The sequence below is a fragment of the Lathyrus oleraceus genome, chromosome 4, assembly GCF_024323335.1.
Source record: "Lathyrus oleraceus cultivar Zhongwan6 chromosome 4, CAAS_Psat_ZW6_1.0, whole genome shotgun sequence".
Classification (NCBI taxonomy): domain Eukaryota; kingdom Viridiplantae; phylum Streptophyta; class Magnoliopsida; order Fabales; family Fabaceae; genus Lathyrus; species Lathyrus oleraceus.
In genome coordinates, this window is record NC_066582.1 from 498,374,223 (window position 1) to 498,446,311 (window position 72,089).

The window sequence follows — 72,089 nt, forward strand, 5'->3', positions numbered from 1 at the left end:
TACGGAGTTCAAGAATTCCAAGTTTGATGAGTTTTGCTCGTCTGAGGGAATAAGCCATGAGTTCTCCTCTCCTATAACTCCCCAGCAGAATGGAATAGTTGAAAGAAAAAATAGAACTATTCAAGAATCTGCCAGAGCAATGATTCATGCAAAGAAGCTCCCTATGCACTTTTGGGCTGAAGCAATGAACACCGCGTGCTATGTTCACAACAGAGTCACCTTGAGAAAAGGAACCTCCTCCACTCTGTATGAAATATGGAAGGGCAGAAAACCCACTGTGAAGTACTTTCATATATTTGGAAGTAAATGCTACATTCTCACAGATCGTGAACAGAGAAGGAAGCTAGATCCTAAAAGTGATGAAGGCGTATTTCTGGGATACTCCACTAACAGCAGAGCCTACAGAGTGTTCAACTACAGGACCAATGTCCTGATGGAATCCATAAATGTCATTGTGGATGATAAAGAGGAAGGAACCGATGTCATGGAGGATGTTGAAACATTCCTTGACAGTCCAACTGACAGTCCAGTCAAGTCTGAAGAAGTACAGGAACCTCCTCCTGAATGTGAAGTAGATGCAACCACCAAAGTGCCATCTATCAGAATTCAGAAAGACCACCCTAAGGATCTTATCATAGGGGATCCCACCAGTGGTGTAACTACCAGGTCAAGAGGAGTAAACTCAAATTCCTGCTTTGTTTCCAAGGTTGAACCGAAGAATGTAAAAGAAGCCCTGACTGATGAATACTGGATCATTGCCATGCAAGAGGAACTCGAGCAGTTCACAAGGCATGAAGTATGGGAGCTGGTTCCAAGACCTGAAGGGTCCAACATCATTGGTACCAAGTGGATCTACAAAAACAAATCTGATGAGAAAGGAGTAATTACTAGAAATAAAGCAAGACTAGTAGCTCAAGGATACACTCAAGTTGAAGGGGTAGACTTTGATGAGACATTTGCTCCTGTAGCTAGACTTGAGTCCATCAGATTGCTGTTGGGGGTAGCCTGCATCCTGAAGTTTAAGCTATTCCAAATGGATGTGAAGAGTGCATTCTTGAATGGCTACCTGAATGAAGAAGTCTATGTGGAACAACCCAAAGGGTTCTGTGATCCTAACCAACCTGAGCATGTATACAAGTTGAAGAAAGCCTTGTATGGGTTGAAGCAAGCACCCAGAGCTTGGTATGAAAGGTTAACCGAATTTCTGACCTCAAATGGATACAGAAAGGGTGGCATAGATAAAACCTTGTTTGTGAAGGATGAAGAAGGCAAAATCATGATACCTCAAATCTATGTTGATGATATTGTCTTTGGTGGAATGTCAGAACAAATGGTTAAAAAATTTGTTCACCAGATGCAGTCTGAGTTTGAAATGAGTCTAGTGGGAGAACTGACCTATTTCCTTGGAATGCAAGTAAACCAAATGGAGGACTCTATGTTTCTCTCCCAAAGCAAGTATGCCAAGAACATAGTTAAGAAGTTTGGTATGGATAATGCCAAGCACAAGAGGACTCCTGCTCCCACTCATCTGAAGTTAACCAAAGATGATGGAGGGCCTAGTGTTGATCAATGCCTGTACAGAAGCATGATAGGTAGTCTGCTGTATCTGACTGCAAGTAGACCTGACATCTCTTATGCAGTTGGAGTGTGTGCCAGATACCAAGCAGAGCCCAAGGTGAGCCACTTGAATCAAGTCAAAAGGATTCTCAAGTACATCAATGGGACGTGTGACTATGGGATGCTGTATTCACATGGGTCTGAACCTGTCCTCTCTGGGTACTGTAATGCTGATTGGGCTGGAAGTGCTGATGACAGAAAAAGCACATCAGGTGGATGTTTCTTCTTAGGAGAAAACCTCATATCGTGGTTCAGCAAGAAGCAGAATTGTGTCTCTCTGTCCACTGCAAAGGCTGAATACATAGCTGCTGGAAGCAGTTGCTCCCAACTGGTTTGGATGAAACAAATGCTCACTGAGTACAATGTCTCTCAAAATGTCATGACATTGTTCTGTGATAATCTCAGTGCCATCAATATCTCCAAGAATCCCATCCAACACAGCAGGACCAAACATATTGACATTAGGCACCACTTCATCAGAGATCTGGTGGAAGACAAGGTGATCACTTTGGAACATGTAGCCACGGAGCTTCAACTGGCTGACATATTTACAAAGGCGCTGGATGCTACTCAGTTTGAAAATTTAAGGAGCAAACTGGGAATATGTCTCTCTGAGACCTTATAGCAACCACTGATGTTTGGGATAAATTGTTTAATATCTCTGCCTATTAAACAATTTGTACTAGGCTATGATTGGTCACCAGATCATACCTATGCTACTTGCAACAAGGGTGGATACAAGAGGGTAAGGAGACACCCTACTGTGAGAAGGCCAATGTACCTGCAGGAGTTCAAGGATGTTGTTCATGCCGGAGTGGTTCTGGATGTCAGAAACAAAATCATGGCATCTGATATGGTGGTACCTACTGTAAAGCAAAAGTGGGTGATTACTTGATCGAAGCTGTGAAGCAAGATCAAGTGGTTGTGAACTTGGTTGAAACTGTGAAGTAAAACCAAGTCTGGAACTCTGTCATTGTGCTCTGGCTATGTTGTTGACTTTGGCAACATTTTTGACAAAAGGGGGAGTAATAACCACCACTACTACCCCTGACAAACAGAGTGGGTCTCTACAACAGACTCTCATGACAGATCTGAAGATTCCCCCCGTTGCAGCTGATGTTGAAGTTTAGGTGCAACTTCTAATATCCTTTGCAGCTGGTGTTGAAGTTTAGGTGCAACTTCTAATATGTGTGTGCTGCTATGTTGAAGTTTAGGTGCAACTTCTAATATCCTTTGCAACTGGTGTTGAAGTTTAGGTGCAACTTCTAATATGTGTGTGCTGCTATGTGAAGTTTTTATTTAACTTCCATGTGTGTGAGTGTGCTGCCACTCTGAGTGTATTAGCTAGTATTATTTCCTGCTAGGTGTGTGATTCCGCTGCCATGAACTCTGTTATGGGGATCAAAGTGTTTTAGCCAAAAATTTGCCAAAGGGGGAGTTTGTAGGTGTTTAATTGGCTGCATTATATGGTAAAACACTAGATGGGTACCAATGTCTTGACTGATGTCATGACATGTACGTGTAACTACATTGTAGTTACTGCAGGACTAGCTAACACAGGATTTATTGAATGTCAAACTGGATGCTGTGACATTCATACCTGTCAACAGATACTAAGGAATAGAACAGCAGGAGTTCTGTTAGAACTTAGTATTTAAGTGCAGTCTGGTTATCAAGGAAGAACCAGACCTGGCATAAGGCCTACTGACTGAATGTCAAACTGGATGTTATGACATTCATCATTGAAAGCAGCTGCTGAAGATTAGACAGAGTGGTGTTCTGTTATACTTCAGCATGTAACTTAGTTTGTTCTTCAAGAGAATAACAGAACTAACTTAAGGCCAAATGTGTAAATGTTAAGTTGGACACTTTGACATTTATTAATGTAAGCTGTTACTGTAGTATGGTCATTTTGATCATGTACAGGCCAGCAAAATTGTACAGTCTGTTTTCTGGAAAAACAGACTCAGCATATGGACCTTGATGTCAAGCTGAATGTCGTGACATTCATGCCTGACAGCATATGCTAAATTGTAGGTTGTTCAGTTTTCTGTTTCAGCTTTTTCTCAGGCTATTCTTTAGGGATTCAACAGCTGAGAGAAAATCCAGGAAATCAACAACCAAGCTACATTCAATGAACCTAACAAATAGCCTATTTGTTAGTAACCTAAATGTTGAATTTATGGGAACTTGTGTGACCTTAAATTCAGGAGAATACAGGTGCAAAATCCCAGGACACTGCAATATAAAAGGAAGGCGTTCCTTCATTCAGTTTCAGGGATTTTGAGGCGTGAAGATTTAGTGTGTCCATCATACTTCACTGCTGTATTTTTGTGAGTCTAGTATTAGACGTATCTTGTAAGCCAAGCCATTATCAAGTAGATGATTGCTTTGGCATAGGGTGTTCATTGAGTTGTAAGTGTTGTGTCACTCAAAGCTTTTAAGCGTGAGTGCTGTGTATCTTGATTTAAGCTGTGAAGCATAATCAAGAGTTGTGTTTGAAGTGTGACTTCAAAGTGTCTTTAATATCACTGAGATGATTGAGGGGGAGTGAGTAGGAACTCTGATCTTAGGTTAAGATTGAAATTGCATTGGGTAGGGATTAAGTGATAAGTTGTAAACGGGTGAGTTTAGCTTTGAATTGATACTACTAATAGTGGATTTCCTCCCTGGCTTGGTAGCCCCCAGATGTAGGTCATGTTGGACTGAACTGGGTGAACAATTACTTGTGTTATTTACTGCATTTACTGTTAAGTTCTGCATAATCCCTGTCTGTGCAGAATTGGATGTCATAACAACCAGTGTGACGTCCAAAGTCTGATAACTAGAATTTCATAGAGAGCCTATCTCATAAAATGCCAACAATCAGAGAGCCCCAATAGCAAAATAAGAATCAATCAATATATCACAAAATAGCAATTATAGAGAAACATTAATAACATAATAAAGAAAACAAACAAACAAAATTAGCATTCAAAAGCAAATTGAATTAAGTTATGCTTGACTCTCTCTCGCTTGAAGCATAAGTCCCTAGCAGAGTCGTTAGCTGTCACATCTCGAAAAATACGATCCCTCGCGATGGTCGTGGAAAAATTAGTTCAGACAAAGTCGCCACCGAACTTTATTTATTCCAATGAAGGAATAGGAAAATATCGATAAAACCTTTTAAAAATAGAATAATGGTCATCGCAACCATATTCGGATTCGGGAGTCGATTACGCAAGGAGAAGGTAATTAGCACCCCTCATGTCCATTGTACTCAATGGGAACCACTTAGTCTAATTTTTGATTTAAATGTTAGCTAATGTTATTAGTTTTTTTAGTGAATAAAAGAATAAAAAGAGAAATGAATGGAAACCTCAAAAGGGGAAAACGGGAGGTTTTTTATTAGTGTGCTCGCCAAGATCTCTCAATCATGTGCCTACGTATCCTTATAGTGCAATAAGGAAATATGAGCATTCATAGTTCGGGGAACTATGGTTTATCAGTGTTTTTTTAATGAACAACTATTTAGATCATGTCCTAGAGGCTAAACATTGGCTTGTCTACTCTCGGCGGAGGCTTAAGCACTAGTTTGTTATGCGTGTTAGAAAGGATTGAACAGTGATCTTTCTGAAAAGAGTTTTGACCAAACGGGGTGATAAGTTGAATTAATATGTTGAATTTTTTTTTGGATGACGATTACTCAGATATTTGAGTAAGGCAACTCGTATCCAAATAGTTGAGGAGAGGAATCGAAGGATCTAGACCATCTCCCTTTTCATCCTTAATTATAAAAAGGTTTGATAGTAGTTAAGGTATTTTAAATGGATGACAAATACTCGGATGACCGGGTAAGGCAACTCGTATCTAAGTATCCAGGAAAGGGAATAGAAGGCTCTAGACCACTTTCTTTTTCATCTAAGTAATTATGAAAATAGATTTGTGTATGGTTGATGTATTTTAGATAAACGATAAATGCTCGAATAAATGAGTAAGGAAACTCATATCCAAGTATTTGGGGATGGGAATCGAAGGCTCTAGACCATCTCCCTTTTCGTTAAGTTTATTATGAAAATTGTTTGATTCAATTGAGTTTAAAAGTTTTTTAGATAAATAACAATCGAGTAAGGGAACGCGTACTCAACCAATTGAGGAGAGGAGTTGAAGGCTCAAAACCACTCCCCTATTCATTTCTAAATGAAGTGGTGTTTAATAGTGATTAGTTATTTTAGTTTGATTTGAATAAAAATACTCGATGTTGGATCGAGGTTTTAAATTTGTGTTTGCTGATAAATTGGATTATATTTATAATAAAGGTATGAGGTAACGAAAGGATTGAAGTTAACTTGATCAATCAAATACAAGAGAATGAGTGTAAGTGTATCAACGAGTCTCGTTGTAAAAAAGCCCAAGAGTAAGCTATGTGAGGTTGATGGTGATGCTAAGAGCAATTGACTTACAAAGGTATGGAATTGGGGTTCGACATTGAATCGAGAATTATTTGACCATTTGGATAGTTAATGTGATTGTAATGCTTGGAGTAATTAACAACTGGGTATCGTCATGAAGATAAAACGCCACACATGGTTTAGATAAAAAATGAAAAAAAAATGCTCAAGTGAACTAATCATAAAAGCATAAGATAATAACTCAAAAATTTCTAAAAAAACAATTGCGTAATTAAATAAATAAACAACTAACGTAATTAATAAAAATAATCAAAATATTAATTAACTAAAAATAAAAAATATATAATTATCTAACTAAATCAAATAAATCCATTAACTATTTATACAAGAAAGAAAAATAGAAAATATGTGCAAAAAACAACCAAAATGGCCCATCCAAAACCCAAACAACCCACTTGGGGTGCACCAAGCAGTAAAAGGGGGGTTGCAATTGTAATGGTGGGTGTTGCCCACCCTAGGATGCATTGGGCCATAAGTCAAGGCCCACAGACACACATAACCACATACTGAGGAGCAAAGCTGAAGAAGGGGAAGGTGCGCTGGATCAGGCTTCCCACACGACCCAAATTTGTTTTCTTGTGAACAAGGAAAAAACAAAAGAAACCTAGCTGTCCCTATTGATTCCCATGGGGAACCAAAACCGTCAATGAGGGAAGCTGAAGGAATCATGCAAGAATAATTAATGCTTAAAGAACACTATCAGTAAAAAATAACAGCAAACGAGGCAATGAATCATAATAGATAAGAGGGACATCCTATGTGGGTCCCAACATTGCTTACACTTGGCATTAAATGCTAACAAATATGAATAAAGGGGGAATAAAACATGATACTCAACAAACAAATTCTCCATTTCAAAATTCCCTTTCCCGACCTCTCAAATTTCCTCTCTTCCTATCATCTTCTCAAATCAACATGGCCGGAGAAGGGTGGCGATCGGAGGTAGCGCCACCATCTTCTCTGGCTCTCGAACAACCCTAAACCCCTTGAATATAACACGAACCCCCCCCCCCCCTTAAATTTCATCTCTAAACCCAATCTAAAGTCAATTTTAAAAAAATCCTCACCATTAAGTCAAATCAGGCTTACCGATTCCCACAAAAAGAAGCCTCATAAAACGTTCAATAACATATCAACTTTGACATCACAATAGAAACAAAATCTAAGCACAAACAAAAACATGATCCGAGGAAACCCTATTTTTTGAAACCGAAATTAAATTAAGATGATATAATGAATCAAGCAGTTGGTATGTGGGTTTTTCTCAATAGGCGAACATTATGGTAATGAGAAATCAAGGAAAGGAGGAAAGCTTACAAGATCAGAGCTAGTTTGATAAGAAATTACAGTGAGGTAAAAAACTCAAATCCCTCTGCTCTACTTGGATCTCAGTTCAACTTTTCCTTCTTCTTATCTGTGGCTTTATGGTTTCTAGCTATGTTGACATTGTCGTATTCGGTGAGAGTGTTGAATATTTAAGCTTACCTTGTTTAGAGCTCTGATATGAGCTCTGAAAAGGTTTTGAAGAAAAGCTTTAGTGAGGTTGAGTATATATTTTGGCAGGGTAACAATAGGACCTCCTTCTTTTTTCAGTGATTGAATGTTCTTCTTTTATAGAGTGAGGTGTGTGGTCCTGGTTATTAGGTACGAATCATAAGTTGTCAAAATGTGAAAGATCATTTTGTTGGAGAGGAAATTCTTCTTAGATTTGGTTGTGCCAATTGTATGTTCCCCAATCTATTGAGGGCAAATCGAATTTCTTTTGTCTGTAATGAGTGAGAGTCTTTTCCTGAAAGTTATGTGGACTATGAGTAAAATGTTTGATTCCCTCAAGTATATGAGTTTTCTGAATAGAATCTTCTTGGTGCTTAAGTATCACAACTTCTATGCATTATTTTGTATTTTATGGGATCTTAACTTGTGATATGTATTCCGGTTATTTGCTTGATGGTGCGCTTACATTCATTTTGGCTTGTGCCTTTGGTGTTCATCAAATCAATTATTTATGCTGATGGATTGTAGATATTGTGAGTAGCAGCTGCTATGATGTAACCTTAATCCATTTTTTTCTCTTGATTCTACATGTTGCAATTTTATCCTTATTTTGCAGTTTAACAGTGTTTGGTGGATATTAGCTTGTAGGTTTAAGGTTGACACGGTTATTCTTGCAAAATGGCATTTTTCTAGAGTGAACTTTTGACCTAATATTCTGACATGCATCCTTGCTTTTGGATGGGTTGCAACCAAAGTCCCCTTGTGCTATTGTGCTGAAGTAATTTTGAATTTTATTGAATCCTTGTACTTTTGTAGCAAAAATCTATTTGTAACTTTGTACTACTATTTGGCTCTTTGTAGGATCTTCTCTTAATAATAGAAACAAGTCCTATATCCTACTGTTAGCCTTCACTTTGCAGGCTACAAATGGCTTCGAGTTGTCGGTTTAACGTGAATTTGATGTAACTTGAAAAATGAAAGGAAATGGCATCTAGGGACGCATCATAATAGGGTGCTTTGTGGCTGCCAATTTGAATCTTCCTCCTTTCATTTGGCTTGATTGTGATGTAATAAACCATGTAATTTCTATGTAAATGACAAACTTATATGTTATGCCTTTAGTAATGAAATTGAAACACTTATGTTTGTAACTCAGATTTTGTGGTTCAACTATGTAGCTCAAAGTTTGTGATTGAAACCTTTAATTCAAGTTTCTCTCTTCATTAGACCAAATTATGCCATGTTATGTATGAAGTTTATATGGACTAGCCCAATTGTCACTTTGAATCATCCAATACAAAAATGGACACCTAACCTTGACTTAATGAAACCTTTCATGTTATGACTTAAATAACTCAACATGATAGTTATCAATGGAAACGGAATACCAACAGTCTATCTTAGACCAATCATCATTAGCTTGTTGAGTTTGGTCAACTCGTTGACCAAAAAGTCAACAGTTAACCAAAAGTCAACTTAGGTGGACAAGATGCAAATTCAACATAAAATGCTTGAAATGAGATTATAATGGACCAAAGATGATGCACCAAACTTATAAGTTAAACCACTCAAAGGATTTGTTTGTAAGATGCACCTTGTACTCATGAACCATGCGATATTTTTAGATGATCCTGAGTCAATGAGGTGCAAGCTTTCAAGGTAACTTGTGAATGAAGTAAGTAATGACACATACTATGATGATATGCACTATAATGAATAGATAACCAACAACCAATCAAGCTTATGCAACATCTATTTAAGTTTTAATTAAGTACACATCAATAAAATGACCCATGTGATCACTAAGTATATGTAGAATGAGCTTCTTACTTATCATAGAATCTTGATGAATTCTAGATTCCAAGATACAAGTTGGCCAAAATCCATAATGCAAAGAGATATGGTAATTAGGGTTTGATGCTTGGTGAAACCCATATTAAGGTGATAATAAGACAAATCTAATTCCCTCCTCTAGTGAGATCCCTAAGCTCTGAGTTTGTGCATCATGCTTTCTGGTTATAAATGCTAATGAAAATTTCAAACTGCCTAAACAAAATTGGGGTATGACATTATTCTATAACTAACCTTTCTAGTGTCACCAACGCTAGAAGAATGTGGGGCTAAAGGTCAAAATGCATCAAGATATCCACTCCTGGGGAACTTATGTCCAGTTTCTTTACATCTGGAACCACTAGATTTGGACCACGAGAAGAGAAAGAAGCAGCTCTAGGCGCAATTGTGCCATGTAAGATCTCACACTTCAAAATTTTAGCTTTAGGGGATCTAGTGGAATCTGCGTAAGAGTGAACAAGTTTAAAGTCTTTTGAGTTCAAGTTAGTTGAAGGCATACTAAAGCTAGCGGAAATACACTTGAACGCATCGCACGCTCGAACATACAACAGAATCTCTATCGAACTTTACTTATCCCCGAAAGGGATGGGAAAACATCGATAAAATCAGGGGGAAAGAGATATGCTGGGTAAGGAAGTTGGTTATGCAAGGGGAACATATTAGCACCCTAAACATCCATGGTACTCCATGGGAACCATTTTGATTGTTCTCGCTCGAATAGGTGTGATATCTAAAGATTACTCGCAAAAGAATGGGAAAAGGAAAAGAAATAGATAAAGTGCTCGGTAAGGATTGGGGCCCTCATGCCTACGTATCCTCATAGTGCAATGAGGAATTTAGAGCTTCGTAGTTCAAGGAACTAGAGGCGGGAGGTGAAAAGAATTGTGATAAAGGTATGGTCTAAACTAAAGGATAATGTGTTTTGAACTCCAACAAGTGTGAAAAGATGAACCCAAGAGTAAGGTGGTTGTTACCAGTACGCGGGTTAGTAGGACCGCCGTTGTAGGGTAAAGCCAAAAAGACAAAGAAATAGGTGTTTGGGCACAGTCCCAAACATCTCTTGGTTCACAAGGTGACGCGAGGAGGAGCGCAACGAGGTAGTGTATTTGGCTCAAAGATAACTGGTATATCATGTGGAGTGAACGAAGGTAGAATACGAGTGCATCATGGAGATGAATGGAATGAAGTGACCGAAGTCACAAAAATGAATATCTGGTGACAAGTGACTGAGGAAGTATGGTTTGAAATTGAAAGGTGAAAGTGTATTGGAATCCATAAGAGAAATGGAATTTGTACCATAGAGGGAAACAACTTTAACCGATACGTGGACTAGTAAGACCGCCATTATAGGGTGTTTAGCCAAAAAAGCAGGAATTAAATGTTTGAGGTTGTAGCCCAAACAACTCTAGGTAGAAATGTGGACTTTTCGTTAAGCGTCCTAAAAGGGTGTATACGGAATTCCAAAGAAGGTGTATTTCGATGTCAAAGGAATAATATGTCCCTGGGTGAACGATTTATGATCGAAGGTAGATAATGGATTGTGAAAGATATGAATGGTTCCCTAAGGCGAAGGAGAAATAATTAGGAGTACGTTCGCCAAGGTTTCGCATCCTCGTTCCTACGTATTCTCATTGTGCAATGAGAAAGTCATAGAAATTGTAGTTCGGAACCACGAGAATAGAAAGGAAGAGACATACAGTGATGAAAAGTGTGACTTGTGCCAACAGAATGGTGTAAAAAGGTATTTGTCTAAGCGATAGGGGACTCACGAGACAAACCCAATTTCAGAGGTTAACTGCCATGAAACGAGGAGAGAGATATTTGTCTAAGCGACGAGGGCTCACAAGACAAACGCCAATTCAAGGAATGATTGCAGTGCTGGATAGTACAAGGAATAATTTATCGCTGGATGGGGAAAAACAATTCAAGATCAACGAAGGATAGTATATTGGGTCCAAGAAGGAGATAAACTCTGAATCGAAGAGCAAGGTAGGCATTTACCAATACGTGGACTAGTAAGACCGCCACTATAGAGTAAAGCCAAAAAGAAAAATTGAATTAAGTGTTTGGGCATAGCCCCAAACAACTCTCGATTGATGAGGTGGATTGTCGTTAAGACACCCCAAAAGGATAGACAATAAGTCCAAGGAGAGATATGATTGATCTCGAAAAGATGGTATTGATAGAATGAATGGAGAATGATTGATTGATAAATAAGGTAGAAATAGATAAGGTAGCTCGCGAAGAATCTGAATTCTCTTGCCTATGTATCCTCATTGTGGAATGAGGAAATCAGAGCTTTCGTAGTTCAACCCACTAGGGCTGAAAGCAAGAATGATTGGAGGCAAAAGAATATGATTGAATGATTGAATTGAGAGGAATATAAATGGATAATTAAGAGACTTGATAGTTATTGATATGAATCAAACTAAAGTCTATGAGTAAAGGTGGATATGATAAGTAACAAGTCAAACGTCTTGCACCCAAAGATATCCATAATGAGTGTAGGAAAGCTCCAGTCTCATTCCTTCTCTACTACTTAAGGCTCGTGGCATGTAACTCTCGTCATAACTTTCAAGTGGAGGGAGGAGAATCTTTGTAGTTGTTTCTTGTATGGATGAAGACCTTATCAATCGTTCGATTCGAATCGCACTAAAGTCTATGAATAGAGGTGAATACAATGAGCACTGGGTCATTCGTCCCATACCCAAAGATACTCAGAATGGGGGTAGGAATTCTCCAGACCCACTCCTTCTCTATTGCTTAAGGCTTGTATCGTACAACTCGATTCATGATTGATAAGTTGTTAATGTAGTCCTTGCTTTTCTTTGTTGCTTTATGAAGAGAGAGATACTTGTCAATCGTATGATCGGGATTGTGTTAAAGTCTATGAATAGAGGTGAATACGATGAGCGATGGGTCATTCGTCCCATACCCAAAGATATCCAGAATGGGGGTAGGAATTATCCAAATCCATTCCTTCTCTATTACTTAAGACTCATTCCACACATTTCCAACTTTGATTTAACAAGCTCTTCTAGTTTTCCACCTTTGAAGCACTTGTATAATCCGATGCTTGGTATGACTGAGGATGCCTTGATTGAGGATCTTGATTTGAGGCTTCGAGTTCCACAGCTTAGAAGGAAAGTCTTATTAAGTGACCAAGGGTCTTTTGGTCACTCAATTTATACTGAGGGATTATACAAGTTTGAGGATTTAATTGGTCAAAATTGATTTTGATCAAGTTGAATCGAGGGTTTGATTTGATTTTGAGAACTAGGTTAATCCTAATCTAAGGGTTAGAATTATTCACAAGTTATTCCTAAGGGAACATATGATTAAAACTCTATGTTAATTCCTAAAGGGACATGTTATTGTTAAGAATTGATTAAATTTCTAAGTTAAATTCTAATCCTAAAGGAGCATATGAGTAAAAATGTCCAAAATTACCCCTAAAGGGTAAAATGGTCTTTTGACAATTTTTATAGTTATTGAATCAATAATTCTAATTATGACAATTCTAGTGTTTGACAAGACCTTCGGACTTGTGCCTACATACCAACATAAAAATGAGGGATTAAAACCTCGTAGTTCGTGGTATCAATTTCAAAATGAGTGGATTTCTTTTAATCAAAAGTTAAGCTTAAAAGAGGCACAAAAGGCCTAAAAGTTTGAATGAGTGTTAGCTCTTTTTTCTATGTCTTTTGAAATTTTAAGTCAATATGATTAGGTTCATTTACAAGTTTGATTTAAGAAAAGAGTTTTAAAATGCAATGGCATAAGGCCAAAGTTTCTAATTTGAAATAAGGTCTAAGTTTTGAAATCACACGCAAAGAAAGTTTTTGAAAAGGGGGGGGGGGGGGGGGGGGGAGATTTTGAAATTTAAGAAGTGGGAGAAGATGAAGAGACTAATCCTAAGCATAAAATTAAAAGTTAAGAGTTGAAAAGATCTGACCAATGAGATGCAATCCAGTAGACAAGAATGTCATATAGAAAACCTATGTTCCCTTTGAACTTTGAATCAAGCAATAATCAGCAAGCAATTAGCAGTATGAAGAACAAGACATCAAATAAAGATGGCCACATCCAAGCAAGAAAATCTATAGCTAACAGCTTTCTTTGTTTTCTCACGTATCAGATGAAATACTTCTTGATTTTTGCTCAGAATAAGACATTAGGCATGAGATCAAAGTAACAATTGCATCAAGACCATGTAGCAGATGAATTCAAGTGGATCCCAATACTTGCATCAGATGAAAACCCAAATCACAATAACTTGATCTTAGAAATGTTAGCATTGGCCAAGTCCTTTTGCATAGGGAATGTTGCCTAATTCTAAGTCCAAAAGCTCATATCAAACCCAACAGTCCACACAAACATTTTTTAGGGTTTTTGTTGTTTATTAAGTATTTTAAGGTCCTAAGACCACAAACACAAACAAAATACAAAAACAAATATATACAATCACAATATATGGCTCAAATGAGCAAAGTGAAGATGACATAAACATAAACAAATTAAATGTTATGTAAATGGAAAATGAATGATAAATGACTTGAATTTAAATTGCATAAAGTAAATGACTTGAAAATAAAAGCAATGTTAATACAGGTTAGTCAATTGTTAGTTGATTAGATGTTAGTGATGTTTTACTTTTTAATTGATTAAGTCATTCTTTGGAGAATACTCAACCATCTATTCACAAGCATGGATCCTTGAACCAAAACATCTTCCAAAGGAAGGGAAAAAGGCCAAGTTTCCACACAATACCATGAAAAATGAGAGACTTACAATCTCACTTACTAGAATGTTATGCCTTTAGGGTCAAATTTAGCTTTATGTTAAGCAATCGTAATTGGACTTATGTAGAAGTCACAACTATCTGAGATCGGACAATAAAAATTTAGGTGCTAATGCATGTTAGAGATTTGGTATAATGGACCAAATTCCTAAAACATACCACACACTAAAAGAAAAGATCAAAAGGATGAACCTATCTCATCCATGCTTGTATTGGTTCATCTAAACCAATTAGCCTTAGAATGTTGAGATTTCATTGGCCAATGAAAGGGATGGGAAAGAATGGGATTGAAGATTAAGAGGGAGGGGAGATGAGAGAAACACAAATTGGTCTTGGGAGGAATTTTATCAAATTAAAATCATTCATTCATTTTGGGAGATGAAATGTACATTTCATCAATCCCCTAAATCCAATTATTTTAACTTAACAAAAGTCACTTCAACCTTGACCAATGCCCAAACACAGTCAAACATCACAAGTCAATAAAAATGGCTCAACATAATTTCTATACAATTAAAAATCAAATTAAAAATGCATTTAAATTCAATTTAATTTGGTCAAAACCTAAAACATCTTCAAAACATCAAATAAATGGCCAAGAGATTTATCCAAGGTGAAACAAGGTCAAAGGACCTTAGACAAAACATTTCATGATTTTTGAAAAGTCAAAAGTATTTTTAAACAATTTAAAATATGCACAAAAACAATTAATTCATGAAAAATATCAAAATTAATCCAAAAAATGATTTTAATTCAGAAAATGAAAGAGGAAAATATTTAAAGATTTTTGGTGAAAGTCCCATATTTTTTGGATTAAAAATGAAATTAATATGAATTAATCAAAATAAGTGGATTAAATGAAAAAATCAGAAAATACAAAAAAACAAGGGTCGTCATATCTCCCTCATTAATTAAGGTGACAGATCTGATGGTCACACGTGCACGTTCCACCATACGCCTTGGTCAATGCATTGTACGTGTGGTAATCACAATGAACGCTTGAGATTAAAACATTTGAATTAGATCAAATGGCTTGGACTTTGCCAACGCACCACCGGAGTCCTAGCTCCGGTCATCTTCTCCGATGATCACCACTGGTATGGTTCTGGCTCAACTTCATGAAAAATGAAAAGTGAATACACTAATTTGAAGTAAAAATGCTCAGGAGCACGAATCTGGCCTCAATTCTCTTTAAATCCAAGTATATAAAAAGATACATGGATTTGAATTTTGAGGATCATTAACTGAGTTACTTCGATTTGACCTCAAAGCACTCAATCTTCTTGCCTACATTGGTAGGACTTCAGTCAACCAAAAATCACAAAGAATGGTGAATAATTGAGAGAGAATCGAAGAGATGAAGTTTCTGAAAAATCACCTTCGAGTTGATTCAAGTTCACTTGATCTTGATCTAGATTTTCTTGCTTTCTCTTCCTCTTGCTTGCAGAAACCAATTGAGATGAAAAGGAAAGTGAATTTCTGGAGTTTGAACTTCCAAACATAAGATGAAGTTCAAGCTCGATTTCAAAAGAAGTCCTCATAAATTCTATGCAATGGAGGGTATGGATTGATCTGACAAAGCTTGGGCAAAGTGTTGATGAAGTTCTAATCACATTACTTCTCTATTTATAGCCAATGCATGTGCTTTTCACACACTTTCATTTCAATGTCCAAAATTAGCAACTTCCTTCACGAACTAGCATGGACGTGTGCAAAGCCCAAAGAATGATTAGAAAAGGTCTAAAAGTGTGTACATGTCATGCTGAAAGTGTTGCAGTAAGCCATGCATTGTTGAATTGAATTGGATCATGAAATTCTTGCAAATGGCACCTCATATTGCACCCATCCGCAAGTCCTTCAATATTTGGCCAAATTAGGTGATTTTGGACTTTTTGGAAAGGTAAGATCAAGGGGAACAACTTTCGTGTTGAATACTTTTTCATTTGAAGCTTGGATCATGATGCATTTTGAGGTGGAAGTTTGAGAAATCAAACATATTTGAAACTTTTCTAAGTCCCAAGTCAAATGTTCACTTCTTCCACCTTAAATAATTTTTTCTATGGACTTCAAATGGAAAAAGTTCCTTCATCAAAGTTGTATCTCTTTCAAACCTCTTCAATTTGGTCACAAATTTGACCTCATTTGGATTTTTCATGAAAAAGTTATCATCATACCCCCAAAATTTCTCTTCTTTTTGCTTTTTTCATATAACTATAACTTGATATCTATCTAACATCATTCATAATCATTCATGTTCATTCATTCATTCATGGTTAACATCTGCTAACAGGTATCATAGATTCAGGGTTTGTGGTTGATAAAATTGGGGTTCTGGATTGAAGTTTATGGTATTGCACATTTTATAGGTTGAAACCCTAATTCCTGACTTTCTTCCTATATGATCTTGTGTTTGACCCCCTGTGTATCTGACTCGGTTGTCAAACCCTAATGGTGGGCCCATGGTTTGATATTTTGTTGGTGGAGCTTTGTGTTTGGTTTGAAACCCTAATAAGGGGTAGTTGGTGTTCAAATGCCTTACTTGGTAGACTTTTGGACTGGTGATTGATCAGAACCCCAGGTGATAGACGCTTGAGGCCTTGGAGTCTGGATTTTGGGGTTCAATCTGTATAGAACCCTAGCTTGTCGGTTCATAAGAGTTATGAGCCTCATTTCTTGGTGTATGCTTAAAACCATGATCAAATATGTCACAAATTGTTGGTTCGGTTTGAGGGATGCGACACCCTAACTCATGGGAGGGGTTATTTGGTCATTAGGATCTGCATCATGTCATTCATCAAGTTCACAAGTGGATTATGATTACGGAGCATCGATTGTTCAAGTTATCATATGGATCTTTCAAGATTCATGCGTTGGCTTAAAAGATCATGATCTTTGTTTCAAAGTGAGTTCAAGTTGGAATTTGGGGGGAAATGATCATTTGAATCAAAACATGTTGCATTGACCATAAGAGCTTTTCTTATTCAAAGAAAACTTTCACTTCATTCATACAATATCATTTTACATTGTCCATTACACATCACATTGACAAGTCTACAAAGAGATTGATTTTTGGTCAATCAGTTGGCCAAAGTCGACTCATCATTTTTTTCCTTATCCTAAACCCTTCACCCCATCAAACCAATTTTTGTTACACCAACTAAAACCCCAAAAGCCATCGCAGAAAGCGAAATAAATTATCAAAATAAGATAATAAACATCAACATATCCATTACTCTCTTCACATTGTTCGATCCTTCAAGAGGATAGCGATGATGATCGAAATGGAATTGATCAGGAGTATTCTGTGGAGCTTAATGCAACTAGTTTTGATGTTGTTTTGAAGGATACTCCTGCTACGTTTGATATTGTTGAATTCTTTGCACATTGGTGTCCTGCTTGCAGGAATTATAAGTCTCAGTATGAAATGGTTGTAAGGTTATTTAATGGACCTAATGCAGTCCATCATGGTTGACGTCTGTTAGGGGTCTGACGCATTAGATGAAAGAGGAGGTGCAAGAAGGCCAATGAAGGCTTACTTGTGAGCTTTGATGACCAGCCCCAACAAAATCTCAAAGTCACCAATTTAAGTATAAATCCAAAGTTATATTTCCAATTCACAAGACAACAGTTCCAAGGGAAATCTAGAACAAGTCAGTCATTCATGGGATGTCCAAAGTTGCAACATAAACAACGCAAGGACCACAACATGAAAGCACATGACTTGAGAATACATGACTAAATACAAAAAAAAATCGTTCATTCAAGATATAAACAATTTTGTACATAAGCCTTTGATTCTAAGGTCTCATTCAACCATTTTTAAATTCCAATCAAGTTCAAGCATTCATATACATTCCTATTCGATACACAATTTGAATTCAATAACACACGGATTCCAAGTTTCCAATAGTACTATCCCAATCACGAATCCATGAGCCACCTGCATTCCACCTCACTATTCCACAGAATTTGAAGAGAGATGTTAAGATCCACAGAAGTGAGAACCGAAAATGAGCTACCGAAAGTCATCCATACCCCCGATGTAACAAAAAGTACGTAGGAAACAACGAAAAATATGCCGCGAACGCCATTCTCAACCGCGGTAAGCTCCATTCTAATTAAACAACAATGTGATGCAGATCACAACTGCCGGCATGGCTGTAGCGGAATCCGGTATTTTTCCTGCGTGGCTGCTAATAGAATGCAGTAGAATCCTCCTGCACTTTCACAATAGCCAAACACCATTTAGCCTATAACACATGTAGGTCGGTTCAGCACCAAGATCATAGAAGTACGTGAAGCATTTCCGCATCAATAATCCAACAGAATCTCAACCAACTCTGGGAAATATGGTAGCAGGGATTGACGATGAGACCGTCAATGAAAACTATCGTCACTCACCAGAACCTGAGTTGCTCCGGGCTTATGATCACCCAATACTTGTTACAAAGGATCCCCAGAGTCATTGATTCACAAGAATGTTTGACGCTTACGGAAAATACTTTCCGGTCGTCAACTCCATCAAGGGAATCTATTCTGGGTGAGGTTCTCGTACCGACCCTTACGAAGTATTCACCTCGGGAGTCCGTACTACGCAACCATCGATTGGGTTCTAGACAGGGTACTCAGAGTCATGGATTTGAAAGACTGTTTGACGCTTACGGAAAATACTTTCCAGTCATCAACTCCATCTAGGGAATCTATTCTGACGAGGTTCTCGTATCGATCCTTACGAAGTATTCACCTCGGGAATCCATACTACGCAACCATCATTTCTAGTTGGCCAAAGGTTTAATGTTCTAAAAGGTCCTTAGAGTCATGGACCCCTTTGAAACATCGGCGCTTACGAGGTATACACCTCGGGCAACAATATTTGCAAAAGGATCTACTCTAAGTGAGGTTCTCGTACCGACTCTTACGAAGTATTCACCTCGGGAGTCCGTACTACTCAACCATCGTCCTATCTTATGTTTTTTCACTCTAGACTCGGGTGTAGAGTCTTTCCCACATGGTTTGCAATCAAATACCCAAGTACCAACAATCACAATAGAACCAATATACAACAGATATCAATATAACAATAAAGATATTAAAACAATAAAGAAAAGCCACACAATTAAACAAACAAAGGCACACAAACGTCATAACTAGGCTTGACTCGCTTAGGATTGTCAGTCCCCAGCAGAGTCGCCATCTGTCGCACCTCGAAAAAATGGGGATACGACTTCAAAGCGAAGCGCGATTGCACGCTCACAATGATGGACTGAACAGAGTCGCCACCGAACTTTATTTATTCCTAAAAAGGAAAGGGGAAATATCGATAAAACCCAAGACAAAAGAAAGGATAAGATATGGTCATCGCAACCAATATCCGAGTTCGGGAGTTGATTACGCAAGGGGAAGGTATTAGCACCCCTCACGTCCGTTGTACTCAACGGGAACCATTAGGTCAGTTGTGTGCGTTAGTGTTAGTTGAAATGTTAGGCTTTTCGATTTATTATGTGGGAAAGAAAGAAAGGATGAGAAGAGAATGTTTTTGGATTTTTTAACGAAGGACTAAACCTAAGTTTTTTTATTAGTGGGCCTGACAAGATTTAAAAATCCCGCTCCTACGTATCTCAAAAGAGAAATCAAGGCTTACGTAGTTCTGGGTAGAAAAATGTTTGTTTGTTGGTCGATTTTAGCGAAAGCTACTTTGTGTCAAATCGACGAAAACATTGTTGGACTACCCAAAACAGGTGGAAAAACATTGCCTTGCATTGTTTTGAAACAAAGTACCTTTCGTTTGAGAAAAGGTTCGAAGGGTCAATCGCACGGCGGCGAGAAAAGAAATTGATTGGTTTGATGTGTTTTGAGTAATGGCGAGAACTTGGATGAGCGAGATATACATCTCGAATCCTAGCCTCAGGAGTGCACGGTATACACCATGTTCCATTTCCATCTTTATTGAAAGAGGTTAAGATAGGAATTAAGTATTTTGAAATTTGATTGAGAAAGGGTTTGAAGAAACCTCATTGACAATTTTAGACGATGGCGAGAGCTAAGATAGGCGAGGCATACGTCTCGAATCTTAATCTCAGGAGTGCACGGTATACACCATGTTCCATTTCCACCTTTATTGAAAAAGTGTTAAAGAAGAATTAGGTATTTTGGAGTTTTGTTGTGAAAATGACTTGACCCTAGATCAAGTATTGATGGAGGTTTAAAAGAAATTTGAATGAGTGTTTGAGAGAAAACAAAGTGGATAAATTTGGATGATGGCGAGAGCTAGGATTGGCGAGATATACATCTCGAATCCTAGTCTCAGGAGTGCGCGGTATACACCACGTTCCACTTCCATCTTATTGAAAAGGTCTTAACTATAAATTAATATTTTTTGAGTTTTTATTAGAAAAAATGGCTTGACGTTGTTGAATCAAGCGTTTGGTGAAAGTTTGAAAGAAATGGAAAAGAAATAGGAGGGAGAAATGGCTTGATTTGTTTATTGAAAAAATACTCGACTTTGGATCGAGTCATATTTTTGTATTTTTTTGAAATTCGTTGATTTTATTCTTGTGTCAGTATCTAACTAAATAGTCAAACAAATAAAGAAATAAAATAGTACAAGATTATTACACATCGGGGGAGTGGGGTACATTTTGTCAAATGGGGATTAAAAAAATCATGAAATAATTAAATCGGGCCCAAACAACAAATAATGCAATGCATGAGTGTAAGTGCAAGAGAACCAGCTCATTGTAAGAAAGCCCAAGAGTAAGCTATGTGAGGTTGACGGCGATGCTTAAAGCAATCGACTTACAAGGGTGTGAAAATGGGCTCGATATTGAATCGAGAAAAGTGTAATTTTCATATTTAAAAAAATGGTTTTGAATGGATGATGCAATTAAAAGAAAACAAATCTATGTTATGATAATGAAACTATGAATATAATAAAGCATAAACATAAAAAAAAAATGTTAAAAGAAATAAAAATACTACCCATAGGTATCGAACCCACTCCACTAAAGACCATAGAAAACACCCCTCTCCACCAGACCACTTATGACTAGTTATTACTTTAATACTAAATTAGCTATATAAACCAAGATAAATTAAAAAAAGAATTAAAATAAAAAAACTAATAAAAAAGAAACCTATTGGACTACCCTAATTAAACCCAGCCGCTTGGCTGTTGGGTTTTTCAATGGGAATATGAATTGAAAAGGAGGAAATATTTATTAACTATTTAGGAAGTTTAAACAAAAATTTTAATGGTTTCAAAAACTTATTCTGTTTAAAACAAATTAAAGAAAAAATAAATTGGAATAGTAACAGAATCGTTCTCTCCCAATCCCACTTTTCTCTCACACTCTCAACAATCGCCTTCAACCTCACTCGATCACCCTCAATGAAATCTCTCTCTGCTCTCGAAAAAGCTCATCAACACTCACAATCTCACTCACACCAAACCTCACATTTCTCTCACCAAAATCCTCTTTCAATCGCGTCTCTCCTCACATCCTCAACCTCATTCCCAAATGCGCAATACCCACAGCTTTAAAGAAATCTGAAGTTTACCTCCGGTGGCGATTTGGTAGTGACGATGACGATGAAAACTGAACTTCACTCTTTCGCCTCTCTAATCCAGATATGTTTCGATTTTGGGGTTAGGGTTCTTGGTTGAATTTGGTCCGCCTCCCCTTTTTTCTCTCCGATTTTTTCGTCCCTCACACTGATTCCTTTCTTTTCTATTTATGCTCGGCTGATTAGGGTTTCGAATTGGTACATTGGGTTCAAAAGAGGCGTCCCTACGAACTACTTTTTTGGATGTTCAGATTTGGATTGCCCTGTTTATGCTAGATTCGAAAAGGTATTCTGAACTCAAGCTTTCTTCTTCGCTTTTGTCTCTATGCCCAAATTGGGAATTCTTTGAAATTTTACTGCTTGGTAATTATTTTGTAGCTTCAGTGAAGATTGGTTAAAGCAGGAATGGCTTCGGTTATCACAAGGGTGAAGAAAAAGCTTTTCTCCAGAGGAAAACCCGGGATCTTTGAGGAGGCTACGAACTAGCTGTGAGAGGGCAAAAAAGACTCTTTCTTTTGCTGTTGTTGCTACTATTGAGGTAAATGCTTTGTTTCAGGGAATTGAGTTATCTTCATCTATCACTCGGGAAAAGTTTGAGATGATCAGCATAGACCCTTTTGAAAAGTGTATGGAGATCGTTGAGAGCTCCTTTGTGGATTCTGGAATGGACAAAAGTAGTGTAGATGATGTGGTCCTTATTGGTGGCTCGCCCCGAATCCCCAAACTGCAACAACTATTGCAAGACTCTTTTAATGGGAAGGATTTGTGTATGAGCATCAACCCTGATGAAGCATTGGCTTATGGTGCAGCTGTCCATTTTGGTCCAGACTTGGTTCAGTGTGTTAATGTTTGCAGGTTTATGAAAATGGATTTGATGTGTTTGAACTCTGACTTGTTGAGTGTGCATGATAATTGCAGCCTTATTGTAGCAGGTCAATATGTGAAATGGTTTGTGATTCTGATGTAGTATGTATCATATGTTCTGCAGGTCTACTCCAATTGTTTCACTTGGGCATGGAATGTCGCTTGATGAATGTTGACGGTTGTTATGTCCTGCTATGCTGCAAGTGCACATTCATTGGCATGGTTGTCTTGGTGATGCAACATGTTGGATGCCTTGGAGTGTTTCATGCAATTCCTGCAGGTCTGAACTTATGTGCATTGTTCATGTGTTTTGGCTTATGCATTATAGCATCTACATCATGAATATCATATTGCTCATGTACACATGAATTCATATGGTATTGGTTCACCTGTGCATTTCTGACTTGGTGTGCTTGATAATTCATGTTTCTTTGGTTTATATTGCACCTCATTTTGACTTTGGTTTCATTGTATTGGAATAAGTGTAGGTCATGGTTTTGGCGCAGGATGCAGGTTTTGGTTCAAATGAGGCTATTTTCAAGGGCATCCTCAAGGGACATAAGCTCTTTGTAACTCAGTGAAGTAATGTCCCCTCCCTTCAAGTGCCTGAGTTCAATTTGCATGCTGTCATTCTCCTTTTATTTCTATCAATTTCATTGCTAAGGTTCTCATGTTTAGCATCCCAGAGAGTTTTTTTCAGAAGCTCTTTGGTATCTGTCAAGAACATCAATCAACGTGGTGAAAGGACTGATGTATTCATGCATCTTTCCAGAAGCACCAAAGAGAATAAGAGAAACTTGAGCATCACAGAGAACACTTATTTCCTTTGCTTTCTTAAGGATACCGTTCTTTCTCTTTGAATAGGTAACTTGTCTGCTGTTTGAGTTTTCAATCCTCTTGATCTCAATCTTAACCCTTTCCCATCTTCTTGTTGTGAAACTGGTGTTTGGTTTTTTCTTGCAGGCTATGGTTGGTGTGGTGGAAACTCTTCAATACAGTATAGGTAGCAGATCGAATAGTAGGTCTTTTAGACTTCAAGAAATCTAGGAAGTGCTTATGATCTGCTAACAGCTTTTCGCCAAAAGAAACAGCAGCCACCCTTGCCTTTGGAGCATGTTTAGGTTCAGCAGTTATATCCTCTAAAGCAGGTTGCTCTTGTTGTTTTGTCTTTGTTGACAATGCCGACACGGAACGGTTTAATTTCAGGCTCTTGAGGCTAGGCATCCTTGGGATTCTGCTGCAGTAGGTGAAGATAACCGAACATCCCCTCCTTTATCCATTACTTCCCCAAAGGTTAATGCAAAATAGCTTAACGACAAATTGGAACTTGTAGCTTGATATTCAGGAAAAGCATGCCTTGTTTGAAATATTTTATTTTGACATTTTATTTCTTCTATTGATTTGGTAGGTTTGGCAATGGAATACTGCAGGCTGATTGGTTTCTTGAATAGAGCAGAATTTTATGATAGGCTCGTGGTTGATTAGATTGATGCATTGCAAACTGGTTTTGGCTCGTAGACGGCTTGTTGAGCATGGCCATGGTTAGGATTAGTAACTCTGAATTTGGTAGGCGGCAAAGTTGCTAGATTTAGGATTATTTGTGTTAGCTTTTTGTGTGTTGCATTGTCATGAAGGTTCTATTTTGTGAATTTGAAAATTGGATGTAACAAATGAGAATCCGCTGTAATTTCGGGAATTGCCCAAGGTTGTAGCAGCTTTGAAGTGTGAATGTGTTGGTTTAAAATTTGCATTTCGTTTCAAACATTGTAATCAAAGGTCCGTGAAATGAAGCAATGGCTTTGGTTTGAATGAGTCACGGTTTGTAATTAGGATGCTTTTACTTGGTGAAATATGGTTTACTGTTGTAAAAATGGACGTGCATTTGGGAGAAACATGTATGTATGAATATGGTTTTTGGAAATGCTTGAAAGCTAAATATTATTGAATGTTATGAAATGTGTGTATGTGCTATTTTGATTTGGGATGAACTATGGATGGAAAATGGATCATGTTTGGTTATAAAATGGATTTTTAGAAATAATCCAAGACTAATTTAAATATCAATTTAAATAATAATAAAAAATCAGTAAAAACCAAATTAAAATCAAATTAATTCATAATTTGTTAAAATTACTTTGATATCAATTCTAACATTTATTTGAAAATTAAAATCAATTAGAGTTTGAATCATTAGTAAAAATAACAATTAAAATTAAATTGAAATTTGGAATTAAACTTAATTCGAAATTAAAATCAAATTGAAAATTAAAAGGTCAAATAATTAAAATCCATTTTATAATCAAAAGCACCATGATCAAAAAGGCATAGACAATGACCAATGTGTAACAAAACATGGATTTGGGAATGAATGTATGCAAATGAACCTTAGGCCAAGTGCCAAATAAAAATGGAAAAAATTCAGGACCAAAATCGGGGTATGACAGAAGGCAACTCATGGCCAAACGAAGCAACAAACCAACTCCAGCTACACGATGACACTTGCAAAAAGTTTGAGCCGTCATGAATCAATAGATTTTTCCAAACTATTCTCCTAATTTCACTCACCTCAATCAATAAGTATCCAACCGAAAGAACCCGTACGCGTCTCCTTCACACATGACTCCCTAAGCTTCCAACAAAATAAGCCAAACCTTCGAGACCACTAAAGCTTACAAGTATCCAACAATAGTAGCATCAGAATTCAGGCTACGGTAAGGTGGAACGCATCGACGCACCGATCCTAAACGCAAAGATGGAAGTCATGAGCTGAACCAGTGGCGGAACTGAGGGGGACGTGGGAAGGCCACGGCCACCCCTCAACTTTTTTTTTTAATTCATATATATTAAATTACTAAAACATCCTTATTTTAAATTAAAATTAATTTTTATTTTTTCTTTTTCATTCAAAGTTAGGTTAAAATACAGATAAGGTAAAAAGCTCCTACCTTTCCTTTCTTTCTCATATGGGTTTACTACCGGCACGGTGGCACCGGAATCGAAACAGATTAAAGTGATCGGCATCTAACAGGTAAAAAACTTTATTCATTCTTCTTTTATAAAAAGTAACAAATTAAAGTGATTGCTTGATTTGTGTTTTTGAGATTTTTAGGGTTCTTCTTTCTTGATGTGTTAAAATAATCAATATGAGGTTTATTAAGCCAATTCATAACACTGTAATTTACAAATATAGTTATACACTGTAATAAGGTTTATTTAATCATTGTTGCTGCTAATTTCTAATAGTGAAGTTACCGGTATTTGAAAACGGATTAAAGTTGATTAATGAAGTTTATTAATTTTTTTCTCTTTTAATTTTTATGTTCTCTAAATTGATTTTTGGATCTGATATGATATTATAGGAAGAGTAAAGATGAATAATAGGAAAATTGATTCTTTTTTCAAAAGGAAAGCATGTGAAATTGAAAGAGAAGAGAGAGATGAAGAAATTATAATCCCGACATCCAAATCTGAAACAGTTCTTGAGAATCCAACAATTGAAGAGCATCATGGTTTTGAAAATTCTTTGGAACGCGATCCTGGAAAGCATCCTCCGATTTGGCAATATCCACCAAATCAAGTGGATGCAATACGAAGAGCTTATCTAAAATGGGGTCCATATCAAATTCATTTAGAAAACTATCCTTTGTCCGGTAACGAGGATCATCCGAGAAGGTTTCAACATACTTGGTTTAATATATTTCCATCATGGTTAGAATATTCACCATCTGAAGATGTCGCATATTGCTTACCATGTTACCTTTTTAGCAAAAAAACTAAGTGGACGTCCCAGATCACTTGTCTTTATTTCTATGGGTTTTAGAAATTGGAAGAAAGTTAGGAATGGAAAACATTGTTCCTTTCTTAAACACATAGGGAAGGATCCTTGATCACCACACAACAATGCAATGAAAGCTTGTCAAGACTTGTTGAATCAAGATGGTCATATTAGAAATGTTATTCAAGTGCAAAGTTCAAGTCAAAGAATGAATAATCGGTTACGACTCAAGACTTCAATTGACATTGTTCGTTGGTTAACACTACAAGCTTGTGCTTTTAGGGGTCACGACGAAAGTAGCAAATCAAGAAATCAAGGTAACTTTCTTGAGTTATTGAAACTTTTAGCATCCTACAATGATGAAGTTGCAAAAGTTGTGTTGGAAAATGCTCCACAAAATTGCAAGTATACTTCACATCAAATTCAAAAAGAACTCTTGCAAATTATTTCTAGTAAGATGAAAAAGAGTATTTGTGAGGAAATTGGTGATTCCAAATTTTGTATCGTTGTTGATGAAGCTCGTGATGAGTCAAAAAAGGAACAAATGGCTCTTGTATTAAGATTTGTTGATAAAGTTGGTTTAATACAAGAGATATTTTTTGATGTGGCACATGTTAAAGACACCACATCTTTAACTCTTAAGGAAGCAATATGTGATATACTTTCTCGATATAACCTTGATGTTTCTAACATTCGTGGTCAAGGGTATGATGGTGCTATAATTATGAGAGGATAATAGAATGGTTTACAAAGGCCTCTTTATGAAGGATTGTCCTTATGCATACTATGTTTATTGTTTTGCTCATCGATTGCAACTTGCATTAGTTACATCATTAAGAGAAGTCAAACTTGTTCATAAATTTTTTGAGAAGCTGATTTTTGTTGTGAATGTTGTTTGTTCTTCTACAAAGCGTCATGATGAGTTACAAGCTGCCCAATTAGAAGAAATTGCTTATTTGTTAGAGATTGATGAGATTGTAACTGGTAAAGGTGAAAATCAAGTTGGTACATTGAAACGAGCTGGAGATACTCGTTGGGGATCACATTACGATTCAATTTCTAGCTTGATAAACATGTATGAAGCAACTTGTTTAGTTTTAAAAAAATTGCAAAAGATAGAGGGAGTTATGCTACACGTGGGGATGCAGATAGTTGTTACAATTACTTGAAGGCATTTGATTTTATATTTATTTTGCACTTGATGAAAGAAATCATGGGAATAACAGATATGCTTTGTCAAGCCTTACAAAAAAAAACAAGATGTAGTTAATGTTATGAACTTGGTTCGTTCAACAAAACATCTTATTTAAGGTTTGAGAGAAAATGGTTGGGATATATTGTTTACTAAAATGGTATCTTTTTGTGAAAAGCATGGTATTGAGATTCCTGATCTTAATGATGTTCATTCAACAACAAGATTTGGACGCTCCCGTCTTGAAGAGAATCAAGTCACAATTCAACATTACTTTAAAGTTGAAATCTTTTTCACTACCATTGACAAACAGTTACAAGAGTTGAATAGCAGATTCAGTGAGCAGACAATGGATTTGTTAACTCTTTCTTGTTCTTTATCTCCTAAGGATGGATATAAAGCTTTTAGCATTGATACTATTTGTTCTTTAGTTGAAAAATATTATCATATGGATTTTAGTGATCAAGAGAAGAATAATTTGCAATTTCAACTCCAAGATTTTCTATTTGTTGCTCGTCAAGCATCAAACTTGAATAATTTATCAACTATTCAAGAACTATGTTCATGTTTGGTTGCATCTGGACAGGCTGAAACTTACTTCTTGATTGATAGACTACTTCATCTTATCATGACTTTTCCCGTTTCTACGGCCACAACTGAGAGGTCTTTTTCAGCAATGAAAATTATTAAGACTAAGTTGAGAAACAAGATGGATGATGGGTTTCTTGGAGATAGCATGACAGTATATATTGAAAGGGAGATTAGTGCAAGCATTAGTTTGGAGTCAATTATTGACGATTTCAAGTCACTCGGAACACGTAAAGCATTACTCTAAGGTAGTTTTAAGTCATGTAATTTAAATTTTTAGTAATTAACTTTGTATTTATTTTAACTTTAATGTTTTATTTAAAATACTAATTACATTTTATTTATAATCTTTATTTTACGTTAGCGGCCATCCCGAATTTTTTTATCTGGCTCCGCCACTGAGCTGAACATCCTGTTGCATAACCACTCGAGATATGTGGAAGCATTAATCCAATTGCGGAACCATATATAAATCGGCATTACAAGATTACCTGCTGCATATCCTATTGAGTCATATATATCTAGAGAAGTGTTAAAGCTACTTGTTGATGAAGGAGACCGTGTTGGTTAGAGAGATCACGTGGTTGTCGTCTTGCTTTCATTTCATGACAGTAGGTGATCCAGCATTTTCCTGCTGCTGAAGGTTTATTTATGCAGCATTTATATTGGTATATTATGGGTCTGTTTCAAGTATCCTAGATGGCGTCATTGAGCTTCCTAAGGTTGTCATTGTTTTCCAATTCAGGCCTGCCTGATATGTGTGGCCAGTGAGAGATCAATGCACCGACCTGCAAAAAACCAATCCAAATCAGTACGCCGTCAAACCACACTAAACCCTACACAAGACCTTTGTAAACTTGCATCATTCAAGCCCGCAGCAACAACTTCTGATAACCGAAAACCAACTTGCAAAAGAAGGAATGGAGTTAACCAGCATACCAATCGAACCATCATTTAATCCTTCAAAAATCCCAAAACTAGCATGTTTTTCATGTGAGTTTTTGGAAAAATAAATGATTCATAAAACCTGCATTTTATTCAATTAAATAAAAGAGAAAAATCCAGCTGGAAAAGTTACCTTAGAGTTGCAACTGCTTCCTAACAGAATTTCAATTGGAGCTATCTTCAGAATTTCTTCCGAAATTACCCTCTCATCACTCAATAAATTCATCCACACTTCACAATTCAAGCTCTGGATTCCCTCTTAATTTTCAAACCTCACACTCACTACTCTATAAATTCACCAATCTTCACTCATAAAATCTAGATTCCTTATATTCCTACTCTGCATAACTCCAGTGATTCGAGTCCCTCATCCTGTTCTCAGTCTACACAAACTCTGCAAATTGTTCACTCCACTGATAACTCCATTCGTCTCTCTTCTCCGATCTTCACTAACAAACGATACCGCATAATTCAATCGGTGATTGAGACTCAAGGCTTGACTCATACACAATCGGATTCGCGAAGAGGAAAGCAAGTCACGCACCAGAAACGCCTCAATCAAGAAGGAAGCGATCGCACCGGTAATCTTCATCGAAATCGGTGAGGCGTTGTTCTTCCTACTTCGTTACTCTCAAAGAATATGGCGATGTCGTTGCGATTCGGCTCCGCAGATTATGATAGCTTTTATTGCTAATTGTGTGATATCGCACGGTGATGGCGTTGAACAAACACGGCGCGAACCATGAGCGATGTGAACCTAGATGTCAGCATTTCGCGACGCCGCTAGGAGGACGCATAAGCATATTACGCATCAATTAGGTTCGTTTGAATCTTGTCGCCGATTTGAGTGAGTTTGACGTTGGAGCGGCGTCTCTATGTTTGGGAGCGCGTTTTCCCTTATTTGAATAAGTGCTTTTGTTTTCTTTTTCCTTATCCGTTTTCCGTAGGTGTGTTGACACCATGGTTTGAACTCGATAGGTCCTGAGGCCCAAGGCCAGCGTATTGCACCTCTTCCCACAGCCAGCGCACCCCCTGGCAGTTGGGCTTGGAGTTGTTTCCTTCTTCTAAGCCCATCACTGTTGCTGGACCTTTGCAGTATTGTGAGATCAATTAGGTTACAATATAGTTGATTTAGGATATGGATTAAGGATTAGGGTATAGTTTAACATATTTTAGGATTTAATATAGTTTATATGATTGTTAGATTTTAATTTTGATTAATATTCTAATTTTAATTTTGATTAATATTCTTATTGTGTTTTGATTAATACTTTTAGGATTGGTTTAGAATTTTCATGGTTGAAAGTCGTGTTTAGAGTTTAATTGTTAATAATTCTAGAATTTCCTTTTTGTTAATTAGTTAACATTAGAATTTTGTTAGATTTTTTTTTACATTGATATTAATTCTCTTATAATTTCTCTTTTGATTTTGATTAATCTTGATTCCTAACTCTTTACTATTTCCGCATCTAATTCTTTTAATTTCCGTACTCTAACTCCTAACTTTTAATTTCCGCTCCTAACATTTAATTATTGTCATTCACTTTATTTTCTTTCATTTTTGCTTTATATCATATTTGTACATCCATTATCATTCACCTCATTCTAAAATGAACTTAAAAATGGATTAGACTTAAAAAATAGAAAAATACAATAACCCAAGTGTCGCAACGCGAAAAACAACCGGCGGGAAAATACAGAGCCGCCACCGACGCTATTCATCCTATGACGGAAAGGAAGCGTAGGACTAACCTAAGAAAGGGAAAGGAACAGTCTTACGACCAGAGATTGCAAGGTACGGGAGTCGGTTACGCAAGGGGAAGGTATTAGCACCACTCACGTCCACCGTACTCGACGGGATCCACGCTCAAAAGAATAGAATAAGGTTGCTAATAAACTGCTCAAAGAATCTGCACCAAACTGGAATGATAAACAGGTGAAAGACGGAGGAAGTGGACTCGGCAGGATGTCGCATCCTGGGGCGTACGTAGTTTGTCAGAAACAAACATCAGAGTCAACGTAGGTCAGGGAAATGGGAAACATGCTCGCTAGGATATCGCATCCTATGCCTACGTATCTTCTCTATCCAGAGAAAGAATCAGAGGACTCGTAGCTCGGCTAACGCACGCCGAAACAAAACACTGAAAAGAGACGCTGAGACGTCGAAAGAAATACTCAAACGGAAATAGACTGCCAATAGCTGGTCTTACATCCGACTCCAAACACACACAAAAAGGTTATCAACTTGACAAGCTAATAGGGAGTCTGGCACTCGAGCCTAATAGTTGTCACACAAACACAAAGAGACGCTGAGACGTCAAAAGAAACACAAAGGTTGAACAAACAAGCTAATAGAGAGTCTGGAACTCGAGCCTAATAGCTGTCAAGCAAACACACACAAAAAGAAAAAAGGTTGCCCGGAGAGATCTCGCTCGATCTCCTGCCTACGTATCTCATCTGGTATGAGAATCAGGGCGACGTAGTTCCCCTTAACAGGGGAGAAACTCTCTCCTAACCAGAGACCAGGGAAATAACAAACTAAAAGGGAGACTGACTCGAGCCTAATAGTTGGCATGCAATCCACAATAGCCCTAGGTTGAGGTATCTAATCAGAACCTAACTCGCACCGGAAGCAAGTCAAAACAGCAAATCAACATTTATGAAAAGCAAACACACAAGCAATCATCACACTCTATATACAAACAAGAGGCTCAGACAAACGGTTGGGCTTTAGTCAAGGGGTCATATCAACCTCGACAAACAAGCTAAAACTGTAGGGGTATGCTGAAGCTCTTAACCACTGACATTGACCGTCAGGGTGAGCAGATGAAAGGTAATGAGGGTTAGACCTTATGGCTCTTACCCTGGCCTGGGTGAGCTTAAATCAAAGAAAGCGTGGGGGTCCAGAAAGAGGGACCCTATTCCACTAGACTGACACTGTACAAGATCTTGGGTTAGGTTCAAGAGCATCAGCACGTAGTGCGAGCATAATGAACGACTGAACGACTAACAGGGGACTGGCTACTAGTCCTTTCTATCTGTCAATTGCCTCTTCACTTAGGAGGACTTAACAAGTAACATGCCTCAACAAGGAGGTCTTCAGCATAAATACAAACAATCACAGTCATTGCCTCTTAAGGAGGACTTCAGCCAAAACGCCTGCCAAAAAAGTTGCAGGACTTCCAGACTACATGGAGTTAGAAGGCTAAGCTACCTCAGTGGTGTACCAACCACACTCCAAAGCAAAGCTCAAGCAAGAGCTAAAAGCGGCTAATGTACCTGTACAAAAGCTAACCAGTCTGTATTGTATTCAGAGAAACAAACAGACAACAACATGACTTTCCAATATGTACACAATGCAAGTCATAAATGCAATCACTTAAGTGAGTTCATCACACCAATGGACCTAAAAACACAATAAGAGTTAGTAACCAAAGCAACTTGCATCTCAAGTAATGAGATCACACCAAACATTAGTGTCAAATGCTCAAGCCTGAAACACAAAACACAATTGGTGAGTACAAACCACTAGTACAAAGACTAGGGTCAAAGGCAAGTCAAACAACCAAAATAGAAATCAATACTTCACATGAAGCACATTCGATTAAACAAGAACACGTCCTAAAAAGGACCAAAGCTAATTCATAAGGCCAAACCATCAAACGATCAAAGTAAAGCAAAGGCAAGCAAAGTGCACACAATTGGACATTCAAATGAGAAAAACCACATTAAAACAGAAAAGCATCCAATGATCATGAAATTTTTTATACAGGCTCCTCATGTTAAGAACAAACATCATACCAAAAATCATGTCCAGAAGAGATCACATGGTATGTAAATGAAAATGTACAAATGCATCATACAAATTGTCACACCACATGTCCATATGTCCAAAACAGAGATGGAATATGGTAAAAATGCCAATCCAAAGCCAAAATATCAGATCCTGAGAGTAGAATAAGCACACCAAATTTCAGACCAAATGGATCAAACATGAGCATTCCACGAAGCATATAGCACAACATGTCAATTTGGCATCATGTTCAATCAACAAATCACCATTAAAAATCCAGAAACACAAAAATCATGAAATAAACATCAAAATATAATAGACATCAACACAAGCATGTGAAAAAAAGTTTGAATTAATTTGGACATGTTTTCCATTTTTTATGATTTTTGGAAGTTGCATGAAATAAAATGAAATAAAGTGAAATAATGTGGAAAATGTTATTTGAATAAAATTTGGAATGTGCATCTACTGGAATCGAACTCAGGCACTTATGGACCAAGAAGCGCTCAAGAAATAAATCACAAACATGCAAAGCCAGGATTCGAACTCGGGCCATGGAGGTTCACAAAAGCTTCACATTAAATCAACAAAAGCAACACAAGGAGGGATCGAACACAGAAGCTTACAGTCCACAACGCCTAGCCAAAACGCAACGTTCTACTAATACGCGTGGCGCATACTCAGCGTGGTCAATACACGCGTGGAACGGTCAAGGCGATGGTAACCAAACAAACTCACACATAGGCGCTCACGTGGACGCGAACTAGGACAAACCCAAAGTAAAAACCAGACGGCGGAGCAGCCGTCTTCTCCGGCGAGACAGGCGGAGCTCCGCCACGAAAATTTACAGAATTCAATAAACCATATACCGTTGGAAAGGTCTCGCTACGAGGATCATGAATATCATGTTATCTAAGCCTAATTCCTCATGGATCAAACGGATCGAGGCAAAACAAAATCAACATCCAAGCTTTAAATCATCATATCTTCATCAATACTTAACCAAATTTAAATATACTTATATCAGCATGTTCAGCATCAAGAGATCTACATAATCATGGCAATAAAAAGGAAAATAGTGAAGGTCGAAAATCCACCTACTTGGAATGGCAGTGATGGAATCGTGTCTTTCAAGCCTCCACAAGCTCCAGATCAGCTTCAATAACCTTCTAAATAAGCTTTGTGCAAGAATTGACAGTGTAAACAACCTAGATCCAGCTCAATTTGAAGCTTCCATGGACATGTTCATGCATTCAATCTTCTTGAAAAACAGCTCAATTGCCACGAATAATGGATGAATCTTGCTTAAAATTCCATAAGGATCAAGGATCTATGAAGAAATCTTGTGGTTGTATGAAGAATTTTGAGATTCAAGGAGAGAGAGTTTTGGAGGGAAAAAATGAATTTGAGATCTAGAATTGTGGTTATGGAAAATTCTGTTAGGATTTAGCTTTTATATGATTCACTAATGATGCTGCTAATCAAAATTAGGCATGGCTAAACAAGATTAATGAAATATGGAGTATTTTGCAAATATGACAAAGTGAGGTTGCATGGGGTCATGTGCACGTGAACAGTGCCATGCAAGTATCCAATTTCACTTAAAATCATCTAATAAACACAATGGAAGTGTTAATTTGTTTGTAGCATCAACCAATTTTGAATTCTCCATTTTCCCTCCAAAATGCACCTGAATGAACAAGTTATCACATGAGCTTTTTCCATGCAAGGCAATGGTTGATTTGGAAAGTATTGGTCAAGACAAGAATTTTTCAAAAAGAGTGGACCAATTTGGAGTTTTGGATCAAAAGTTATGCCATTTTGAAATTCCATGTATACTTTGTGATCATTTGGCCATAACTTCTCACCCAATCATCAGATGATCATGATCTTGGACTTTTTGAAAAGAGGGGAGGAAGATCTTCAACTTTCATGTTTACCTAAAGTCCATTTGAAGCTCCTTTGATGTTGAAAAGTCAAGTTGAATGTGGACCAAAAACTTGCCATTTTTGGAAACTTGAAATTACAGGTCACTTTCCATTTTTGGAAACTTTTTATTTGACTTCAAATTCTTCAAGATAGGTGTTTGTAATGACAAATGAACCTCTCTTGAACATGAATGAGGTGTCTCAACTCATCTCCCCACCTCATAGTCCTCAGCTCTTGCACAGTTTGACTGTATAGGTCCTCAGATGACCTTGACGTGCTCTGATCAGCTTGAACCTCCACCACTTGATAAAATGGCTCAGAAATGAAACCCTAGCTCAAATAAGCTCAATATAATGATCATGCGATCTCCATCCCAATAGAATACCTCTTCTCCTTGAAAAGCGCTGGCTGGAAGACTGTCATTGATTAGGGTTGACTAGAGGTCAAAACCCTAATCTAAAGGAACTTGAGAATGCCATGAAACCCTTGATGAGGATAGAACCATGATGATGGTGATATACCCTTGAAATCAAGACGATGCTCAAGGCCTCTGAAGGATCAGGAAACCCTACTTGATGTGCAAACCCTCAGATGGTTGACAACCAATCCATAGAAACCCTCAGGCTTGAATCATGCAGCTTCTCCATCTCTGAAAAGACTTTGGAGGATGACTCTCTTATTTTCAGATGATATGCAAAATGCAAATGCCTGATGTCCTAAAACATGAAATGCAATATGCTAAACTAGTCCCAAGAAGAGGAGGGCAAATTTTGAGGTGTTACAGCTGCCCCTATTCAATCCACTGTGAACCTGTCGATATGAATAGCCCCGACTTTCAGATGATCAGGGTGAAGAGTGATTGAATACAAAGAACAGACGAACAATTTGCACTCCGCTGAGGATTATGTATTTTTTTTGCTTTTCTTGAAAGACTAGTCCGTCTGGTACGGTTAGAGTTGGTCTGAATACCAAAACAGAATGTTGACTTGGATACCAAAATAAATGGTAACACAGGAATAACCATGGCCTGAGCGCCGCTCACCAGTCTGAAAACTGGAACTGACCTCGATCTGAGCATTGAACGATATGAGATTATTAATATCGGTCTGAGCATCGAGAGATTGGCCTAAACGCCACTTCAGTCTGAATACTGGAAAGCTGACCTGAATGCCACAAGTGCTTCAACCTGAACGTCGGAAACTTCTTTGATCTGAACATCGAAAAACTGGCCTGAGTGCCACAAATACTTCGACCTGAACGTCGGAAACTTCTTCGGTCTGAACATCGGAAAACTGGCCTGAGTGCCACAAGTGCTTCGACCTGAACGTCGGAAACTTCTTCGATCTGAACATCGGAAAACTGGCCTGAGTGCCACAAGTGCTTCAACCTGAACGTCGAAAACTTCTTCGATCTGAACATCAGAAAGCTGGCCTGAGTGCCACAAGTGCTTCGACCTGAACGTCGGAAACTTCTTCGATCTGAACATCGGAAAACTGGCCTGAGTGCCACAAGTACTTCAACCTGAACGTCGGAAACTTCTTCGATCTGAACATCGGAAAACTGGCCTGAGCGCCACAAGTACTTCGACCTGAACGTCGGAAACTTCTTCGATCTGAACATCGGAAAAAACTGGCCTGAATGCCACTTCGGTCTGAATATCGGGAAAACTTTCATGCCTGTCAGCATCGGCAAAAATAGGGAAAATGATACATGAGACGGCACGCGGGCCAACGACCTATGCTGGGGATAATAAGTCATGGACATGCTATCCCTACTTAATCCACTGTGAACGAACAATTTGCGCTCAGCTGGGTATATATATATATATATATATATATATATATATATATATATATATATATATATATATATATATATATATATATATATATATATATATATATATATATATATATATATATATATATATATATATATATATATATATATATGTATATATTTGTTTTTTTTTGTTTTTTTTAACCCCAAAACATATATTTTCTTTCGCGCGGATGATCCCTGATCGCCGCATTTGAACCCCGACAACTTCATATCACTCTTGTTTGCCAAACAATGAACCTCGTTCTCCATTTGAACCCCAGTCACCTGACGATAACTCTCGATCGTCGTTGTGAACCCCATTCTCCAAAAAACACCCTGTGTCTCCTTTTCTCCATTTGAACCCCGTTCTCCATTTTCTTGTGATAATTCCGCTGGCAACGTCGGAAATAACACCAAACACCACTCTGATGGCGACACACCAGAGGGTACACCCCCACAACAGGAAGGTAATCATGTGCATTTCTTCCCTCGAAGACACCCATAACGACTTCTGTTGGCCTCGCCAAAGTCTAAGGTGACACATAATCAGAAAACAATCCTGAGGACCTCATCCCGGATACCATCCTCAACTCCAATCTCCAGTGGAACCCCGCTCTCCAGAAAATGCCCAGCACTTCCTCTTCTCCATTTTCCGATTTTCGCGTTGATCGCGTAACGTTCTCCGATCTTCATTTCCATCTCCGCCCGACGGAAAATTTTCCTCAAATTTCGCGCTACTGGGGAACATTGTTGATCTGACGTCATGATGCTAAACTCCTCAGAGTAACATCTTCACCAACCAGCTAAATCAATTCTCAAACGGTAACCACGGCTTGAGTCGCGCTGATCCAACGTCATGATGCTAAACTCCTCAGAGTAACATCTTCACCATCCGGCGAAACCGATTCTAAAACGGTAACCACGGCTTGAGACTAGCTTATGCTTGCAATGCTGATGCATGAGTTTTTTTTCAGCGTAATGCTCCATAACCATGGAAATGCTACGCAATTAGGTATGCAATATGCTATGCTTATCTAAATGATGAATGCATAAAAAAGTGTCCCCCTCAGGGAGCTCTACTGGGGAGCTCGAGGAACTCGATATCGCTCCAATCTCCAATCCTTCTTGGGAATAGCACTGCAGCTGAGGAAAGGATAATCCTCATTGGGGACGACCTCCACTAAACCCGATCCGCTTGGGGACTTCGCTGGGGGAAACTACCAATGCACACCTCCGCTGGGGAAATAGTAACCTTCAGACTTGGCTGCTGAGGAAATACCGATCTCGAACCCGCTGGGGAGATAACAATCCCGATCCTGCTAGGGGAAGCAACAAACCTCAGGCCTGGCTGCCGAGGAACACCGATCTCGAACCTACTGGGGAGGTACGAAATATCTGACATGGAACACCTGTCGACTCGTCGAACACTGGCATCCACCATCTAACCATAATATCGGCTTTCCACTTTTGAGAGTTCCCAGACTCATCTGGTCTCTTCTAATTCATCACCTTGTATTCTCGACTTCCCCCTACTCCGAGACAACCAATCTCCTTAAATTTATGCCAACTCTCCAGTCCTCAGACTTTGAAGAGTCTTCTTGATTAACCCTCCAGGATCGTCGCAATCCCTTCGCCGTCTTTTCGCCATTCTTCTATGCCTCGTCCCTGATCGGACTTCGCGGGGATCTTTTGTCAAAAACGCTTCGCGTCACAACCTGCAAGCGAGTGAAAATGACCAACAACACCTGCAAAAGAGATCGTTAGATAAAAACGTGCCCCAGGCGTGTCAAAGTTTCAACACCTAGGTCACTCAACCTTCCGAATAAGACTTCAGGTTTTCAATCTTATAAACATGCATTGGAAGGGATCTCCATATCTCAAAATGCAAAGATTCTTATCAAAATAAACAGATGTTTTTGCAATCAAAGCGGTAATGAAAATAAAAACAAAATTATTTGATTGAATATGCGTTTTATTGATTGAAAAAGGTGGCTCATAACTGAGCAATACACGGGAAGCAATTCCTGAAAAGAGGTAATTGCACACAAAAGGAAAATCTATCCTAACGGCAATATGAACCCGTGATCTCATCGAGTTCCAACTCGGTTACACCCCATATGTCCTCAAGACTCTCCGCGCTTTCCGCCTTCTGAACAAGACGCTTCCGACCGATCCCTGCTGGGGATTATCCAAGTGTCTTAACCAAAGTACAAACGATCATGCTAGACGCAGTTGTTCGTTTCAATCCCTCTTTTGCTTGGACCGCCCTTCCGGGTTTTCAGTCCACCGGGATACCCTTTTTTGCCTAAGCCGCCCTTGTGGGGTTTTCGACTTGCCGGGTGTACAGTTTTTTTTCCTTTTATCCCTAATTTTTGCCCGAACCTTTTCATTTTTTTTTGTTCGCCGGGATGCCCATTTTTGCCTGGACTATTTTATTCTTTTCGTCCAGCGGGTCTCTTATACGAAGTATTTTTTAACTGCGTCCGCATTCACAGGGGATGGAAAATCTTCGCCATCCATGGTCGTCAACAACAAGGCTCCGCCAGAGGAAACCTTCTTGACCACGAATGGACCTTCATAATTGGGTGTCCACTTGCCCCGACGATCGTTCTGAGGAGGAAGGATCATTTTCAACACCATATCTCCCACATGATACACACGAGGTCTCACCTTTCGGTCAAAAGCCCGCTTCATTCGCTGCTGGTACAACTGCTCAACTCTTCGTACCGAGTTCTTACCCATTCAGCCTCCTTTAATTTCACATCCATCAGGACTCTCAGTGACGGAATCTGGACCTCAACCGGTAACATGGCTTCCATCCCATACACAAGCGAGAAAGGCGTTGCCCTAGTAGATGTACGCACTGAGGTTCGATACCCATGTGTCGCATACACGAAAAACAACCGGCGGGAAAAAGAAACAGAGCCGCCACCGTGCGTTATTTATCCCAAAGGAGGGAAAGGAAACGCTCGAAGTAAACCTGGAAAGGAGATGGTCTCACGACCAGAGATTGATAGGTACGGGAGTCGGTTATGCAAAGGGAAGGTATTAGCACCCCTACGCATCCATCGTACTCGACGAGATCCACGCTCGAAAAGAATAGAAGAAAGGTTGCTAAATAACTGCTCAAAACTGCACCCACACTGGAATAGACACACAAATGAAAGACGGAAGAAGATGACTCGGCAGGATGTCGCATCCTGGGCCTACGTAGTTTGTCAGACACAAACATCAGAGTCGACGTAGTTCGGGGGAAACGGGAAACGTGCTCGCTAGGACATCGCATCCTATGCATACGTATCTTCTCTAACCAGAGTAAGAATCAGAGCACTCGTAGCTCGGCTAACGCACGCCGAAACAAACACTAAAAGGAGACGCTAAGACGTCAAATGAAACACACAACTGGAAACGGAATGCCAATCGCTGGGCTTACATCCAACTCCACAAAAGAAACAGGAAACAAATAGCCAATCAATGGTTTTACATCTATCTCCTAACAAACACAAAACAAACTGGAAACCGAATGCCAATCGCTGGGCTTACATCAGACTCCGAACAAACAGACACCAAATGGAAACCGAATGCCAATCGCTGGGCTTACATCAGACTCCAAACAAACAACAAACAAACGGGAAACTGAATGCCAATCGCTGGACTTACATTAGACTCCGACCAAACAACAACGCAGAAGGGTCTCGATTGCAACTAGGGCAAGAGAAAGGGGAGGTCTCAATCGCAACGAGGGCGAGAGAAAAGAATTAAAGGTTAGTCGTCAGTCAAACTCGACAAGACATCGCATCTCGTGCCTACGTATCTCATCTGAACATGAGAATCAGAGTTGCCGTAGTTCGGCTAAACCATTTCTATTTGTTTTGTGTTTTTTAGATGAATGACGTTACTACGCAATCTACCGGATGCTCGACCTTTGGAGACTTACCCACCTGTAGTAGAATGAGTCAACGTGTCCTTAAGAGGAGATAACGTTTGTTTGTGTTTTAGGAAAGCTCACGCAAGAAAGGAAGTCCTAGACGAAGGAACCGTGCTACCTTAATTGACATGCAAACGAGAGACTATGCGAAGTCTAGCAATCCTATGGGATACAAATCACACCACACAAAAACATACAGCATGAAATAAACACACCAACAATGGGCTCAAACATCCAAGGGTGAGGCTTTAGTCAAGGGATCATATCAACCTCGACAAACAAGTCGGCACTAGAAGGGTATCTGAGGGCTCTTAACCACTGACATTGACCGTCAGGGTGAGCAGATGAAAGGTAATGAGGGTTAGACCTCATAGCTCTTAACCCGGGCCTGGGTGAGCTTGAATCAATACATGGGAGTCCAGAATGAGGAACTCTATTCCACTTGACTGACTCTATATACAATGATCTTGGGTTAGGTTCAAGAGCCTTAGCACGTAGTGCGGGCATAATGAACGACTCAAATGATTAGCAGGGGACTGACTGCTAGTCCCTTATATCTGCCAATTGCCTCTTCACTTAGGAGGACTTGAAGTACATGGCACAAATATAAACAAGCACAAACATTGCCTCTTAAGGAAGACTTCAGCCAAATGCCTGCCAAACAGAAACGACAGGGCTTCCAGACTACATGGAGTTAGAGGATGGTTACCTAGGTGGTATGCCAACCACAAGCCAAGCAACTCAAGCAATGAGTTAGAGCGACTAAAGTACCTGTAAGAAAAGCTAAACAATCAGTACTATGTTCAGACAAACAACCAACAGTCAACAGTGTTACAACTTCCAATATGCACACAAGTCAAGCTTTATGACTCAAGAATTCAAGTGATTCCACCACACTCCATGAACCTACAACATAAAGGATTAGTGCACAAAGTAATTTGCATCTCATGAAGTGAGATTACATCAATCATTAGGACTAGAAGCTTGAACCTGAAATACAAAGCCTAAAAAGTGAGTACAAACCACTAGCACCAAGGCTAGGGTCAAAGGTAAGGCAAAAAGTCAAAACAGTAACCAATATTTAACATGAAGCTCATTTAATCAATCATGGACATATCCTAAAAAGGACCAAACTCAAATCCTAAGGCAAGGCCATGTAATGAACAAGATGGGACAAAGACACACAATATGATCACATTTGGATGTCAAACATAGAAATTCCATATTAAAACAGAAATGACTCAAATGATCCTGAAAATTTTTATGAGCACACAACATGTTAAACACAATCATCATGCCAAAAATTATAATCAACAGAGCTCAATTGATATGGCAATGAAAATGAACAAGATCAACATCAAATTGTGTGACAGACATTGTCACACCATGCATCCATGTGCCTAAAACAGAAATGAAAAATGCTAAAAATGCACAACCAAGCCTCAAAAATCATGTGACATGTTAGTAATCAGCATATCAAATTTCAAATTAATTGGCCAAATAATGAGCATTTCACAATAGAATGAGTGAAGCATTGTAGCAACCTGAAAAATACAGTGCGCGAAAAAACAACCGGCGAAAGAAAATGACAGAAGAGTCGCCACCGTGCGTTATTCATCCCAAAGGAGGGAAAGGAAACGCTCGAAGTAAACCTGAAAAAGGAAAGGACAAGACGGGGTCTCGCAACCAAATCTTGGGTTCGGGAGTCGGTTATGCGAAGGGAAGGTATTAGCACCCCTACGCATCCGTAGTACTCTACGGGATCCACTTTTGTAGTTCTTGTCTAAAGGGTGTGAGCTTATCTTGTGTTGTTTACCAAAAAAAAGGGTTAAATGAAAATGACTTGCGCGGATGTCGCATCCACTACATACGTATCTCATCTGAATATGAGAATCAGAGTCTTTGTAGCTCGGCTGACCTATGGGTTGGGGGGATGTGTGCTCGCTAAGACATCGCGTCTTATGCCTACGTATCTCATCTGGAATGAGAATCAGAGCAAGCCGTAGTTCGGCTAACTATGGGGTTATGGATTGGGTTTTGGACGAACGACGTCACTACGCAATCTACCGGATGCTCGACCTTTGGAGACTTACTCGCCTGTAGTAGAAGGAGTTAACGTGTTGCTTTGGGTTTTAGGGTTTGGGATGCTCAAGGGCAAAAAGGCAGTCCTTGACGAAGGAACCGCGCTACCTGCAGGGATACGAACACATACAAAACAAACATGTATAAAGCAAATATGCCAACGAGGGGCTCAGAAGTAAATAAACAAAAGAAAACAAATGCCTCCTATCGAGGTCTTCCAGCTAAGAAAGCGATAAAATGCGGAAAAGAGGTAAAAGTACCACACGGATGAAGATCCGAAGTAACAGTAATTAAAGGAGTAAGAAACCCAGGGATCTCCCAAGCTAATGCCATCAAAGAAAGGTGAGTCAGTACAGGTAATCGGAATGAACCTCCAGGGGGTATCCCACAAATAAAGTGGGAAAAATACGCAAACCATCTCTGCAAGAGTCTGTGAGCCCTCACAAAAACTCAACAAAAGGGTTAGTGAAACACGATAAGCATTTTTTTCATGGATAACAGTATGGTTTCAGAAACCTCAAACCCCGTGGCATACATTTCAGAAATCATGTGATTAAACATTCAAGGCATAGGTTTCACCCATTCATGCATAATTAAACCCGTGGGCAAAAACATAATGAAATTCATCCATCATACCTCATACATTCAGATGATCTAAATTAAGAGCATAAAATTATGGGAATAAGGCAAACCTGATGGGAGAGACCGGTTGAAATCAAATGGCATGGCTGGGTTTGCAAACCAATGTCAGGGTTTGCTTGAGCTGAAAGTCTGTGAGTCAGAATGAACCTTTCAGAGTTGCCTGGAGGTTGCTGCAGATTAATTCTCACAATCTCTGTCTAGGTTTCTCTCCAGGTTTTGTCCAGGGTTTTGTTCCATGGAAACCTCAGAGTGTTTTTGCTTCTCTTCCTTTTTCTATCTGATCTCCCTCTTTTATAACCTGATTTTCATGGCTTTGTGGGCTCAAATGAGAGAGGTCCAAGTCCAAGTTTTTTATATTTTATTTATTTATTATTATTATTTTCATTTATTTATTTATTTATTTATTTTTTTCGTTTTTTTTTCGTTTTTTTTTCGTTTTTTTTTAAAATAAAGTTTCTTGGATCTAATTCTGATTGGCATGATGAAATGCAATATGAAATGCTAAATGAATGCATGAATGAGGAGGGCAAATTTTGGGGTGTTACAGCTGCCCCTATTCAATCATCAGCTAACCCGAGTAGGATGAAAGCGAACAACTTATCAGACAAACGGGGTGAGTTGTGATTGAATACCAAAGACAGGCCGAAAATTTACGCTCCGAGAACACCACAAAAACGCGGAAATACACCGCGCTGTTTATTTTTCTTCCGTTCCTCTGGCTGGATCTGAATCAGTCTTCTGGCTTAATCTGGAGTGTCGATCCTCTGGCTGAACCTATACTCAATTTAGTCCTCTGGTTGGATATTAATTTTGATCCTCGGGCTGGATATGATTTTGATCTTCTGGCTAGATCTGGATTGTTTTGATGATAAATTCCCATCATTAGGATCCCGCATCTGAGGCATGCGCTGGTTGACCCTCTTTTGAAATCTACACCTAACCTCCATATTAGATATGCAGCTTCGAGAATATTCCATTTTTGGGCTTCGTACATATTCTTCGGGCTAGAACATGTTGTAACGACTCCTCAATTAGACTTGGGCTTGCTGGGGAAATAAAGCTTGTAGGTGATTTCACTGGGGAATCTTCAAATTGAGCCTTAGGCTGGCTTACTGGAACACGATTCTCAGGCTGAATCTTCGAAATGACCCTCAGGCTGGATCACTGGAACACGATTCTCAGGCTGAATCTTCGAAATGACCCTCAGGCCGGATCACTGGAACACGATTCTCAGGCTGAATCTTCGAAACGACCCTTAGGCTGGATCACTGGAACACGATTCTCAGGCTGAATCTTCGAAATGAACCTCAGGCCAGATCACTGGAAAACGATTCTCAGGCTGAATCTTCGAAATGACCCTCAGGCTGGATCACTGGAAAACGATTCTCAGGCTGAATCTTCGAAATGACCCTCAGGCTGGATCACTGGAAAATGATTCTCAGGCTGAATCTTCAAAATGACCCTCAGGCTGGATCACTGGAAAACGATTCTCAGGTTGAATCTTCAAAATGACCCTCAGGCTGGATCACTCACGCTTGATCCTCTGGCTGGATCTCATGACCTTGGTTGTAAAGTAATTCTTCAGTCTGCTTGGAAGAACCTGTTTATCAGCTTATGTGTATGCTTGATATGATATGCATGCAAATGCAAATGTTATACATGGTGTAAAAAGAAATCTGCTTGGGGAAGCAAACTCCGGTAGGGAACAAATCGCTGTATCAATCCTTGAATGCTCTGTGGGGAATGATCCGTCTGCCGGGACCAATGAGCCACCAAAAATAAATTGGTTGCTTGAAAAGTTGACTTTGCGGGGGGAGTATCAACTATGGAAACTTTGTTCGGCGAGGCTCTGTGAGGAGAGTCTGTGGGGAAAACACTTCCTGGGGAAATGTCGTAGGAAACGACCTTTGCTGGGGATATGAACTTGCTAATCGCCCTCAAGCTGGGGATTAACAAATCTATTAAAAATAATCTGCTGGGGAATAAGATGAACACTGGGAACGTCACCCTCTCAACTGTTGGTTATGCAACCACTCCGCTGTTGCTAGGAAGATACAATCTGACACTGTCAACTCCGTTGGGGATATATAGTCTGGATACTGTCAACTCTGTTGGGGAACATGCTCTGCTGAGGAGAGACTTTGTCAACCGCTTGGGGATGAGGATTCATGACTTGGCATCCGGTTCCTGTGACCTGCAACCAAAAGTACACGTATGCCTCGGGGGAATTACTCGGTTTGAATTCACCGTCCGGGATTAAGCACATTCAAAGCAATTTTAAATGTTTTCCTGTGCAAATCATCTGCAAAAGCCACCATTATGTTCATATGCAATATGTTTTATCAAAAATTCGGACATTTTTGCAAACAAACTGATAAATGAAAAATAAAGAGGCTCTTTAACTGAATTATTCGACTCTTACTGGGGAGAAAATTTGTGCCAGGAATAGGCGAGGGTATCAGGAAGCTGATCCCTGAAAAGAGGTGATCGCTATAAAAAGAGAACTATCCTAATGGCAATGGGGATACGGGGTCCCACCGAGTTTCGACTCTGCTATGGCTCGTATGTCCTCAAGACGCTCTGCTCATCTTGCTTTCTGAAGTGGATGATTAGTCGCTCTTTAACCTTCGAAGATTGTCGGATTGAATGAAACGGTGATATAACAATGATGAACTCAGATCACAGTCATTCGCTTATTCCCTAACTTTTGCCTGGATCGCCCCCTTTTCGGGTTTTCAATCCACCGGGATACCCATTTTTGCCTGAGCCGCCCTTTTCGGTTTTCGACTCACCGGGTGTACTCTTTTTTATATCCCTAATTTTTGCCCGAACCTCTTTATTCTTTTTTTTTTGGTCCGTCGGGATGCCCTTTTTTTGCCTGGACTATTCTTTTTATCGTCCAGCGGGTCTATTTTATGCGAAGTATTTTTTTTTAACTGCGTCTGAGTTAATAGGGGACGGGAATCCTTCGCCATCCATGGTTGTTAGCATCAAAGCTCCGCCATAGAAAATCCTTTTAACCACGTACGGACCCTCATAGTTCGGTGTCCATTTGCCCCTGTGACCTGTGTTGGGAGGAAGAAATCTTTTGAGTACCAATTCACCGACTTGATATCCCCGAGGGCGCACTTTCTGACCAAATGCTTTCTTCATTCGTCTCTGACCGAGATACGTCAATTCTTGGTACGTAATTCCAGCATAGCACCTTAATCGTCGAAGACAAGGTAAACAAAGCATCAGCAAATTGGTTTTCTTCAAAAGAAGGTCAACAATCTTCTCGTGTAGTCTCTGTAAGGAGCCAGATGATGCTGAGGTGTATACTATTTCCCGTTGGTTTGATTGATGACCAAAGCTGAATCCCCGTATACATCCAGGGTTTTAATCTGTATATTGACGGCTTCCTCAGGTCTTAGGATACAAGCTTCGTATTCGGCTTCATTGTTGGTGCAGGGAAAGGTTATTCTGGCACCAAATGGCATATGAACCCCCTTCCGGTGTCATCAACACTACACCAACTCCGCGACCATTGACGTGGACCGCCCCATCAAACATCATAACCCATTTGGATTCAGGGTCAGGCCCCTCTTCCGGGAGTGGTTCCTCTCAATCTTTCGATTTGAGAAACATGATGTCCTCATCAGGAAAGTCAAACCTCATAGGTTGGTGTCGCACCTCAAAAATGATAATGCGATCCCTCGCGATGGGACGCGGAAAAATGTTGTTCGAAACAGAGTCGCCACCGAACTTTATTCATTCCAATGAAGGAATAGGAAAATATCGAGAAAACCTTTAGAAATAAGAATAATGGTCGTTGCAACCATATTCGGGTTCGGGAGTTGATTACGCAAGGGGAAGGTATTAGCACCCCTCACGTCCGTTGTACTCAACGGGAACCTTTTAGTCTGATTTCGCTATTTGACTGTTAATTGATTGTTATTTGCTTGCTTCGAGTGATTAGAGTTGATGATAGATATGGATGAAGACCTCAGGAGGGGGAAATGGGAGGTTTTTTATTAGTGTGCTCGCGAAGATACAGCAATCTCCTGCCTACGTATCCTTATGGTGCAATAAGGAAATCAGAGCATTCGTAGTTCGGGCTACTACGAATATTTGGTGTGTTTTGTTTTGATGAACGACTGTGTAGGTCGGCGTTCTAACGGCTAAACGCTGGCATGTCTACTCTCGGGGGAGGCTCTAGCACTGGTTTGTTGTGCGCATTAGAAAGGATTGACAGTGTTCTTTCTGAAAGGGTTTTGATCACGCAGGGGTGACAAGTTGAATTGATGTGTTTGGGTGTTTGGTTTCGATCGCTCGGGGGCGAGAAGTTAGGTTTGATTTGTTGAGGTGTTTTGAAGAACGGCGAAAGATTGAGCAATATGGTGTACACCAATCATTCAATTCTTTCGAGGAATAATAAGGCGATCGCCTTCTATTCCTTTTTCGTTCGAATTATTTTGAAAGTTTGTTTGTGGATGTTGAATATGCACGGTAGTGAGGCGTACGCCTCCTACTTGCTTATTCAAGGAATAATGAGGCGTACGCCACCTATTCCCTTATCCAAGTTTATTTAGCGTGTTTTAGTCGCAAGTCGATAATTTGTGCAATATGGCGTACGCCAATTATTCAAATAATCGAGAGATAGCGAGGCGTACGCCTCCCATCTTTTATCACCCGAGATTTAAATTGTAAAAAGATATGTTTTTAGATATTGTATTTGATTCGCGAGAATAGTTTGAATTTTGGATTGGTAGGTTTAGATTTGTCGATGATTTGAGCTTACTCGTTTGTGTTTTAAGTTTGATGACGAAGATTCGAGCAATGTGGCGTACGCCAATTATTCGAATAATCGAAAGATAGTGAGGCGTACGCCTCCTATCCTCTTTTCATCTGAAATATGGAATTAAATGGTTGTAGAATTTGTAGTTGATTTAGAGGATGTGATTTGAATGTGTATAATCGTGGTTTAATTTTGATGACGAAGATTCGAGCAATGTGGCGTACGCCAATTATTCGAACAATCGAAAGATAGTGAGGCGTACGCCTCCTATCCTCTTTTCATCTGAAATATGGAATTAAAAGGATTTGGGATTTGTGGTTGATTTAGAAGATGTGATTTGAATTATTATGGTTTGAATGATTTGAATTAGGAAATTATATTTGATTTTGAAAAGTGATTTGAAATTGTGTGGTTTAAGATTTAATCGGGTGACAAGAACTCGCGCAATATGGCGTACGCCAATTATTCAAGTGTTTGAGAAATAGTGAAGCGTACGCTTACTATCTTCTTTTCATCCCAAGTTTATGTTAAGAGAGAAAATCCTTTTGAAATTGAATGGTTTGAAAAAAATGATGAATTCATGTTTATGAATAAAATGAATTTTGTTTAGTGTATTATTTCATCTACTCGATTAATCAATAACCATGTAGGTTTCATTGTAAGGAAGCCCAAGAGTAAGCTATGTGAGGTTGATGGCGATGCTAAAAAGCGGTCGACTTACAAGGGTGTTTAAAAATGGGCTCGATGTTAAATCGAGAATTGTGTGATGTGTTTTTTTGAAATTGGTTTGGATGCTTTTGAATGGATGAAATTTGAAATGGTATAAAATTGGATATTTAATTAACCAAATTAATTACTTAAAATTTGATTGAATCGGTGTCGGTTACAAAATGTGCTCAAGAACCGGTTAGGGCGAAATGACAATAAGATTGATGTCATACGCGAGGTCATAACGCGGTGAAAAATATTCCTTTAATTTATTCAGATTTGGTGGTATCACGACATGAAATTGTCGAACCCATACGTTTTGTCCGATTTTTATTGCCACGAGAATTGAACAATTATGACACTATACCTACTTAAGACATGGTAAGATACATCACTAACCTTGGGACAACATCAGGTAACCGCTAGGTACAACCGAAATGGGTAGCATCTAATTATTATCATTATTTACATCAAAAGCATCATAAGAGATAAATTGTCATTATACAAAAATATTACTTAATAACACCATTGTCCAGATTAACATTTAAATCAAGCGAGAATGACTTGGGCTGGAATGGATTAGGTTAAAATGAACGGCTACATAGCTTCCTCTTGGAAATAGTTTTAACAGGAGATAATTCACAAAATTGCTAAGGGACGCCGACAACCATGCATTTCAAACCGCATTCATCGTATTAGTAACGTCACTGTAATTACTTCTGTTACTATAATCACTTCAATATCATTAATATCAATCTAATGACTACAAACCATAATTTATTACCATCACAGTCAAATAAAACCCAACTTTAAACCAATAAAAACCAAGACAAGATGCAAACAAAATTGGGAAGGAAAGCTGAGTTGTAAACAGGGGTACTACCATTACCAAATTCGAAGTCTGGCTTAAAACGCGATGATGCCGGCGGTGAGAAAGCGGAAGCACCAGCTTTTGGGTATTGTTATTGTGCTATAAACCCATATCTTGGTGACAGTTGCTGTCGGCGGCAGTGAAGAAGGAACAAATCCGCTATTGTTCACTGCTGGGTTGGGTCGGTATCCACCGATGGATTTGGAAGAGTTGTCTTGGAGGGTTGAAGGTGAACGATTTGAGGGCGTGGTGATGGTTGTATGGATCGGTGGTGGAAGGTTGAGTTTCAACGGTGGTAGTGAGGTCGCGATTGGGGTTTCGGTGATGAGTGGACGACGAATCAAGGGTTAATGAAGGATGGGTGTGTAGTTAGCGATGGTGGAGGGTTGATTTAGGTGAAGAAGATGAAGGTGTGAGGTGAGATAGGGTTAGTGGAGACAGAGGAAGCGGTTGTAGGAGGGTTATGGTTGAAGTGGGATTTCGGCAGGGTAACGGTATCTTTCCTCCTCCCTTTTTCAATCGATTTGATCCCCCTTTTATAGAGTGAAGTGAGTGGCAAAATCCATGAGCTGTCAAGGGATCATGAGAATCATTCCGTTGGAAGGAAAATTCTCCTTAGATTTTGTGGTCCCTGAATGAGGTACGTCTGGATTTGTTATTGGAAAATCTCTCTAGATGCGTATTGATTTTGTTTTTATCACTGCTGTAAAATACCTATGTGTATGGTAAGGGACTTCTCTTTTACTGTCCTGTAACTCTTAGTTTTTCACAGGTTCTCATCATGATTTGGTGTCTGCTTAAGTTCTGCATTACTTTCATGCTTGATGCGTGTTGCGTTTAACCTACTCATCTCTATGTTACTGCAGGTGCATCCCAATTCAATGGTTGGCTCAAGGCAAAGCAGTGAGATTTAGCAGGTTTTGTGTGAGGATGCCATCGTTTATCATTTTGTACTGTCGTTTACAACTTGGAATGAATGTGCTTTGCATGGTTGAGTGGATTAAATTGAAGCTAGGAGTTGATATCTGTTTCAGGGCTATTTACAGGTTCATCCCAAGGCCTGAAATTGATCTTAAATGCTGCATTTGTTCATGACTCGTTCTGTTGATATGCAATGTGTTGTTCCAGGTCCAAAGTTTGGAATTGTTTTAACCATGCTACCGATCATGACTCAAAAAGGCATTTGGCGTGTTTGTGGTATGCAGGTACAAGGATAATTTAGAAAACCATTTTCTCACTTGGAAGTAGCATTAGATCAAACACGTACCATAGCCGTCGACATACATTATCAAGCTTGGAGATCATTTCTTGTAATACGATCGGTCTGTTTGTGTATAGGGCTTAAGTGTGGTTTGTGTTTTGGTGAGGTAAGTTGTACTTGGTTAGTTTTTGGATTGTGGATGTATTCACTCAACTATGTTATGTTGTGGTTTCATGCTCATGACTTGTGGTTGCTTTGCAGGTTGGGACGTCATGTCGGTTTGGTTATGCAATTAGAGAAATGGTAAGTGACCTGCACTCTCGAAAATGGCTTTAATGCATGGTTGGTACCGCTAATACATATTGTTGAATTTGTTGTTAACGGTGACACTACATTTGGTGCGAAGCGTATTGCCATTGCAACTAACTATTTCTGGTTATTGATTTTAATCTTGGACTGTTAGGGACGTCGATTTTAGCTTGGCATTTTGTTGCTGCAGGTTCTACAGGTGCTGCATCGTGAGTATGCATGGTTCTTGATACTAACCAAATGGCCCTGCAATGTATTTCTATCCTGCCATGCGTTCGGTTATTCGCGGCTGCCACTTTAGAGTTTTTTGAAGGAGTGTTGATGCATCAACGGCAATGTTGGTTAACAGGGTAGTTAGCTCAAGTTAAAGACACAGTTGCAGGTTATAAGTCGGTTGTGATCTACCTTTTCAGAACAATCGGTAAGGTTGTACATACCACAAGTAACACAATTTTAGCAATGTACGTTTCCTGTTCGTACTTGGAACTGCTGTGAGTTATGATTTGACCAGGACCACTTTGTTGCAGGTTCTTTTAAAACTTGTAGCTTTCCATATGCTTTTGTGCACTTTTATCCTTGCGCACCTGTATTCACACTCACATTGTCGGCATGGCGCTGCTAGCTCTTGGATCTATAGGTCACCGCATGACACGGGAGCGAATCTGTCATAACGTCCTTGGAAACCAATGCAATGAGGAACCTGAGAAACTGTCACGGCCAGCTGATGGATTATTTTAGCTTTAGAATCTTATTTCTTTCCTTTGTCTGGGTTGTAACATTAGCGCATCACGGTTTGAAACGCATATGTGTCGGTCGATCTTGAAACAACTGATTTGTATGCCGTAGTGTTAGTTTGAAAAATGAAAAAATGTAATTTTAATGTGTGAACATGTTTTGCCAATATACTGCACTTGCAGTTTCAAACATAAACCATGCAGTTTCAAACATAAACCATAATAAGCCAAGGGTCTTGTGGCAGAATAACAATAGGATGTGGGGTTCTTGTATTTATGGATTTGGGCTTTTTGTGATTCAACTTTTTTCTTAATCTTTCATGCGAGTGGACATTTCTACCTAGCATTTGTGTCTTGAGCGAAATGAATAATGCGTGAAATTTCTTATGAATGAAAATGCATTGATGTACCTTAGTCTCTTGTGAGTCATGTGTGAGTGGAGGTATCTCTTAATTTGGGCAACACCACCATAATCTAAATGGACATTTTATGGACCAAGTACTTATGCTAATAACAATGGCAAGAAGTGGAATACCCTAAACCAAATTAAAATATGCAAAACATGGATCATGTGTCCCCCTTCTTTTAAAAACAAATGGACTAGTTCAATCATGTACTCAGAACCAATAGAAATGACCTAATCATATGTTGCACATGTGGTAGCATGAGGTTTATAAAATTAATAACAAGAAAATCCACAAACAAGGACTCTTGTACAATAGGTTGAGTGACATTTTCCTAAGTTACAATACTAAGTCACAATGTCATGAAGGAAGGAATTTATGGGCCTTTAAGAAGGCACGGAACATGACTAGGGTTTATGGACATTTGATCAAGGATGGATCCCTTTACAGGAATTTATGCATCATGCTTTCTGTTTGTGAAATGCTAAAATCTTTTTAACATGCCCGGACAAAATTGAGGTATGACAGTTGGTAATCATCAATCGGTTTCTCTGCAAGATAGTCTGACAAGACACTTTCCTTGATGGCTTTTTGTGAAGTGTATTGGATGTCATACTCTGTCAGTATCATTTGTCACCTAGTACCTTTCCGGTAAGTGCTGGCTTTTCAAAAATATACTTGACTGGATCCATTTTTGATATCAATAGAGTCGTGCGAGTCAACATATACTGTCTTAGTCGGCGAGCAGCCCATGCCAAAGCGCGGCAAATTTTCTCGAGCAATGAGTATCTTTGTTCACAGTCGGTAAACTTTTGCTAAGGTAGTATATTGCATGCTCTTTTCGACCTGACTCGTCATGCTGACCGAGCACACAACCCATTGACCTTTATAACACAGTCAAGTACATGATCAACGGTTTTTCCTCTCGGCCTGTAGACTTGCCCCGATCTTGATCTCTTTCTTGTCGTCTGCGGTACCGATGTTGACGGTCTCAATCACCTCCTGATAAGGTGTAATAGCTCGGTCCTCCTGTTTCAACAATTTGGCTAACCCTTCAGGCAATTCACAATCTTCCTCAACCCCTTCTTCGGCTTAATAGATAGGATTGTCGAAGTCATACTTGGCCATAGCAGTGTCGTTAGTAGTGAGATCCGGGTGGTCCGCTCTGCATGATGGAGGATCATGCTTTACCTTAGAATGAGAGATTTTTTTTTGGAAAGAAAAAAAAAACGAAAAAAGAAACATTGCCATTTTTTTTTGTAAAATTAAAAAAAACTGAAAGAAAGAGAACACAAAATTGTTTGCAAAAGCCGTCCTTTATTGATGATAAAAATAATTGCGAAATGTAACTAAATGGATGGCCCTACAAATGAGCCGTTACACCTTGGGCAAAGTGTAAGACTTTATTATGCATGTAATAAAGGAAAACAATAAAAATCACTCTTTCAGTAGAGTAACCCGGACGGTTTTTTCAGACGACCAATTGTCGAGCTTTTCTCCCGGGACACACGGGCGAATCCAGCTGTCTAAGTCACAATCGCTGTCAGCCTTGTCTTCATCTGCAACATTGACGATGTGGGGAGAAACCAAACCCCCGTTGGAGAGAATACCAGTTTCATTCTTCTGAGATCCCGGAGCATACCCCAATCCAAACTTGTCTTCTTTGATGACTGGCTCCACAAATTTGCCCCAGCCTTGGGCATTACCAGCTTTAACCACTTCGACAGCTTGCTTGTATGAAGAGATAGAAGTCCCGACCTTCTCAAACTCAGGTGAAAAGACAGCTTCGGGCGCGACCTCATTGATGTTTATGGCTTCGAAGCCCTGACACAGCATCTCGTGCATCTCGCCGTCAATCTCTACATACTTAAATGTAGACAGGTGGCTAACAAAAATATCCTCTTCACCACAGACAGTGACGACCTGACCTTCTAGTTCATATTTGAGCTTCTGGTGTAGGGTATAAGTAACAGCACCGACAACATGAATCCAAGGCCGACCTAGAAGACAGTTGTAGGCAGGCTGGATATCCATCACATAAAAGGTGCTCTTGAACACCTGCAGTCCAATCTTAACTGGCAACTCAACTTCGCCAAAGACAGCTCTCTTAGAGCCATCAAAAGCCCTCACAACTAAGTTACTTGGCCTCAGGATGGTGTCATCGCAATCCAACTTCATTAAGGCTTTCTTTGGAAGAACATTCAGAGAAGAGCCCTTTGCCCCCGGCTAGCGTTTACATTGGAAACTACCGACTCCAGCTGGTTAACAGTTATCTCCGGTGGAACATAGGCCATATTCAGTACTTTCAACAAGGCTGCTCTGTGCGCCTCAGAGCACAGCAATAATGAGAGAATGGAGATCTTTGAGGGTGTCTGATTTAGTTGGTCGACTACCTTGTAGTCACTTTTCTTGATAATCCTCATAAACTCATCCACTTCCTTCTCGAATGCGGTCTTAGGAGGATCTTCCTCAGTAGTAACCTCTTCGGCGGCCATCTGTTTCCCTTTAGCCTTGGCAGCTGCCTCGGCTTCAGTATTCACGCGTAATGTTGATGGTGCAAATAGGCGTCCACTGCGAGTGAAGCCACCAACCCCTCCAACATTGTCTACAGCGGAGCTACCAATGTCAATGTCTTCTTCGTTAACTTTCTGCCCCTGGCAGTAGATATCAGCCCCATAGTGCCACGGGATAGCACTGTCTTTCTCATACGGAACAGGTCCTGGTATTGTGATGGTGATCGGACCAACCAAAGTCGGTTGAGGGCTGTCAGAGTAAATTGCAACTGGTGCTGAACTTTCGATGTTCACCGCTGCTGGTTCTGTACTTTCTGGGAAATATATTATCGTTGGAGCGAGTCTCTCGGGAACATATATTTCTTCAGGAGTGAAATCAAACGTCACCGTCGATACATCATTCTTCACTGAACGGGCCTGATCGAACTGAAGACAACCTTCATCTATCAGTTGCTGAATACCCCTTCTCAAACTATCACATCCGTTTTCGGCAGCTTGACAATTTCTGCATTCTTCCCCACAGCCCGGGAAAATCTGTCCTTTCAGAAGTCGGTCTTTAACCACCGATAGCGAAGTCTTCACCTTAGTCACATCAGAAACCAAATTCAAAGTTTCCCCACTATCAACAGCATTAATCCTCTGCCCCCCGTGAGCCGGCATCGGGTTCTGGATAACATTAGGCACCAGAGCAAAATTGATAGCCTAGGCATCTCTCAAATCTTGTACCTTTAACTGGAGAGCCTTGCAATTATCTGTAGTATGGCCAGGTGCGTTAGAGTGAAAAGCACATCTGGCGTTGACATCATAACCTCTAGGAAAATTATTGGGATCGATTGGTGGGGCCAGAGTTCTCAACGTAACCAGATTCATGTCAATCAGCTTTGGGAAGTAATACTGAATAAGGCATTGGGATTGGCTTGATGACCCGGTCTGTCTGCCTTGGACGTTATTGATAGTGTCTTTGCTGACCCAGATTACCCCCTTGTTGTTGATTGTTGTACCTGGGTTGTTGTTGCGGATGATATTGCGGTTGAGGAACAGGTGTTGGAATAGTGATTGTGGCCACTTGATCTTGATAATAATTAGGGCGTCCTCTACCCCTGCCTCTGCCGGCATACACAACGCTTGCCTCGCCTTCTTTTCTTCGCTGACCGTTACCAGCAAACGGTCTCTTGGGACCTGATGAGTTGGAAGCACTATTGTCTTGAATTCGGCCCATCTTCAACAGACTCTCGATTCTTTCTCCAACAATTACTATCTCTGCAAAGCTGATTGACGGGCAAGCAGCCAATCTCTCAATATAATTGCCTTGAAGAGTGTTCATGAACATGTCCGCCATCTCCCTTTCAGACATAGGGGGTTGGACGGACGCAACAATCTGTCTCCAACGCTGAGCATACTCTCTAAAGGTTTCCTTGGCAGTCTGAGACATACCTTGCAACAAGGTACGATTTGGAGCCATGTCCAAGTTGTATTGATATTGCTTGACAAAAGCCTCTACCAAGTCTTTCCAGCTCTTGATGGTAGTACGAGACAAATGAGAATACCATTCACGAGAAGCTCCAGTTAGACTGTCTTCAAAATAGTACATCCACAGCTTTTCATCTTCCGTGTGAGCTCCCAACCTTCCCAGATAAGATTGGAGATGAGTGCGTGGGCAAGAAGCCCCGTTGTATTTCTCAAAAGTAGGGGGTTTGAACTTGTGAGGAATCCTTACTCCCTGAACCAGACCAAGATTTGTGACATCAAAGCCTAAGGAATTTTGGGACTCCAAAGATTTGAGCTTCTCAGCAAGCTCATCCATACGGCGGGTGGTCTCGAGGGCCTCGTCGTGCAAAGAAAATTGATCATACTGATAATCTTCAGTAACGGGGCGCCCGTTAATCCGAATTCCTTGATTCACATTGTACCTTCCGCCAATACCATTTCCAACATTCCCTGTGTTGCCAACATTACCCAGGTTTCCATCAGCATTTGCGTTACCCGCGTTACCAGTGTTCACAGGGTTATCAGCGTTCCCAGGGTTACCAGGGTTTCCCTCAGCATTTGGTATCTCCACCTCCGGATCGGGTCTCGGTTGCTCAACCAATTCCCTCAGCTTTTCCTGGCCTTCTGCCATACCAGTCATCAATGTCATGAACTGATCCATCCTTTCACGCATATCAGCCAACTCTTTCTGTACTTGGTCCATCGCTAGCTGTGGACGATTTTCCTTTGTCGGGTACCTGTGGACTCGCTTGGGACCAATAACTGCCTGATACAGGGAACAAACTTTAGACACTGCGGTGACACCTGCAAAAAAGACAAGGGTTAATATGCATGGTATGCGATGCACTGCTTGTTCAGTTTTAAGGCACCCCCGTTTTGTAAGGGAATACCCTGCAAATGAAATAGCATGAGATGTTGGATGCAAATATGCAGATGATGTTATGCAATGCAAAGACATGTCAATCAGAATTGATGGATCCGCTTGAACATCTGTCAGGTTGCACTGCCTGGAGAGAAATTCACTGAGGAATATAATACAAGACCAAAACTCTGCTCCAGAAAACCGGGTTGGTTGGAGGTTAAGGTTTCCTGAATTTAGCCCGCCCCTCACTGGTAGGTTCTAAGAACAGAAGTTCGTCAGCTTCAGCCCTTCAGTCACGAATAATACGTTTACCATTGAAGGTTTGGTATTATTACGGGACAAAAGACCTCCATTGACTCCCCTCAACAGGACATCCTAATAGCAAGTTCCCAGTCTCGGGATCCTCGGATTGAGCAGCGAGAATGCGCCCACCAGAGCTAACATAATCACGTCTCGGAGGAGAGGCCTCGATTGAGTTCTCGGGAAATGGTCACCAGAGTCGACGATTTCTAGAGGAACATCCTGCCGTTATGGAACACCCGTAAGACATAATATATCCAAAAGAAACCTCGTCTGGGTGTGGTTCTTCACGAACGACTTAACGTAGCAACACACCACACAAGCCTCATGATTATCCACTCTAAAACCTGTGTGTACACTCAAGCCTGGGTAATGGGCTTATCCCTCATAGAACACCCCATCCGAACAAACAAACAAACAGATCCAACAGATACAACAGATGCATGCAAGCAGGTAAGCAAATAAAGGTACAAAAGCACGAACACCCAATAAACAAGAAATCACACAAGCTAGGAGGGACTCGCTTAGGGAAGATGGACCAGCAAGAGGTCAACTTCTTAGTGTCCCCAACAGAGTCGCCAGCTGTAGCAACCTGAAAAGTACAATGCGCGAAAAAACAACCGGCAAAAGAAAATGACAGAAGAGTCGCCACCGTGCGTTATTCATCCCAAAGGAGGGAAAGGAAACGCTCGAAGTACACCTGAAAAAGGAAAGGACAAGATGGGGTCTCGCAACCAAATCTTGGGTTCGGGAGTCGGTTATGCGAAGGGAAGGTATTAGCACCCCTATGCATCCGTAGTACTCTACGGGATCCACTTTTGTAGTTCTTGTCTAAAGGGTGTGAGCTTATCTTGTGCTGTTTACCAAAAAAAGGGTTAAATGAAAATGACTCGCGCGGATGTCACATCCACTGCATACGTATCTCATCTGAATAGGAGAATCAGAGTCTTCGTAGCTCGGCTGACCTATGGGTTGGGGGGTGTCATACCCCAAAATTTGCCCGTTAATTTTGCAAGACATTTTTTAAGGCACTCCAACTCATTGTTCAAGACACTGATCTTAAAAGAACAAAGACCCAACACACAAATGGCCCAAACTGGCATGCTCGCTAGGCGAGCAGCTCCTTCGCCTAGCGAACCCTTCGCTATGCCACTCGCCTAGCGAAGCTTGCGAATACCAGAAAATTCTGGGCTTCATTCTGAGCCCATTAGGTCACGAAAAATCACTATAAATACCAAGACCTCAGTCAGACGAAAGGGGGAACGAAAACGGGAGATAGAGAGAAGGCACAGCAAACCCTGGAGGCTAACCCAGAGAATTCAGAGCAACCCTAAAGGAAACCCTGAAGGAAACTCATCTGCACCAAGGTTACCTCCGCCCAACTCAATCCGGCGCCAACCCTAAGAGTGACTCGCCCATTCAAGGTTGCAATTCAATTGCAAACAGGTTTGCATCACTATTATCGCTTTAGGTTCTTAATTTGCATGTGGCATTATGATTGAATTTATAAAAATATCTTAAGTTTTGCATGTGAATTTAAGTATGTATGGATGTCTTGAACGTTTAACCATGTAATTTTTGTAATGGATGCCATATGGTGTGAAGCTTTCCGGAATTGTACCGTTATCAAAACCAAAATCCGCAGCCGCTCGCTAGCACATTCGCTAAACCTTCGCTAGGCGAGGCAGGAGCGAACGTGACAGTCGCTGATTTTTCTGTTCTGTTCTATGCTTATCTGATCTGTTTTATTCTAACCATGTGTTATTTTGCCTGACATTCCTACTGCTGTGTTTCTTTTGTGGTGCAACTCTCGGTTGCACCCTAATTTGGTATTCTGACCTGTTTGCTGAATTTTGTAAGGGTTCACATACTCCCGAAAAAGGTAGCTTGCTAGGTATTCCACTTTATTTGTGGGATACCCTTGTGGAGATTCATCCTAATTACTTAATTGATTATAATATGGACCTAATTACCTAATTGATTGTAAAATATTGCCTTTGAATATGTGATCTTGGACCTCTCTTTGTTGCCTTACGATATTACGGTATTATGGTCACGTCCCGCGAATGTGGGGATATACTTAGCAAAGACCCTTCGATTAAATCATCATGTCCCTATAAAATAAATCATAGTCCCTCGGATGTTGCCTTCGAATATATGATTTTGTCCCTCGATGACCCTTCGTTGTAGCCTACGGTTAAATGATGATCGTCCCTTCGAATGCTAAGGTATCCTTACAAATGTTGCCTTCAATTACCAATCGATGACCCTACGATGTCCCTTTTACATCCAAAGGGATAAGACTACTTACTTCTCAATAGTAAGGACAGTTTTACCCTCATAAGGATAGGAAATGCCCATAAAGACCTTGGGTAGGTATAACTCCTAAATGCTTGCTCACAGCTTAAACTACTTTTCACACCTCACACTTTTCAAAACCTCTATTAGAAAATCACCACTTGGCATACATTCGTACTAGAATCATTGTCAAGTTATATTTTTCTAAACAGCTTTCAAAATTAAACGAGATAAATACTTTGTATACATTCGTACAAGAATCATTACAAAGTTAAACTCTCTTTTCAAAACATTTTCTAAACAGCTCTCACACACTTTTTCAGACAAGAAAAACATAAGTGATCAAGCAATTAAGAGCCCATGGATAACCATGGATACAAAGGGTGCTAACACCTTCCCTTTGTATAATGTACCTCCCGAACCCAAAATCTAATTAAGGTCTTTCCTGTTCTTTTCCACCTTTCCTTATTGGATAAAAGAAAAGTCGGTGGCGACTCTTGCTATCCGCGACATTTGCTTTCCAAAGCAAAAACACACCAAGTCAGTTCACCGTATGACATAACTGGCGACTCTGCTGGGGATGTATTAAAGAGAGGTTACCTTAAAAACAAGATCACTTATTCAAATTGTCTGATTTACTTTTAGGGGATTGCTTGGGTATTTTATGCTTGAGTGAAAGATCCTACACCCGGATCTAGTGTACCTTAGGTAAGTAACAAGAGATCATCGCGACTATCCGGCGTATACTGGAATGGTCAAAATGATGGCTACGGTTAATGTGACACTTTGGATGTCCTGATGTTCCTCATATTTACTTGAGGAAAAATTTGGCTTCCGCGTGGTGTCATCAAAGCATTAACCAGACCTTTAGAACCCTAATTGACTCATCCTAGCCATTAGAAAGTAGTGAGATAACTGACTTCGGTTCCGACTGGGGTTGGTTGAGACTCGATACTACACTCTTTGAGATTGGACTTTAGGGAAGCTTCGGTCAACCACTTGGTGTTGCACTGGAGTGGACTTAAAGGAAGATCAATGATTTGAGATTCTTCTAGAACCCGGTTACTATTCTAAGACAGGTTGAACCAACCAAACTTCAGTGGGGAGGGTACTTACCTATGGAACTCATGCAAGCCTTAAAACCTAGGAATGATTGTTGTGTGACTTGTTTGTGTTTGCTACTTACATAACATCATAACATCATGACGTCGTGGCATTGTACTAACCATTTCAAGGACTTTAAACATTGAAAACATTTCATACATTGCATAGCATAACATAACATTGCATAACATGTATTCTAAGGGATCAATGTTCTCACGGTTTTCCTGCAAACAGAAAAATGGACCTCGAACAAATTGTCAAGGATCTCCAGGCTCAGAATGCTCAACTCCAGGAGATGATCTTGAACTTATCCAAGGGGCAGGAGGAACTAAAGGCTCTATTGCTCGAGAAGAAAGACAAGAAATCTGTGAGTCACATTAACCCGAGAAGAAGGCAGTTTACGAAGATCAACATGACTTTAGCACAAGCACTGCAGGGTATGCTAAAAGCAAATTTAATTACCCTCAGAGATCCTCCTGCAAATCCCAACACTACTTCTCCTTGTTATGATCCCAATGCCAGGTGTGTATATCACTCTGATAGCCCAGGGCATGATACAAACGATTGTTGGTTGTTGAAGAATAAGATTCAGGATATGATCGACGCTGGAGAATTTGAATTTGATCCTCCGGAGACTCCTAATGTCATCACTGCTCCTCAGCCTAATCATGACAAGACTGTTAAGGCTGTAGAAGATGCTGATAGCGATTGCGACTGGGATAGCTGGATTTTCCCAACAATTGGTGACGGACTCGATAATTGGAAGGCTGAAGACACTATCCTGATTTCCTTTAGTCAAGAGTAATTGTTATTGCTTATTTTAATGTATTAAATTTTGTTAAAGGTTTTGTCATTTTTATAAGCATATTCACATTCAATAAATCAATGGACCTTTTTGCATTCAAATATTGCGCTATTTATCTTTCCTGTTGTCATACGGTGAACTGACTTGGGGTATTTTGCTTTTTATCGCAATGTCGCGGATAGCAAGAGTCGCCACCGACTTTTCTTTTATCCAATAAGGAAAGGTGGAAAAGAACAGGAAAGACCTCAATAGATTTTGGGTTCGGGAGGTACATTATACAAAGGGAAGGTATTAACACCCTTTGTATCCATGGTTATCCATGGGCTCTTAATTGCTGGATCACTTATATTTTTGTCTGAAAAGTGTTGGTGAATTGTTTAAATATGTTTCGAAAAGAGAGTTTAACTTTGTAATGATTCTCGTATGAATGTATACAAAGTATTTATCTCGTTTGATTTTGAAAAACAGTTTAGAAAAATATAACTTGGTAATGATTCTAGTATGAATGTATACCAAGTGGTGATTTTCTAGGACTTGCAAAGTGTGAGGGGTGGAAAATGTTTTAGGTTATGATCCAGTAATTGAGAGTTATACCTTCCTAAGGTCGTTATGGGCATTTCCTATCCTTATGAGGGTAAAACTGTCCTTACTATTGAGAAGTAAGTAGTTTTATCCTTTGGATATAAAAGGGTCATTGTAGGGTCATCGATAGGTCATTGAAGGCAACAATTGTAAGGATACCATAGCATTCGAAGGGACGATCATCATTTAACCGTAGGCTACACCGAAGGGTCATCGAGGGACAAAATCGTATTTTCGAAGGCAACATTCGAGGGACCATGATTTATTTTATGATGATTTAACCGAAGGGTCTTTGCTAAGTGTATCCCTACATTCGCGGGACACGACCGTTATACCGTAATACCGTAGGGCAGCAAAGAGAGGTCCAAGATCACATATTTAAAGGCCGTATTTTACAATCAATTAGGCAATTAGGATGAATCTCCCCATTAAAATCAATACATTAAAATCAGCTAAGTAATTGAGGGTGGATCTCCACATTAAAATTAATACATTAAAATTAATTAGGTAATTTAGGGTGAAACTCCACAAAGGGCATCCCACAAATAAAGTGGAATACCTATCTAGCTAGCTTTCCCGGCGATGTGTGAACCTTTGCAAAACTCAGCAAACATGTCAGAATACCAAATCAGGGTACAATCGAGAATTACACCACAAAAGAAACCAGAACAGCAGTAGGGTCAGATAAACAATGCATGGCTATGATAAAAACATGACAGGTGGGCAAAAGTCAGAACAAAAAAGTCGGCTGCTGTCGCGTTCGCTCCTGCTTCGCCTAGCGAAGTCTTAGCGAACACTCGTTGCATGCTCGCTTAGCGATGTGCTAGCGAGCGGCTGCGGATTCCGGTTTTAATAACGATATAATGGCAGCAAGCTTCACACCTTATAGCATTCATTACAGAGATTATGTGGTTAGACATTCAGATGTTCATGCATACTTAAATTCATATGTAAAACTTAAGATAGTTTCATAAATTCAATCATGGTACCATGTGCAAATTAAGAACATAAGGTAGTAATAGCAATGCCAACCTGTTTGTAATTGAATTGTAACCTTGAATTGGCCGATCGGATCGAATTGAGCGGAAGTGACCTTGCTGCCGCCGGCTTTTCCTTCAGGGTTTCCTTTAGGGTTACTCGGAATTCTCAGGGTTAGCCTCCAGGGTTTTCCGTCTGTGAGCGCTAGGGTTTGCTTGCTAGGGTCCTCCTTTCGTCCTTTTTCGTCCTTTTTTCGTCCTCTTTTCGTCCTTTTTTCGTCCTTTTTCGTCCTCCCTTTTTCTGACTGGAGTTGTGGTATTTATAATGCCTTTTTTTCATGACCTAATGGGCTCAGAGTGAAGCCCAAAATTTTCTGTTATCTGCCAGCTTCGCTAGGCGAGCGTGTAGCGAACGTTCGCTAGGCGAGCGTGCAGCGAACGTTCGCTAGGCGAAGGATTTGCTCGCCTAGCGAGCAGGCCAGTTTGGGCCATTTTCTGGATTGGGCCACTCGTGAGCTGGGCCTTTGTTCCTTTAAGATCAGTGTCATAAAAATGAGTCGGAGTGCCCTGAAAAATGTCTTGAAATATTAATGGGCAAATTTTGGGGTATGACAGCTGCCCCTGTTCAATATTCTTGAACCGAGAGAGTCAGAATGGTATGTACGCCATTCGTGGTCTGGAGGTGGAAGATTATTGAACACTTAGGATGCCCCAAAAATTTGCACTTGTCAATTAGTTAGTCTTGATGGAGATGGGTTTAAAGATGCCATCTAGGAAGTTTGATGATGAGAGCTTCAGAGTACGTCGTACGTTAGAAGATATCTGAAGTCATGGGTGTCACTGGGTCATACGCTAGACCGTATAGTGAGTCATTCATTAGGCCGTCGACTTCATTGGGGAGTTAGAATGGGTCATACGCCGCTGGGGATAACAGATCAGAATGGATCATACGCTATACCGTATCTGAGTTGCAGAATGGGCCGTCTGTTAGGCTGTATCTGACGAAAAGTAGTCGTACGCTAGACTACACCTCGGGATGTACCGTACGCTAGGTAGTATCTGAGGAATGAAGATCTGCATGGGTCGTACGCTAGACCGTATTGTTGGAGGAGTAATATGTTGTGCCGAATCAAAATGAGATAAGAATCCGAATGAGTCATACACTGCTGGGGATAAAGGATCAGAATGGATCGTACGCTAGATCGTATCTGAGTTGCGGAACGAGCTGTCCGTTAGGCTGTATCGTTACTGGGGGTGAAGGATCAGAATGGATCGTATGCTAGATCGTATCTAAGTTGTAGACTGAGCCGTCCGTTAGGCTGTACCTGATGATGAAGGGGGTAGTCATACGCCAGACTACACTTCAGAATGTACCGTACGCTAGGTAGCATTTGAGGCTTTGAAGGTCCAAATGGGTCGTATGCTAGACCGTATTGGGGTTGTTGAAGGTCGGAATGGATCGTACGTTAGATCGCATCTGAGTTGAAAGAGTCATATGTTGAGCTGAATCAGAATGAACCGTACGCTAGGCTATATCTGATAGTATTTGTATATGTTGTATTTGCAATAAATGTCTGGGATGGGCTTATAGATGCCATCGTTAGGAGGATGTCAGAATGAATGTTGACATGGAGTATATCTGAAAGATGTAGTTGAATCCTGAACGTAATTGATGAGGATGTCCGTCTGAATGGACCTTTGTTTTGACTGTATCAGGGGAATAATTAACCTGAAAAATAAAGTTAGCTTCATGCCATGTCATGATGCATGAGATGTTTTATGCTTTCGAAAATAACTGCGAACGATGTATGCATGCGTATGCTGTGAAATGATGTAATGAATGAATTATGCATCTGAAAAGTTCTTCCAGAGGACTCTACTGGGGAAAACAAATCTCAATCTTCTGGTTGGGAGATACTGGTATCGATGACCCTTTCTTAGCCGGGGATGCTTGATTTCTGTCTGATGGTAGAAATGTTCAACAGAAGCCTGGCTGGGGGTGGAAGAGATGACCCATTTGTCTAGTAATGCCACTCTCTTCTGGGAATGACTGGCTTTGCTGGGGGATAGGATTAGCAACGGATTCATTGGAAAGCATGATTAGACCTTCTCCTCGATCCTGAAGTCTTTTAGTAATTGATATTGCTATTTTATGTATGTATTTTTGGTAAACATTGATCATATTCAAATGCATATATTAATTCGAATTAAATCAATGGACGCTTATGCAAACAAAACAGAGAAAGTAAAACAAAAGCATTTTTTTTGAAACTAAAATTATATTGATTTCGAAAGAGGGCCTATAAACAGGCAATTTGAGTACAAGGAGACATAAATCCTAGTAAGAGGAAGCCGTCCAGAAAACAAAGAGAAAGCTATGCAGAAAAAGTCCCATCGATTTTAATTCCACTACTGTCATTATGTCTTCAAGCCTCTCATCTCCTGCTGTCGGATAAAAGCGATTGGCTTGTTCAATCCCTTTGATTTGGGTGAAGCTGACCGAGAACGGGACATAGTCATACGCTTTGATCCCTAATTTTTGCCTGGACCGCCTTTTCAGATTTTCAATCCACCAGGATACCCCTTTTTGCCCAAGCCGCCTTTTCAGGTTTTCGACTTGCCGGGTGCACATGCGTAGTATTTTTTAACTATGTCCGTGTTCACGGGATGCGGGAAGTCTTCGCCGTCCATTGTAGCTAGTATCATGGCTCCACCAGAGAATACATTCTTAACTACAAACGGCCCTTCGTACGTGGGAATCCATTTGCCTCTGGGATCACCCTGTGGTAGAATTATACGCTTTATTACCAAATCGCCAATTCGATATACCTGTCTTTTGACTCTTTTGTTAAATGCCTGGGTCATGCGCTTCTGATATATCTGTCCATGACACACAGCCGCAAGTCTCTTCTCATCGATCACGTTTATCTGGTCGAGTCGAGTCTGAATCCATTCATCTTCGTCTAAGCCCGCCTCTTTTATGATTCTTAGAGAGGGAATCTGGAATTCCACTGGTAAAACGGCTTCCATTCCGTAGACTAAAGAGAAAGGAGTTGCTCCTGTCGAAGTGCGTACTGAAGTGCGATAACCGTGAAGAGCAAACGGTAACATCTCATGCCAGTCTTTGTACGTCACCGTCATCTTTTGTATGATCTTCTTGATATTCTTATTAGCAGCCTCCATGGCACCGTTCATCTTTGGCCGGTACGGAGAAGAGTCATGGTGTTTTATTTTGAACTGCGTGCAGAGTTCAGTAATCATCTTGTTGTTCAGATTAGCACCATTATCAGTGATAGCTCTTTCAGGAGACAACAGGTTTCTCAAATAGATCTTTGATAGAATCCATCTTAAGATGAAGCGGTATGATTCAACATATACTGTCTTAGTCGGCGAGCAGCCCAGGCCAAAGCACAGCAAGCTTTCTCGAGCTGTGAATATCTTGTTTCACAGTCGGTACCTTTTTGCTAAGGTGGTATATTGCATGCTCTTTTCGACCAGACTCGTCATGTTGCCCCAACACACACCCTATTGAATTTTCTAACATGGTCAAATACATGATTAGAGGTCTTCCTTCAACTGGTGGCATCAGAATTAGAGGTTCTTGGAGATACTTCTTGATTTTGTCAAAAGCTTCTTGACATTCATCATTCCATATTATCTCTTGATTTTTCCTCAGTAATGTCTTTGTCTACTTCAGTACCTAGATTCAGTTGATTCCTCATGCGGCTGTATAGTCTTTTCTTCTTGCAGTACCAGTCTGGCAAGTTCTCCAGGGACTTCACAATCTTCCTCACTCCCATCGTCGGTTTGGTAGATCGGATTTTCAAAGTCATAATGAACAGTAGCAGAGTTATTACCAACAGGATCCAGAGTGGATATGGATCGGCAAATTGTTACGTGAGGGTGTGCAAGAAAACATAGCTTGTTTGAAAAAAATGACAGGAAAGATAAAGAGCGCAATATTTGAATGCAAAAAGTCCATTGATTTATTGAATATGAATATGCTTATGAAAATGACAAGACATTTAACCAAATTTGATACACTAAATAAGCAATAACAATTATTCCTGACTAAAGGAAATCGGGATAGTGTCTTCAGCCTTCCAATTATTGAGTCTGTCACCAATTGTTGGGAAAATCCAGCTATCCAGGTTGCAATCGCTATCAGCATCTTCCACAACATTGACAGTCTCGTCATGGTTAGGCAGAGGGGCAGCGATGTCATTAGGAGTCTCCGGAGGATCAGAGGTAGCCGCATGTATCTTTCCATTTCGAATGCCGCGTTCCACATGCTCACCTGTCAATATAAGTTCAGTGAAACCCGATGAGGAACTTCTCAATAGATGGCTGTAGAATGGGCCAGTCAGCGTGCTCATGAACATGTCCACTAATTCTCGATCAGTCATGGGGGGTTTGACTCTGCCAGCCAAATCTCTCCATTTTTGAGCATATTCTTTGAAGCTTTCTTTAGATCCCATAGTCATATTCTGCAACTGTAACCGAGTAGGTGCTAATTCAGAATTATACTGGTAATGCTTGTAGAAAGCTGTCGCTAAGTCAGTCCAGGTGTGGATGTCAGAGCTCTCGAGCTGATAGTACCATTCTAACTGTGTGCCAGACAGGCTCTCTTGGAAGAAATGGATCCATAGTTTCCTATTAGTGGTATACGGCTGAATCTTTCTCACATAAGCCCTCAGATGCATCTGAGGACAAGATGCCCCATCGTATATAGTGAAAGTGGGGATCTTGAATTTGCGAGGAATGACCACATCAGAGACTAGTCCCAAGCTTTCGAAATCCGGACCGGGCGCCTTCTGACCCTCCATAGCTAGCATGCATTCTTCCAGCAACTTATATTTAGCATCTTTTGGAGAGTACAGTTCATTTTCATAATCTTCATCGTCGTCCTCCTGGTTGAGAGGATTAGCATTCTCATCTTCGGAATCATTTTCTGTCTCCTCTTCTTGATCCTTTGGAAGTCTGATCTTGACTCCCACAGCCTGTCCTTTAAGCCTTCTTCCCGGGTTAATGTAACTCACAGGTTTCTTGTCTTTCTTCTCGAGCAATAGAGCCTTTAGTTCCTCCTGCCCCTTGGATAAGTTCAAGATCATATCCTGGAGTTGAGCATTCTGAGCCTGGAGATCTTTGACGGCTTGTTCGAGGTCCATTTTTCTGTTTGGAGGAAAACCGTGAGAACATTGATCCCTTTAGAGTACCTGTTATGCAATGTTATGTCATGCTATGTAATGTATGAAATGTTTTCAATGTTTAAAGTCCTTGAAATGGTTAGTACAATGTCACGATGTCTTGATGTTATGATGTTATGATGTTATGATGTTATGATGTTATGATGTTATGATGTTATGTAAATAACAAGCACAAGCAAGTCACACAACCATCGTTCCTGAGTTTTAAGGCTTGCATGAGTTCCATAGGTAAGTACCCTCCCCACTGAAGTTTGGTTGGTTCAACCTGTCCTAGAATAGTAACCGGGTTCTAGAAGGATCTCAAATCATCGACTTTTCTTTAGGTCCACTTCAGTGCAACACCAAGTGGTTGACCAAAGCTTCCCTAAAGTCCAATCTCAAAGAGTGTAGTATCGAGTATCAACCAACCCCAGTCGGAACCGAAGCCAGTTATCTCACTACTTTCTAATGGCTAGGATGAGTCAATTAGGGTTCTAAAGGTCTGGTTAATGCTTTGATGACACCACGCGGAAGCCAAATTTTTCCTCAAGTAAACATGGGGAACATCAGGACCTCCAAAGTGTCACATTAACCGTAGCCATCATTTTAACCATTCCGGTATACGCCGGATAGTCGCGATGATCTATTGCTACTTACCTAAGGTACACTAGATCCGGGTGTAGGATCTTTCACTCAAGAATACCCAAGCAATCCCTTAAAAGTAAATCAGACAATTTTAAATAAGTGATCTTGTTTTTTAAGGTAACCTCTCTTGTAATTATCCCCAGCAGAGTCGCCAGTTCTGTCATACGGTGAACTGACTTGGGGTATTTTGCTTTTTATCGCAATGTCGCGGATAGCAAGAGTCGCCACCGACTTTTCTTTTATCCAATAAGGAAAGGTGGAAAAGAACAGAAAAGACCTCAATAGATTTTGGGTTCGGGAGGTACATTATACAAAGGGAAGGTATTAGCACCCTTTGTATCCATGGTTATCCATGGGCTCTTAATTGCTGGATCACTTATATTTTTGTCTGAAAAGTGTTGGTGAATTGTTTAAAAATGTTTCGAAAAGAGAGTTTAACTTTGTAATGATTCTCGTATGAATGTATACAAAGTATTTATCTCGTTTGATTTTGAAAAACAGTTTAGAAAAATATAACTTGGTAATGATTCTAGTATGAATGTATACCAAGTGGTGATTTTCTAGGACTTGCAAAGTGTGAGGGGTGGAAAATGTTTTAGGTTATGATCCAATAGTTGAGAGTTATACCTTCCTAAGGTCGTTATGGGCATTTCCTATCCTTATGAGGGTAAAACTGTCCTTACTATTGAGAAGTAAGTAGTTTTATCCTTTGGATGTAAAAGGGTCATTGTAGGGTCATCGATAGGTCATTGAAGGCAACAGTTGTAAGGATACCTTAGCATTCGAAGGGACGATCATCATTTAACCGTAGGCTACACCGAAGGGTCATCGAGGGACAAAATCGTATTTTCGAAGGCAACATCCGAGGGACCATGATTTATTTTATGATGATTTAACCGAAGGGTCTTTGCTAAGTGTATCCCTACATTCGCGGGACACGACCGTTATACCGTAATACCGTAGGGCAGCAAAGAGAGGTCCAAGATCACATATTTAAAGGCCGTATTTTACAATCAATTAGGCAATTAGGATGAATCTCCCCATTAAAATCAATACATTAAAATCAGCTAAGTAATTGAGGGTGGATCTCCACATTAAAATTAATACATTAAAATTAATTAGGTAATTTAGGGTGAAACTCCACAAAGGGCATCCCACAAATAAAGTGGAATACCTATCTAGCTAGCTTTCCCGGCGATGTGTGAACCTTTGCAAAACTCAGCAAACATGTCAGAATACCAAATCAGGGTGCAATCGAGAATTACACCACAAAAGAAACCAGAACAGCAGTAGGGTCAGATAAACAATGCATGGCTATGATAAAAACATGACAGGTGGTAGGGGTGTTCGCGGTTTGGTTTGGATCGGTTTTGAGACAAAAAATCATCCGATCCAAAGATACAAAGAGCATACGGTTTGGTTCGGTTATTGGATGACAATAAAAAAAATCCAATCCGATCCGATCCAATTTATACGGTTTACTTCGGTTCGGTTTTATTCGGTTTTTAAACAAACACTACTTCTAAATCTAAAATAATTTTAATTTTTTTTTTTTAAATTCTGACAAAAACATTTTCTATATGACATTATATATATATATATATATAAAAGAAACCAATTTAATTTTTACATGCCCGTGGAATCCGTGGGTGGTGAATTTTTCAATATGACACTTCAAATATTAAATTGAATTTTCCTGCAACAATTTAATATTTTTTACATGCCTTGGTGAATTTTTTGAACAATCAATTTGCATGACAGGAAAATAATTCAATTTAATTTTCCGTCAACAATTGGATTTGAACAAAAGAACAACAATAAATTTAATATAATTTCAATAGAATTGCAATAAAGAATTTAATTTAATTGAATTTAATATACTTTAGAATCTTGCAACAATTCAAATATCGGTTCGGTTTGGATTGGTTCGGTTTTCATGCAGCCAACCGAAAACCGAACCGAACCGGTCGGTTATTCTACAAGGTGGTCCAAACATATCCAAAAAAAATCGGTTTTTTTTGGTTTTCGGTTTTTTCGGTTCGGTTTTCGGTTTTTTTTTGGATTGGATTGGATTTGAACACCCCTAACAGGTGGGCAAAAGTCAGAACAGAAAAGTCGGCTGCTGTCGCGTTCACTCCTGCTTCGCCTAGCGAAGTCTTAGCGAACACTCGTTGCATGCTCGCTTAGCGATGTGCTAGCGAGCGGCTGCGGATTCCGGTTTTAATAACGATATAATGGCAGCAAGCTTCACACCTTATAGCATTCATTACAGAGATTATGTGGTTAGACATTCAAATGTTCATGCATACTTAAATTCATATGTAAAACTTAAGATAGTTTCATAAATTCAATCATGGTACCATGTGCAAATTAAGAACATAAGGTAGTAATAGCAATGCCAACCTGTTTGTAATCGAATTGTAACCTTGAATTGGCCGATCGGATCGAATTGAGCGGAAGTGACCTTGCTGCCGCCGACTTTTCCTTCAGGGCTTCCTTTAGGGTTACTCGGAATTCTCAGGGTTAGCCTCCAGGGTTTTCCGTCTGTGAGCGCTAGGGTTTGCTTGCTAGGGTCCTCCTTTCGTCCTTTTTCGTCCTTTTTTCGTCCTCTTTTCGTCCTTTTTTCGTCCTTTTTCGTCCTCCCTTTTTCTGACTGGAGTTGTGGTATTTATAATGCCTTTTTTTCATGACCTAATGGGCTCAGAGTGAAGCCCAGAATTTTCTGTTATCTGCCAGCTTCGCTAGGCGAGCGTGTAGCGAACGTTCGCTAGGCGAGCGTGCAGCGAACGTTCGCTAGGCGAAGGATTTGCTCGCCTAGCGAGCAGGCCAGTTTGGGCCATTTTCTGGATTGGGCCACTCGTGAGCTGGGCCTTTGTTCCTTTAAGATCAGTGTCATAAAAATGAGTCGGAGTGCCCTGAAAAATGTCTTGAAATATTAATGGGCAAATTTTGGGGTATGACACCTGTCATCTTTCAAATAAGCTATGTT

General features: G+C 39.8%; 1 protein-coding gene and 2 long non-coding RNA genes across 8 annotated transcripts; all 3 read left to right on the forward strand.

Annotated features, from left to right (window-relative positions):
- Positions 1 to 6,743: 6,743 nt before the first annotated feature.
- LOC127076789 (uncharacterized) lies at positions 6,744 to 8,717 on the forward strand. Its single transcript, XR_007786871.1, has 2 exons — positions 6,744 to 7,421; positions 8,204 to 8,717. It is a non-coding gene; the product is annotated as an uncharacterized LOC127076789 (long non-coding RNA).
- Positions 8,718 to 22,182: 13,465 nt separating this feature from the next.
- LOC127138209 (heat shock cognate 70 kDa protein) lies at positions 22,183 to 22,817 on the forward strand. Its single transcript, XM_051064600.1, has 3 exons — positions 22,183 to 22,203; positions 22,334 to 22,632; positions 22,766 to 22,817. The coding sequence occupies exons 1-3, from the start codon at positions 22,183 to 22,185 to the stop codon at positions 22,815 to 22,817; spliced, it is 372 nt and encodes a 123-aa protein (XP_050920557.1).
- A 26,432-nt stretch (positions 22,818 to 49,249) lies between these two features.
- On the forward strand, positions 49,250 to 52,213 carry LOC127076790 (uncharacterized). Of its 6 annotated transcripts, none has more exons than XR_007786876.1 (5): positions 49,250 to 50,332; positions 50,559 to 51,059; positions 51,155 to 51,196; positions 51,393 to 51,644; positions 51,730 to 52,213. It is a non-coding gene; the product is annotated as an uncharacterized LOC127076790 (long non-coding RNA). The 6 variants fall into 6 exon arrangements; XR_007786877.1 differs by having other exon boundaries at positions 51,393 to 51,628; XR_007786874.1 differs by having other exon boundaries at positions 51,393 to 51,623.
- The last annotated feature ends 19,876 nt before the right edge of the window (positions 52,214 to 72,089 follow it).

Excerpts from the sequence above, each read along its gene's own strand:
- LOC127138209 (XM_051064600.1), top strand. The coding sequence starts at position 22,183 with ATGGCTTCGGTTATCACAAGG. Across the intron at positions 22,204-22,333 it reads TGGCTTCGGTTATCACAAGG|GGAATTGAGTTATCTTCATC; the intron begins GTGAAGAAAAAG and ends GCTTTGTTTCAG. Across the intron at positions 22,633-22,765 it reads CAGTGTGTTAATGTTTGCAG|GTCTACTCCAATTGTTTCAC; the intron begins GTTTATGAAAAT and ends TATGTTCTGCAG.